Source organism: Lactuca virosa, chromosome 4 (assembly GCF_052849685.1).
Source record: "Lactuca virosa cultivar CGN04683 chromosome 4, Lactuca_virosa_CGN04683_v6, whole genome shotgun sequence".
NCBI lineage: Eukaryota > Viridiplantae > Streptophyta > Magnoliopsida > Asterales > Asteraceae > Lactuca > Lactuca virosa.
The window spans coordinates 7,475,513-7,547,601 of NC_136429.1; the positions used below are offsets into that span (position 1 = coordinate 7,475,513).

General features: G+C 35.9%; 2 protein-coding genes across 9 annotated transcripts; one reads left to right on the forward strand and one right to left on the reverse strand.

Moving 5' to 3' along the window:
* The first annotated feature begins 28,804 nt into the window (after nt 1–28,804).
* On the forward strand, nt 28,805–48,276 carry LOC145109613 (uncharacterized). Of its 8 annotated transcripts, none has more exons than XM_079046810.1 (9): nt 28,811–29,427; nt 29,539–29,900; nt 29,992–30,022; nt 30,755–30,869; nt 31,073–31,139; nt 31,398–31,462; nt 31,568–31,620; nt 47,760–48,029; nt 48,093–48,276. In XM_079046810.1, exons 3-8 carry the CDS (start codon nt 30,002–30,004, stop codon nt 47,922–47,924), a joined length of 486 nt encoding a protein of 161 aa, XP_078902936.1. In that variant the 5' UTR covers nt 28,811–29,427; nt 29,539–29,900; nt 29,992–30,001; the 3' UTR covers nt 47,925–48,029; nt 48,093–48,276. The 8 variants fall into 8 exon arrangements, with proteins under 8 accessions (XP_078902941.1, XP_078902943.1, XP_078902942.1 ...); XM_079046809.1 differs by having other exon boundaries at nt 29,542–29,900; XM_079046813.1 differs by having other exon boundaries at nt 29,542–29,900; nt 47,760–48,015.
* Nucleotides 48,277–54,346: 6,070 nt separating this feature from the next.
* Nucleotides 54,347–56,316, reverse strand: LOC145104082 (uncharacterized). The gene is made up of 4 exons (XM_079041364.1): nt 56,050–56,316; nt 55,746–55,821; nt 55,302–55,647; nt 54,347–54,728 (listed from the first exon to the last, which is right to left on the reverse strand). Exons 1-4 carry the CDS (start codon nt 56,314–56,316, stop codon nt 54,347–54,349), a joined length of 1,071 nt encoding a protein of 356 aa, XP_078897490.1.
* Between the last annotated feature and the right edge of the window lie 15,773 nt (nt 56,317–72,089).

A 72,089-nucleotide genomic window follows, 5' to 3' on the forward strand; every position in this document is an offset into this window, starting at 1 on the left:
ACTATTCTCAAAAGACTATCCATACAAATTGTTCCAGTGAAGTGCAAACCAAATGGACCATGCCGGGTCGGGTCAAGTACATACCAAATATAGTTATGGACTTAGACACCTTATCCAACAATAATATGGAATAAGAACAAGATGATTAATCTTAAATGCACATTATTATAGATGAATAGTCAGGTACATAAGATTCTTGATTACACTTGGTTTTATCTCTATTTCTCTGTAAATCACGTTCTTGGCTTATGTCAGCCCCCAAAAACGTCCCTCACTCTTTACAAGGCTCAAATAACATTGTTCATACCCAGACCTAATAACAAAGGCCCAGCCCAAAACCCAAACAAAACAATATTAAGCCTAACCGAAATCACATGTGATTTCGGTCCAAACAACACCAAAACTTGAGGGCAAGTTTTGTAATTCTTGAAAACCTTTGGATTCCATAACTTATGGAATTAATGGTGTTTTATGATGAAACTTTCCATGTTCCATAACTTAAGAACAAGTTATGGAATTCTTTAAAACATTAACACAAAATTTTGTAACTCCATAAAAACTTTGAATCAAATTTTTTTTTTAAAAAAACTTTCATATCCATAACTTATGGAAGTTTCAAAAACCCTTAAGATCACAACTTTAAAAAAAACTTTTGAGCTCCAAAATTTTATGACAAAATATGTAACTCCTTAAAACATTTAGATCAAACTTTTAAAACTAATAAAATAATCATATCATTTCATCTTTTACTAAATTTGACCTAATTCAACTCATATAACAAATGATTCAAATTTTACAAATAATTCGTTTTTCACAAAACAAGTAATTATCTTAAAATTTGACAAACGTCATGTTTTTTTTCCTTTTTTTTTCAACTTGAAAATAAAACATTTGCATCAATATAACAGAAAACAACTCATGGCTCTGATACCACTGTTGTGTTTTGAGCATTCTAACACTCCTATGGTGTACATGCAACCCTATAAACCTTGGATCTATGTTTTCTCTATTATACATGCAAATATTAACTATTCCAATGTTTCATCCTAACTAGCATATTATGAAGCACCTATACTACAAAGTTCTAGTTAGATGACATACCTTTTGATGTAGCTTGATGTCTTCAAGCTTTAAGAGCTTAGCCCCAATAGTGTGGAAGCCTCAAATGGAATCACAAATCACCAAAACACCTTGGAAGAACTTGAGAGAATATGTATGCACACTAAAATTGGCCCACTCTTATTTTCACACACTTGTGCCAATTTTGTGAGCCAAGGACCCCTTTATATATTATGGAGGATTAGGGTTACATCCATGTAAACCCTAATACCCATGACTTTTCATTTACATAGGATCCATGGGTTAAAAGCTCCATGGACCATCCATGAAAGCTTAGCCCAACCTAAATGAACTTGGCCCATTCCATATATATAAGAGTCCATATTTAATTAGTTCTTTTTGATCACTTAATTAATTCTAAATTAATTCTTGATCAATACTAATTAAATAATATGATTCCATATTAATATATTAGAACTTATAATATATTAATATAAATCATAAATATACTATTCTCAAAAGACTATCCATATAAATTGTGCCGGTGAAGTGCAACCCAAATGGACCATGCCGGGTCGGGTCAAGTACATACCAAATATAGTTATGGACTTAGACATTAATCCAACAGTCTCCCACTTGGATAAGTCTAAAACTATTATTGAGTATGACTTCAAAACCTAACTGACAATCGTAGCTCTTAAAGCCGCTGTCGAACTCTGACCTTGTCAATGACTTGTCCATCAGATAAGTGATCATATATTCCTCCATTCTAGATATCATATGAACTGAGACATGGATTATAATCATTCTCTCTGTCCATTTGTTGTTTCCCGATTTTCGATTTATGATGACTGACTGATTGAACAAATCAAATATGTCCTGACTTGGCCAAGCACTCACATGTGTCATCGCTAAATCATCGAGGGGCCCACAGATATCGCTTTTATCCCGAAGGTAAAAGGAATGGATAAACTTCGACTCATATGGCTTGTTCTACTACTTGTTGAATCATACACAAAGGCACGTTTTATAACATCGAGTTACCAAATGCGTTTTCGTGCAATCAATGTATAACCAACTCATAGTAACAACTCATATCTCTAGGTTTGAAGAATATAAGATATTATCGTCTCATGATCACTCGTGATAAAATCCATGAAGTGATTCAAATGAGCGCGGGTTGAATCCAATACTCAGAACTTATGAGCACTCATGAGTGTTGTAGCACCACTTTGTCCACCAACTTGGACCTCTACAAACCAACCCATGACAGTCTTGATTCATATCTACTTCCAACATATGACCGACTGTGGATGGTTTGAATAACTTAATCATTCAGGAAGAGCGACTTAGTTATTCTGGAAGTCAAAACATGCAAAGTGAAACACAAGAATAAATGAATCAAATATGGTATCAAACCCTATGAATATAAATAAACACTTTTATTTATCACCATACTGATTACTCATTATTCATTGTTTCGGTTTTATCAACTTTATACTTGAATTAAAAACACTAGTTGTCCCATGCTCCAAGCATGTACACTATGTTTTTCTTAAACAATAGCTTTGCCATACACCAAGTATACACTCTATGTTTGTCTATGATCCTTACTTTGTGAAATAAACCAATTGAACATAATTTCAATGATGCTAATTTCACACTCCCAAATCCTTATCAAAAAATGTGAGAATTTCAAATTCCTATCATTTATCGAAATCTGTTTAGATTTTAAACTTATATGCACTGACCCTCCTGTAATGAATATGTACAAAGTCACAAAGACTTGTCAACAGTCATTATAAGGTATTCCAATGGAGATCAACTCCATGGAAACTAAGTCTCATATTCAAAGTACATTGCTTTGGACATGCTTCTTGCATTAAGTTTTCTAATCTTACACAGATAACTTCCACCTATGGAGACAACTCCATATTCTCATTTTGACTATCACTTCTGAATAAGAGATGTCTCTTTTCAGAATATGTCAATATGGTCCTTCCAAAATTAGCACTATACTGCCAACTGTCCCTGAGCAACCAATCTTTGGTAAACCTCAGATTGTCCTCGACAATTGCTTAATCATTATAGTCATATCCAATTCTAGACCTTTTCCCTTCTTAATGCCTCTGGGCATTTGGAAAAATTTAGAAATGACAAATATTATAGCACATGCAATCGATCCTGTACCCAAAGCAAATGGTACACGATTCATGATGTCTCACATAAAGACATGATTCTAGACCAGTCTTTTGCTACAATATTTTTATTTGCCATGTTTTCAAAATTTGACTATGAAGAGGGATGCCGTAATCATAATCGAATTTTGAGAACGCAATATATAGAATTTCCTTAAGTTGAACCAATCCAACATGAAATTCATATATATATTCTTGACTAAAGATGATTAAGGTCTCAATCTAAGCCTTTAGAACTGAAATGAAGTATATCCTCTCCCTTAATTATAGCAAAACAACTTTTTCAATCCCTGCAGCCTCACGAATTGAAACTTTTGTTTTCTATAATTAACATTGCTAACTTGCAACACTAACAATAATTATCATGCTCCCACTAACATGATGATTATTAGCATAACACTTATGCTCCCACTAGCTTTGACATGTACTCAGAAATCGGCTGGACTTCTAGAAATCAATACTTTATTGACTTTCTTACCAAAGTTCAGATTTCTGATACGAGATGCTTTGATAAAACTTTATCAAAATCATACACCTTTCCTTAGATAGCATGCATGTGTGCCTAAACAATTTCAGAACTATGAAAAGGGATGTCGTAATCATAGTCTCAATTGTTTAGACCTTTTGCCATCAGCTTCAAATCTACTTGGTGGAAGTGTTTCCTTACCATCATTTTCATGAATCGGAGAGAAACCTTATGACCCTTATATTTTATGGTGTATGTGTTCTTATCCATGTGAATCGTCAAAACCATAGTCACAAGACAAGGATAATGACAAATCCAAACTCATATGGGCTGAACTTATGCAATCTTAACTTCTTGCCACCTGGCAGTATAGGGCCTGCCATTGCTTCCAATTTGTTATGCAACCAATTGAGAACTTTCAGAACTCCTATGCAAAACCAACTTTAACTGGAATGGGCACAAAATATGTCAACATGATAGGTTATAAACATCAAGTCGTGTGCTAGTGAAGAACCTCAGGTTTTATTCTTGATTAGTTCTTGAAATTCTTTTTAGGATCTTTAAGACTCCCACTATCCTCTTGACATATAAGACTATCTTGCCAAATATTCAAGAGATAGTGTGCATTCTTGATCAAGACAAACACTTCACACAATTGGCCTTAGTTGGTCTTTGTTTTATCCAAAACATCACAACTTACCAATTTCAAATGTACAAGAGTAGGACACTTTTACTCTTACATTTGACAAGTGTTTTAAACCTTTCTTTAAGATATGTCACTCAAGTTACAATCTTGGAGTATGACTCTAAGAATTGTTTTGGAACGAAGTATGACTCATCTTCCTGATCTAACCATTTCAACAATTCATGACTACTCTTCTTAGTCATAAGAATGCACTAAGATGACCTTTAGAGGACTAATTGTGATATGATTTCTAAATCATTAAGATGATCACAAACATGATACTAAAGTACTCTCCCATCTTTTCAGATTTGAGAAACTTTTATCTTTCTGCCTAATTTGATTCTTCCCATTCGTTCTGCCATACATTGAGACTTTTCCAATGTTTCAGAATTATACTTAAACTTGTAAGTATAACCATATTTACTGAACTTTAGTAAATCAAATAGTCTTAACGAGATTTGTGGTGGACATGACCAGTGCATAAGAATGTGTACTCGATCCCTTTGGTCCTTCACTTGACTCACACATCCATGTGAACAAGTAATTAGTCTTGATTTTCCAATGCTTGAAAGTTCTCATTCATCATACTATTCAACTTGCATGATTCCAAGTTTCGGTCCAATTGAAACTTGAGTGATGAGGAACTTTCCTGATTTGGTAAATTTAGACACTACCACAAATGAAAGAATCAAATCCATTTTCCAATATTGCTGTCAGTGGAATCATATAAGCAACAATTTTCCACAAATGCCATTGTAAGGATACTTCAAATAAATAAAATTAAACAATTTTCTTTTATTTTAAAACTTTGCGGAAAAACTTATCCTTACAATCCACATGGAAAATTGTTGTTATCTATTCCTTAGCAATATATCATAACTTCTTAAGCAACTGCTCAAAATTCTGATGCGATCGAAATCCACCTTCGCGATCAGAATCAACATATACTTCCTTTAAGATTTCTCTCTATTCTTTGATTCTTAAAACATCAACATGTGACCCAGTCACATCATGTAATGAGGATCTCAGAATAGAACTTAACAGAGTTAGATAATGGGCTCTACCTGATGTAGAGTCAAACTTATTGACTTTAACATCCTTAGGTAAATTTGGCAGCTTTGCAATCAACGCCCCTTCCTTTGGCAAAATAAACATATGGACCCTTTGGTAATGAGACTATCTCAGACTTAGCCTTTCTCTTTACCATTTGGTCAACCGGGTTGACTATGGCCAATCCCTTTCCATTGGGAAGAGAATGCTTTTTCTGGATTTCCAGTGTCACCATTGTCACTGTCCATAAAGTTTTTAGGAAGTTGATCTTCTAATCAAATTTGCTTTACTATCGTTCCAAATCATTGCTGATTCAGCAGCACCAAGCAAATAGATATGATCATTAAGGTTCATGTCATAGTCTGTTTCATAGTAGTCCCAAAGGAACTCACTATGTGACTTAGAAAGTGATTGAACATCCAACTTTCTCAAGACTTTGACACCCAACTCTCCCGGCTTGTCAATATGTGACTTCATCTCTAAGATGTGATCACACATATACCTTGCTTGCCATTAGGGCTTGAGTGATCTTGAAATTGTGGGTTAGGGAGAATAATTGGAGGAGGTGGAGGAAGAGAAGTATGACTTCCATGAGCCAAACTCGGGAAGTCATATTCATTAGGAAAGCTTGGTTTGGGAAGATCATTGTTGTCTAAACCAGACATCAACAATGGGAGAAATTCACGTAAAGTCGATTTAAGTCCTTAATATAACACCCAATATGATATATTAAGGCTAGGACCCAACAAACTATTTTATAACTTGGAAGAGGGATGCCGTAATCCAAGCTATAAAATATTTGAAGGTAGGTGAATGACGATTCACCAATTTCCACCAAGATAAACGAAATGTATTATTAGGTTTTAATTGGTTTTGAAACTCCTAGATTCTTTTGAGATTCATTGAACTTTTCAATGGCATGTTTCAATCTCGAGTGTGCCCTTCAGGTTTTGTGACTGGGATGCCGAGGATCACAAAACAAGGTGTGAAGTAACCATGCAAATATACTTGGTACCCTTAATATTTACCCCTCAATCGAAGTGTCGGTTAACCACACACGCTCCAACGATACTATGATAAACATTAAGTTACCCTTCGCCTACCTTGTTAAGTCCAGGTTAGTGTGCCGGTTAACCACACACGCTCCACTAACAGCTTAAACAAAGTGCAAAGTGTAATTTCATGGATTAGCACCTTATTCACATTTTCCTAAGTAACTAAGATTGAGAATTTATAAGTGTTTAGTTACTTAGTATTTATCATTATACTTATAATGAAGGGAGAATTATAGTCCTTGTCCTACCTGTTCGGCTAACGACCCTCCACCGGTCAAGGAAGCGGTGAGTGAGAGTGGACACCCATTAAACTGCCATTTTATAGGCAGTAACCTTATACCCCCCTTATAGACCGGCTTCGTGAATGAGGCCTACTAATGGTAAGACGACTTGCTCTTATACATATAATATATTAAACTAATATTATAATAGTATAAGGGTGTATTTTAGACATTTAAAATACTTGGTGGTTTAATCTATTAATTAAACTAGACTTTTAATTTAATTAAACTCAAACCATATATTTATGGATTTAATAATACTCTTTTAATTAAACGCTTTAATTAACTATTAATAAAGTCCATAAGAGTTAATTTGAACTATTCAACAAAACATCATAATTCCAATTATTAAACTCAAAATTAAAACCATTTAATTAATTGTTTAAGTTATGAACCCAAGAGTTTTAGAATTCAATTCTTTTTTTTTCATAAAAAACTTTTCTCAAATTCCAAAACTTGAGGGCAAGTTTTGTAATTCTTGAAAACCTTTGGATTCCATAACTTATGGAATTAATGGTGTTTTATGATGAAACTTTCCATGTTCCATAACTTAAGAACAAGTTATGGAATTCTTTAAAACATTAACACAAAATTTTGTAACTCCATAAAAACTTTGAATCAAATTTTTTTTTAAAAAAAAAAACTTTCATATCCATAACTTATGGAAGTTTCAAAAACCCTTAAGATCACAACTTTAAAAAAAACTTTTGAGCTCCAAAATTTTATGACAAAATATGTAACTCCTTAAAACATTTAGATCAAACTTTTAAAACTAATAAAATAATCATATCATTTCATCTTTTACTAAATTTGACCTAATTCAACTCATATAACAAATGATTCAAATTTTACAAATAATTCGTTTTTCACAAAACAAGTAATTATCTTAAAATTTGACAAACGTCATGTTTTTTTTTCCTTTTTTTTTCAACTTGAAAATAAAACATTTGCATCAATATAACAGAAAACAACACATGGCTCTGATACCACTGTTGTGTTTTGAGCATTCTAACACTCCTATGGTGTACATGCAACCCTATAAACCTTGGATCTATGTTTTCTCTATTATACATGCAAATATTAACTATTCCAAGGTTTCATCCTAACTAGCATATTATGAAGCACCTATACTACAAAGTTCTAGTTAGATGACATACCTTTTGATGTAGCTTGATGTCTTCAAGCTTTAAGAGCTTAGCCCCAATAGTGTGGAAGCCTCAAATGGAATCACAAATCACCAAAACACCTTGGAAGAACTTGAGAGAATATGTATGCACACTAAAATCGGCCCACTCTTATTTTCACACACTTGTGCCAATTTTGTGAGCCAAGGACCCCTTTATATATTATGGAGGATTAGGGTTACATCCATGTAAACCCTAATACCCATGACCTTTCATTTACATAGGATCCATGGGTTAAAAGCTCCATGGACCATCCATGAAAGCTTATCCCAACCTAAATGAACTTGGCCCATTCCATATATATAAGAGTCCATATTTAATTAGTTCTTTTTGATCACTTAATTAATTCTAAATTAATTCTTGATCAATACTAATTAAATAATATGATTCCATATTAATATATTAGAACTTATAATATATTAATATAAATCATAAATATACTATTCTCAAAAGACTATCCATATAAATTGTGCCGGTGAAGTGCAACCCAAATGGACCATGCCGGGTCGGGTCAAGTACATACCAAATATAGTTATGGACTTAGACATTAATCCAACAATTATTTGATGAGATTCCTAGATTTGCAGTCGAGTAGGAATTCACATGGTTGATTTCATGTTGCTTATCATCCATATCACATGCCTTGATTATGGCCATCACTTTAGCAAGGGTAAGCTTGCTCAGATCTCTAGTCTTATTGATCACTGCCACATTCATGTCCCAACTACGCGGAAGGGAATTTAGTAGCTTTTTGTTAATCTCTGAGCGTGGTAGATTAATTCCAGATGTACTCATTTCAGTAGTGAGAGTAATAAACCTTTGCAACTGAGCTTCAAGAGACTCCCCTAGGACATGATTAAACAAGTTGAACCTCTGTCGAAGCAGGTCCTGTCTGCTCTGCCTCATGTCCTCATTTCCCCCATAAACCTAAATCAAGGCTTCCCACACATCTTTTACAGATGCGTATTCCCTAAAGCCTTGGGGCAATTTCATGAGATAAGTCCATGGTAAGAGTGGCAAGAGCTCTGTCATGTTCTTCAACCTTTTCAAAGTCTTCCTCCGTGTAATTCTCTTTCTTTTTATCAATAACTGTCTTAGCTTCATCATTCAAAGTTGTTGTAATCCTGACTGGACCTCTAAGAATGCTCCTCCATATCTTTGAATCTTTCATTTTAATGTAGTTCTCCATTCTGAATTTCCATTTTGGAAACCCATCAGCTGACAAAAGTCGAGGAACGTGAGTGGCTGTCCCCATAATAGAATCCAACTCCTGATGCATTGAAGTGTTGGACTGAGATTCCATTTTAAATTAGTAACACCGAGAACGTAAAAAAAAATCAAAGTTTGTCCGAAAACTAGGAAAGTCAATAGATGAGTTGACCGAAAACTCCAAGAATTGTTGACCGAAAACTCCAAGACTTGTTGACCGAAAACACACGATTTCGGTCAAGAACCAAAACCGAAAAGATTAATATCTTGAACAGATTTCGGTCTGAGCGTTGACCGAAAACTCAAACTTTGACCAGATAACCACTGAAAACCCTTTAGGATGTTACCACCGAAAACTTTGATTTGTTATTTTAAAAATATATTGAAATCCCTTAAATCTCGTGATTTAAATGATAACAATCCAAATCTAATCCCGATAAATCAGAAGAATATATCCAAAATTCCCGATGAACACGAAGAACACCAAGAACAGTTTCACGAAGAACAGAAAAATTTATCAATTTAACCAAAAATTTCGATTAAATCAATACTTCAAAACAGGAAGATATCGAACCCAAAGTCCTTGAATCGATTGATACCCTTTATTGCTCTGATACCAATTGTAAGTCTCGAAATCTCTATGTATCAATCGGATTTCACTATGATGGTGCGGAATCCCAATCAAGTGAATGATGCAAGATATAATATGGAATAAGAACAATATGATTAATCTTTAATGCACACTATTATAGATGAATAGTCGGGTACATAAGATTCTTGATTACACTTGGTTTTCTCTATGTTTCTCTGTAAATCACGTTCTTGGCTTATTGCAGCCCCTAAAAACGTCCCTAATAACACTATTTATACCTAGTCCTAATAACAAAGATCCAACCCAAAACCCAAAAAAAACAATATTAAGCCTAACCGAAATCACATGTGATTTCGGTCCAAACAACACCAAAACATGGTGTTTTCGGTCCTAGACCGAGAACTTTAATAGCTTATGAAAAGCAAAGTATAAACTACAAAACTTGAAGCCTTTGCACGGCTGAAAAGAGCTTAGTCCTTAAAACTCTAACTTAATCCATACTCAACACTACCAAACTCTTGGATGGCTAGAAAGGGACCATCAAGCAACCATTTTAATGAATCTACAAGACCTAAAATGCATGAAAGGACACCTAAAATACTTCGGAGTACTCCATACTCACAAAGGTCCAATCTTTGGGACAAGAAGCTCATAAAAACTCATCCATGGAGATTAAAAAGGAAACACATCAAGGTATGAACTTTATACATTCAAAATATGCACAAGTTGAAGTAGTTTTTGGATCCACAAGCTTGCAAGCAACACGATTTTCTTCACTAGTCTTTTTCTTCAACAAAAGGCCACCAAAATCACCACTAAGCTTCAAGATCTTCACTCACAAGGGATACACTCGAGATTAGGGTTTGGAAGGACTGGAGGCTGGTTAGGGAAGGTCCAGGGGTGAGTTAATGCCTTTAAATAAGGGTGACACCCTAAAATTTAGGGTTTAGAAGTTGGGCTAGTACGCCCGGCGTACCATATGTACGCCCAAAGTACTAGCTTGGCTTCCACGATTCGGGTTCCTTATGTGTACGATGCGTGTACCTACACGTACGCCCAACGTACGGGATAAAATGTGGAACTTTACACCACAAAGAACCAAATGTGCCAACTTTGATTAGGTCATGGGCTAAAAATGAAAGTACCTTATAATCGGATGTTACAAGCATACACATGCAAGAATCGCAAAGACAGCTAGCATCCTACATAACACAATCTAGGGGACCCTCCCAACAAGCAAAACGGGCCCAACCCAACATATAGATAAAGGGCCCACCCATCATACACATGCAAGGGTCACAAAGACAGCTAGCATCAATTCTAAGACAATCCAGTGGGCCGACATTGGTGCTTTCAACCCTCTATTATAGTAAATAGACTCACGTGGCTCACAAAGCTGACTAAAACTCAGCTCAATGTCGTGCCGAACACAACTGACAGCTCTCACCGCTAAATGATGGGTGCTAAATACCTCCTATCAATCCATAAAAGGTAAACCCTAAGTCTACCTTCTAAATCCAACAATCTTGACCAAATGTCAACCCATGTCAACAAGTCAACGGTTAAAGTCAAATTCAACAGCCATCAATTTCAACCGACTTTCCTCACGTCGTTGCAAACCCTTAGTCACATCGTGAGAGTATACTCGACCCGATTCCAACTCGGCTCGCTCTAACTCGTCCAACTCAGTCACGGAAAATCCTTTGGGCTGACCTCACAACATGAACATCCTTCTATCACGTTGTGAGTCCCACAAAACTCAGCTGTCCCACCCCCAAACCAGAAAGACGGAAACATTCGGGGGCGGAGGACGTCATGTACAATATCAAAACCATTGCATAATAGTAATCAAAGTACACCAACCATGTATTGATAAAGTATAAGTTATTACATATGTGTTCAAATCATTGTATATTAACACCAAAACCTGAGTCTATGAAGCTCCGTCTTCTCAAAACCTGTCGATACCTGTTTACTGATTTCCTGAGAATACATGTAGTTTTGAAAAGAGTGTCAACAATTAAGTTGGTGAGTTCATAAGCATGTTTGTCATTGAAATCTTTCGTTGTTCTTTGAAAATGTAAACATGTTTTTTCCCAGAAAATCCTATATTTTCTGTTGTAATATGTTGTACTCAAAACGTGTAAATGTTATCGTACTCTGATATAGTATGCTATAGTTTTAATTCATATGAAACCATGAAAAGTATGTTTTCTCTGTACTGATTTAGTATTCTATATTTGTACTTGTAAAATACTGTATTATAGTTTTATTATTTAATAAAACTATGTGAAGATGTTTACTTATTCTTACACTAATCGCATTGTTCAATACCAAATTGTGAGTTATCATAACCATGTTTGATGACCTAAGATGGCATGAACACGACATTCTTTAGGCGTCGCAATCGGTATGACATTTGTCACCACAGGCCTGCCGGCCTAGCTATTGCAAGCTGATCAGGTGCGGGATTGTCAGTCCCGTATAAATCTATACACAAGTGTCACGCTCTCCCTCCAGGAGACTCTGGTTATAATTTCAGGACTTGGTTGATACTTAGACAAGTACTTGAAGTAAGTATCACAAATGCTATATTGACGGTTACGTGTAGAATAATGAAAAGTTACTTTGAAATTAATAAACTGTAAGTATATCTCATAAACTATATTTAATATAGTTTATATGATTGTTTTCCGTAAGTTATTTTGAATATGTAAAGCAACATAAAATATGAAAAGTTACAACATATGAAAAGTTATGTTTGTTTTCCGTAAGTTTATAGTTTATATGTTTGTTTTCTATATTGTAATCTGAACTTTGAAAAGCAATATGTAAGTTCCATAAACTATACCTATTATAGTTTATATGTTTGTGTTTTACTGAAATGAAAACCTTTGTATTGTTAATAATTCGGTAAGTTTAAATCGGAAATATGTAATACAGTTGTTTCGTGAAATTCAATATTTATACCAGAATGGTATTAAATAGTTTGCAAGAATTATATATTTGTTTAACAAATTTAAAATGATTTTTATACTTATATAAATATAATATTTATATAATTATGATTAAATAGACAGTCAAATAATTAATTCTACCCCAAGCCCACAACCAAACAAGGAACAGGAAATGGAGTCAAATTATCAATTCTAAGCCTGTTGAACCCTAATTATATAATTTATATGTATATAAATATATAATTTTAATAATAGCAACAATTAATAAATATTGAAAACATTTAAATATTAACACAAATTTCTTGAGTTACACTTCTATTCCCCCCCCTAAAACAGTAAAATTTCGTGAAAACGTAGGGGTATGAACTCACCTCGAGTGTGTGTTTCTGGTTAGATTCGATGTGGTTGCGATGATTCCCGGGATAGAATACGTGTAATTAACTGTATCCTAATTATATTTTACACATAATTATATGCATAAATTAGATATCTAACAATTTAACTTGATAATTAACACTAGTTTGTATAGATTACTTACTAATTGAAGAGAAGTTCTTATGAAAGTTTGAAGGTTTGAAGATTTCTGGGTAACTGCTTGCAGATGCGAAGGATTTGATGTGTTTTGAGAGCATATGAGTGAAATGAGTTTACTATATGTGTCAAATGAATTCACTTGTATCTTAAGTATGAAGGAAACTCATGAGACGGTGAATGTGAGGTTTACAGTGGTAATCACATTGGGAAACTAGCTTTGGATAAGATATGAAGATATTTGAAGAGTTTACTGTCAAATTGAATGAAACATACCAAAAATACCGACCAAAAATTTCTTTTTTAAAAACATTATTAAACCATAAATATCATCGTCATCATATAAAATCATAAACCAAGTATATCAAAATATCGTAGTATCTCGTCAACATATCATAAACTCATAACAAATATCAGAGTAAATCTCTCAAGCTAGAAAAACTATGGTGTGTGCCATGCGATCATCCCGAGCCCTTCCCTTTGCTAGCTGAAGTACCTGAAACCAAAACTGAAAACTGTAAGCACGAAGCTTAGTGAGTTCCCCCACATGGGAGCCCGTAGAGATTTTAGACAGGGAAGTAAAGAGACCCAAACAAAGTCGTATCCCGATAGTGAAGGTTCGCTGGAATGCAAAACGTGGACCTGAATTCACATGGGAGCGGGAGGATCAAATGCAACAAAAGTATCCACATCTTTTTCCCTAGTCTTTCTGTATCTCTTTAATCCAAATTTCGGGACGAAATTCTCTCTAACGGGGGGATAATGTAACATCCCGTTATTTTCTATCTTGTAAAGTCAAACGAGGGTCAACTAAAGTCCTTTTTAATTGTTTGGGTTTTCATTTAGGTTATAATAATAACCTTTACTTGTTAAAATCCTTAAAATAATTACAATTGAATTTTGAAGGAAAAGGCTTAAAAATCAAGAAACTTCGCATCTTATTTCTTTACTTCAGACCGCAAACACTTCGGACTGCAAGGAGTTTACGGCCGTACACTCCTCGGACCGTAAACCCTCGCAGCCGTGAACGAGGCCGTGAACGGCTTCGGCCGTAATCAGGCTTCAGCCGTAAACTCTTCGAATATTATCTCCTCGAAAATTGAACCTTATCGCATTGGGGCACGTTCTCGGTTGTAAACTCTAGCCGACCTCAGACCGTAAACGAGGTTCACGGCCGTAAACCCTCGGACCGTGAACCTTCGCACATATATATATATATTTCCTTCATTTCTCACTTCTTCCAGCCAAGAACTCTCAAACTCTCTCAAGTATCATCAGCCAAGAACACGAAGAACAACCTCTCTCCTCAAGAACATGCAATAATCATCCTTGTTCATCTTATTCAAGTGTTATAACACTAATTCTTCACAAGATCTAACAGGTATAAATTCATGATCTTGTTATCACTTCAAGAACACCCTTCCATCTTCATTTACTAGGCTAAAATCCATTGATTTCACTAGTTTTCATGAAGAACGCGAAGAACACGTGAAGAACACAAAGAACAAGCACCTCAAAACCTTTGAATCTTCTTAGAATCTGGTCTAGGATCATCAAGTGTTCTTCATCCTTCAAGAACATTCTTGGCCGTAAACTCTCCTGGCCGTAAACCCATTGCAGCCTCCAATCTAGCTTCAAACACTTTAATTTGTAAGTTATACTTACAAATTAGTCCGGTTTCTAATCATTCCTATGATTATTTTAGCTAATTGGATGTATATATGCTATACAAATATATATAGGACTTGTTATGTTGCGGGATTTCACTCGTGGAACTAAACATCCTATACCAAATCATAATTTGAATCACCCTCCGAAAGGTGAGTTCATACCCCCGTATTTTCATAGTTTTTCCTGTTTTAAGGGGGGGGGGGGGGGGGAAATACAAGTCTAACACAAAGAATTTGTGTTATAAACAAATGGTTTCAAATATTTTATCAAAATGGATTTCAGATATCATCAATTGGTTTTCAAAGAGTGTGTTAAAATGACATCAAGTCACCAAAAGTATTTCAAAATATTAAACTTCTTTAAAATGTTTTTATAAACTTATATTTTTTCCCCATAAATCATATATAGATATATATATATATATATATATATATATATATATATATATATATATATATATATATATAAGATTTAAAAGGCTTAGGAGTGATAACCCACTTTGGTTCCTTTTCCTTGTTTGGATGTGGGATTATAAGTATCAGTTATTTGTCCGAGTGTCATTTAAATTTTACTTATATATATTTGTATATGTATATAAGTATAAAAGCTATTTCATTCAGTTCAAATACCCTTTGTAACATGTTGAGCAAAGGGTTGCATTCATGAACATTTAGTATCAATTCAGAAAGTACATATAAATTATAGTAGGTATAATTTATGATTCATAGAACACTAATTCATGATTCAAGTGTACTAAAGTACATTGTTTTACAAGAACAAAGGTTTAATTCAAAACTAATCAAGAGTATACACTTTTTACATACTAATTCAAGGGCATACTGCCAATCATTCATTTCAGAATGATTGGGTTTTTCATAACTATTATACATGTAACGTTTATATACTTTTTATGAGTCATTCGATTCAGGTTGTTTAATTCATTTAAACAATATACTTAAAGTCCTGACATTATAACCAGAATCACCAGTCGGGGATCGAAACAATGTGTGTATAGATGTATATTGGGATTGACAACCCCGCACTCAGACTGCTAGCTACAGTCAGGCATACACGCCTACTAGTGACAGTTGTTATCAACAGCTTTAACGCATTCATAGCGTTGGGTCAGGCCATCTAGTCAGTATGTTATAATAACTCATTAAAAATATATTAACAATATGTTAGTGTATAATTAACTAAACATAAGTACATTTTCAAAGTACTAGTTTTACAAGATACAATTTACAGTATTACACTACAGTTTACAATAACAGCTGGTGGACACAGGAACACTCACAGTTACAAGTTTTACATAAAGGAATACAAATACAGAACATTGGTTTACAAATAGAACGGTTTTATGAGATTAAAACTACTTTTTATATACAACAGAAAATATAGGATTTTCTGGAACAGTTTACATATTCAAGAAATAGAAATATACTTTCAAACTTAAATACTTATGCACTCACTCAACTTTATGTTGATACTCTCTTTTCAAATTACTTGTATTCTCAGGGAATCAGTAGACAGGTACTCCCCGAGCTTTTGAGAAGATGGAGCTATTTTGAGTCTTGTCTTCTTCTTTTGTATAACTATTTTGGTTTCAATATACAATGATGGAACACATGTAAATACTTATACTTTTTAAATACAATGGTTTCTTGTACTTTGATTACTATAATGCATGTGTTGTGATACTACAAATGAAGTCATCCACCCCCGGACGTTTCCGCCGTCTGGTTTGGGGGTGTGACAACGGCCCAACTACTGCTATGTCCAAATATTGGCCCAAATCGAGGCCCAATAACATAAAGCCCACTGTCTGAGCGTACCCTTCTGTACGCTGCACGTACTGCTTGAATGGCTTGTACGCTGCGCGTACTGGCGTGTACGCCCAACGTACTCTCCTGTTAAGCCATTTTCTCCAAAACTGCTTAATCCCTTAAGACACTACGTCCAAACTACAAATCTGAGTCCAATACTTCGTCCTGACCCATAAAGTCGATCACCCGATGGCTTGCAACCCACCAAATGAACCCAACTCTAAAAATAGCAATAAACTTCCATGAAAATGGCTAGATCTCATGCATGGCTACATAAAGACCTCAAAGCTTGCAACTTTACTGCTAAAGGGACACTTTGAGCTTCAAGGGTGGCAACCCTAAGCTCAAAAACGAAGTTGCATGAACAAGATCCATTCTTTGGACCTAAAAAGGTCCAAAGCTTCAAAACCCTAGATCTAAGCTTCTAAGAGGAAAGATAGGAGCTTTATACCTCCTTTAGGTGCCAAAAGATGAACTAGTTCCAGATCCTTGAGCTCAAGATACTCAAGTGCTTTTCCTCCAACATCTCTTCACTTCTTCGAAGCCTTTCTTCACAAAAATGAACTCAAAAAGGTCAAGCACACACAACAATGGAGTATGAGGCGAACTAGGGTTTTCTAAGGGTGAGGGACTGGTGAGGAGGCCAGAGGGGATACTATAATGGGGTATTTATATGTCTTAAACCCCAAAAATTAGGGTTTGGCATCTGCTTGTGTACGCTGGGCGTACCTCTTGGTACGCTGCGTGTACGCCCTCGAGTCCCTTAAATCCAATGTGCCACTACGCCCCGCGTACGCCCAACGTACGACTTATGGGCAGCCCAACTTCTTAGCCCATTTTGCTAAGGTTCACCCCAAAAGCTCCATCGTCCAAGTGTTAGCCCAAAACTAATATTAAGTTACATAATCTAAATAATACATCGAGAGACGAATGTTACAATTCACCCCCACTTGAATCAGACTTCGTCCTCGACGTCTGCTGCTGCCGAATCTGGAAACAACTCCGGGTAGTGCTCCCTCATCTCCTCCTCGGACTCCCAAGTCCACTCCGAACCCTTCCGGTGCTGCCACTGTACCTTCACTAACTCGACTCTCTTATTTCTCAGCTCCTTCATCTTGCGATCCAGGATCGACACTGGCTTCTCAATGTAATTCAGGCTGTCATCAACCTGAATGTCCTCCAAGGGTACAACCGATGTCTCATCTACTAAGAAGTTTCGAAGCTGAGAAACATGGAAAGTGATGTGGATCGGACTGAGCTCGGCTGGAAGATCCAATCGGTATGCCACCTTGCCCACCCGGGCTATGACCCTGAAGGGGCTCCCCATGGTGAACTGCTCGGCCTGATGAAACCCTGATCTAGCAGCTCCTGCAGCTGCATATACAACTCCGGCATCTCAGGAGGAGCCAACCGATATGGTGCCTTCCCTATCGGAGCCGCACCAGGGACCAGGTCAATCCGAAACTCAACCTGTCTCTCCAGAGGTATCCCAGGTAAATCCTTCGGGAATACGTCCGGGTACTCTCACACTACCGGTACGTCATCAACTGTCGCCTTATCCTTATCTCGGGTATCCATGACATAAGCGATGTATCCTGCGCAACACTGTTGTATGTGGCGCCTCGCTCTCTCTGCTGAACAGAAAGTCGGTCCGTGATGTGGCCTCTCGCCCTGGATCACTAATTCTCCCCCACTAGGAGTGCGAACCCTAACCAGCTGCTGCTCACAATCTATCACTGCCCCATTGAGGCTCAACCAATCCATACCCACTATAACCTTATTCCCTCGCAGGGGAATAGGAACCAGATCTACTGAAAACTGTTGATCGAATAACTGTAGCATACACCCTCTATGAACCCTCGCAACCCTGGCGGTCCTATCATCGACTATCTCTACATCAAGTGGGCAATCCAGCTCCCCCGGAGCTCTACTAAATCGCTTGCTAAATGCGAGCGACACAAAAGATCGGTAGCTCCCGAATCAAACAGTACCACAGCTGACATGCCGTTCACTAAGAACGATCCTATACATAAACACACATCATGAGTAATAATCAGAAATAATAAAGAGATAATGGAGAAGATACATACCCGTAACCACATCAGGGGCTGCACGTGCCTCCTCTGCTGTCAAATGGAAGGCTCTACTCTTCGCCGCTGGCGCCTCTGCCCGTCCCTGACGGCCGTCTGTAATCCTCAAAGTGGTAGGAGCGGGTGCCGCCACCTGTCCTGTTGATGCTAGACTCGGACACTGAGAATTCTTGTGTCCCCTCTGATTGCAATGAAAGTAAATCAGATCAGATGATGTAGTGGTGGTGGTAGTAGCGGTGCAATCCCTACTCATATGCCTAGTTCGGCCGCACGTGAAGTGTCACAACCAGGAATTCTGATACCTTGTAAAATCCTTAACAAAGATAACATTGTAGTTAAAGCTTGGAAAACATGTATGATGCTTGTTCAATGATCACAAAAATTCTATCAAATACTCTACACAAACATTCAAGTAGTCAACAAAAGATTGGAAACTCTAAAAATCCCGGTTCAAGTCCATTTTGGACTAGGATATTCTTATTGGGCCTAATGGACCAATAAGCTTCCAACTTGACTATTTTGGGCTTAGAACTCTTATATGGGCTCTAATTGGACCCACTTTCATTTATTTTAACATTTGGGCCATAATGGGCCTAGAATGAAATAAAATACCCTAATGGGCCGTAACAAATCTAATTAACCTAAATGGGCCATAAAACCCATTCTTTTTGACAAATTGGGCCGTAAGCCATCATAGGAGCCCAATGGGCCAAGAACCATCCTTTGTGGGCCACATAGAATTATAATTAAGCATGAAAGGCCCAAAATTTTCTTTCCTTCATCTTTCTTTCTCACCCTCGGCCCAACTTCACATAAAAAAAAAGAAAGGAGGATGGATGGATTAGGAATTTGACAACACATAATTACACATCATGTTTCAAGGCCATCACAAACATCTAAGAGCTATTATCCTCTATGTAATAGTGCTTAATCTCTCTCCTCTCCTCTCTTCTTATCACCCTCGGCCGAGAACCCCATAACACACAAATAATTTACGTCCAAACTCACTTATACTTCCATTCTATATCAAAGAAAACTCTCTCAATCATTTGTCATTTTCGTGGTTTTGGAGTGTGATTCCAAGAGCTTTTCAACAATTATCACCTACTTAGTAAGTTGCTATTGTATTTAAGTCATTGATTCCTATTATTAAGTTAAAAACACCTTCTTATATGGCTTCATTCCATAATCATGCTTCCTTAGAGTCATCTAAGGGCAAAATCATTCCAAAGGGCTTGCTAGGGCCGAAAATCACCTCACTTTCTTCCATTTCTTCTTCAAATCAAAAACAACAAGCAAAGGTGAGTTCATACCCCTCTCTTTTCGGTTTTCACAAGTTTTATGTGGGAGAATACAAGTAAAATGTGTAGATCTATGTGTATATGTATGTTATGTATGATTTCATGTATGTATGTGTGATTTTATGTGTTTATATGGTAAATATGTAACAAAAAGGGAAGAAATCTCGAGATCTATGACACAAAAGAGGAAACAAACATGATCTAATATGCTTTTATTAAACAAGTCAAGAAAAGTTGCTAGCTTAATTCATAATAAACAAAATGCAACATAAAACTCATTTTTGGGCTAAATTTGTCAAACAATTAAAAGTTGAGTTGAGAGTTGCCATCCACGGTTTTCTTAAGGACTAAAAGAGTCAAAACAGTAAAAATAAATGTTTTTATGAATATCATACTCTTTAAAGGGCTAGAAATGTAATTTGTAGCTTAATGGGCCAATTTTTGGGTTTTTCGGCCCATTGAGCCCAAAATTGCGAAAAACATAATTTTCAAGGGATTGAAATGATAAACTCCTCAAAACAGGGGGTAAAAAGGGTAAACAAAACCAATTCAGGGGTTAAAATGATTTATTTTCCAAACAAGGATAAAAAATGTAAACTTTTTGGATTTTGGGCCAAAATTGTAAAAGTTGCGAAAAGTTTGGGTTTTAACTGAAAAATTCCTTACTGGAAGGGCTGAAACTGCCAAAGAGTAAATTTGGAACTAAAATCATCATTTAAACAAGTCTATGGGTAAAAAATGTCAAGAAAATGGTTTAAGGGCCTAAAATGTTTCTTTTTCAAAATAAGGGACTAAAATTGTTATTTTCATTAAAGAAGGGCTGAAAAGGTCAAACCAACATTTTGAACCAATTATTTCGTTTTTAAGATATTTGAGTCAAAAATACCAAACTACAACTCTTGAAAATAGAAAGATGAATATACGTATAATTCCAAATATCGTTATAAACAACCGACCGGCCTCGTGCCGATACGAAGATAACAATCGTTAAATCAAACTTTCCAACGATTATACTATACCTAAAACAAGTAAATATCCAAATAGTTGGGCTCGAAAGATCCTAATCATGCTTATTGGGCCTTCGTGGCCCATTGACATGACTTTTCGGCCTAACACTAATAATAAATGTTTATTGGGCCTCCGGTGACCCAATTACATGTTTAAGGGACCCTCAATGGCATATATATGCTATTGGGCCTTGGTGGCCCATTATCATTGCTAGTAAGGTCCAAATTAAATCAAATATGAAATGGGCCAATGCGTCTTTCGTATAACCAACAGCCTTAAATAACTCACGTAATTAGCAGGACCTTGTAATCTTCTTCTCCTCGTTTGTTAGGCTTACCTTCAATTCAAGTAAACAAATACAGGTCGTTAATCAATAGTAATCAATTTCGTTTGGATTAAGTGAGAAATAACGGGCGACACCTCTAAGGGTCGTTCGTAGTCTGTAGTTATAATCAAAGTCTCCTGGAAGGAGAGCGAGAGTTTGTGTATAGATCTATACGGGGGTGACTCCCCCACACCTCAGCTGTTCGCTACAGTTATACTCGGCCAGTCTAGGGTGACAAAATCTTAAGATCAATTCCGGCGTACATTAGGATGCCAAGACAGACGAACTAGTCATTATTATGCATGGTTATAACGACTCACATAATTAAATAAATCCAATACTATCCGAGTAATCAAGGAAAAGTAATAAAATTCACTCGTGTAGCGGTATAACAATTTGAAAACAATTATATTTTATGTTATCGGAAAACATCGGGTTTTTCGAGGAAATCAGCACCACTCGCTTGTATTTTTCTATAACTATAATACAAAACTTCCCATTTATACACGTTTTGAAATCATTCATGCACCAACTTATGGATCTTCACACTTTGGTATAAACAATTGTCCTTTCAGAAAATATCGGATATTCTGGGTTTTATAAACTACACAAATCATTTTTATCACAACCCTGCTTATGAACTCACCAACATTTCATATGTTGACGTTTTTCAAAATAACTTGTATTCTCAGGTAACAGGTAAGCTGCAGGGTAATATCAAGTATGTTAGGATGTTATGTTTTGAAAACTCTCAAACAATTGATGCTATGGATATGTAATATTTAAACAATGTACTGGATGTGAACAATGTCAATCGTTATGTATTAATGCATGGTGAGGTTTATGTTGTGTTTCATGTATAATCATTGTGATGATATTCAATTTAAGTCACGAGAGCCCTCAGACGTTTCCGTCGTCTGGTTCGGGGGTGTGACATGAAGCAGCCGGAACTCCCTGCCTTGCACACCCCATCGTGCAACTTGCCGCATTTGCCACAACGGTTGCGGCTCTGCTGACCCCTAGACCTGTGGTCAGACACCTTGGGCTTCTTGCCCGAACTCTCCATGCCAGGCATCGCCTCTGGCTTCCTCTTCCTCTCCATCTCTAAATCAATCTATCTTTCACGAGTCTTCGCTATCATATCCTCCAGCGTCCTGCAGCTAGAGCGGCTCACAAACTGTCTGATATCGCTCCGCAACATCTCATGATATCGGGCTTTTTTCATCTCCTCGTCCGCCACATACTGCGGAACGAGAAGGGCCCTCTCCCTGAACTTGGCGGTAATCTCCGCCACTGTCTCATTCGTCTGTCGGAGATCCTGAAACTCCCTAGCAAGCTGCTGCACCTAAAAAACAAGTGCAAACTCGGCCCTGAACCTGGTCGTGAAATCACCCCAGGTCATCGCATCCAACACTGTATCATCACCAATAGCTCTCCCAACCTCCTCCCACCAGTCACGTGCCCTGTCCTTCAGAAGACAGGACGCAAGCCTAACCTTGTCCCCCTCGGGACATCTGCTGGTGCGGAATGCGTTGGCGACATCCACCAACCATATGGTACTCACAATGGGGTCCCGAGCCCCATGGTAGTCGGGAGCTCCACAAGCTCTAAACTCCCTGAAAGTCAATGTGCGCGATCCCATCATGACCGCTATCTCAGTGCGGAAAACACTCAACTTCTCATCCAGAAGCTCTAAAATACCCTCCTTTACTGATCCAAAATCACAGGAGTTTGATCGAGAATGCTGCGTGTGATCTCAAACGAAATAAACTCCCTCGTCTGCTCATCCATCTGCTCGGATCCAGAGCCCGAGCCTGATCCCTCAACTGAAGTGCCAGTCGGCCTAGGGCGTAAAACCACCATACTGAAAATACACCATAATAAACATCAGTATACTCATCAAATCTCGAGGGATCTAACATACTACAAGTTTCCTGGATTAATCTCAGCCCTCCTTGATTCGAGTACGGATCCTCTGCTTTCAGTAGTACGGGCCCATACTACCTTCCACATCTATCCGTACTTTCCTCAAGAACTGCCTTGACTCCACCAAGTCCCTTCTACTACTACTACTGTTGATCTCATACTAAACTCTTCCTAGGCTTGCCTTAGGGTAATCACCAACCCACTCTCCGCCATCAGCTGCATAAGAAGTCCCTGCTATCTCCCCCTAACTAGCTCGTGAATACTATTACATATCACTAAGACTAGATAATTCTTCGAATGAGAGGTCCTACCCTACAACGGTTGGACTCAAACAAGAGCTGCGCAATAGGGCTAGACCTAACCTTCTGAAATTATTTAATCCTCGCAATATGTAACGTAACATATTCATTTACTAGTTAGTAAAAGATAACTAAGGCTCTTAAAAGCACAAAGCAAGCAACATTCGAGCATCGAGTAAACATAATCAAGCATATCTCTCTCAGGCTGTCCTTGACTAATCTGTACTAGCATGCAGTTCATAAAGCTGAGATACATATAACAGTCACATAAGGCATCCTTCCTAGATCCTTAGTCTTAAACTAGCATGCAAATCTCATAAAGCTGATACACATACGATAGGCACATAAGGCATCCTTCCTAGATCCTTAGTCCTAAACTAGCATGCAATTCTCATAAAGCTGATAATCATAACATAACACAAACTTGTATGGGTAATTTGGGAGTACTTACTTGAGCTCGGCTGATTGCATGCACCACACCCTTTTCTCTTTTCAAAGTTCTTTTCTTTTTCAAAATTCTATTCTCAGTTCAAAATTATTTTTATAAAAATGATTTTCTTTTGAAAATTTTCATACAAAGTCCTTAGTTTGAGTCCAAACACACCCGAGAGTGTGCCCGAATCCCTCAAACCAAGGCTCTGATACCAACTTGAAACATCCCAAAAATACCGACCAAAAATTTCTTTTTTAAAAACATTATTAAACCATAAATATCATCGTCATCATATAAAATCATAAACCAAGTATATCAAAATATCGTAGTATCTGTCAACATATCATAAACTCATAACAAATATCAGAGTAAATATCCCAGGCTAGAAAACTATGGTGTGTGCCATGCGATCATCCCGAGCCCTTCCCTTTGCTAGCTGAAGTACATGAAACCAAAACTGAAAATTGTAAGCACGAAGCTTAGTGAGTTCCCCCAAACTACCACATACCATACACATAATCACATACTGGGCCTAGCCCACTGCATCGGGCCCCGCTCGACATCGGACAAATCCGGCATCGGGCCCCGCCCGGCATCGGACCGAGGTCCCACATAACTTGGGCCCCGCCCCTGCATCGCCCCCCCCCCCCCCCGACATTGGACCGAAGTACGGTATACATATCATATCAACAAGCATAACATAAACATAAACATAAACATAACATGAAAGCTAACATTCCTCGGGCTTGCCCCAACATCGGACCTAAATCCGGAACATATAATCTGACACATGCAAGAATCACAAATACATCAAGCATTCTAACTGCATCGGGCCCCGCTTGGCATCAGACCGGAGTCTGGAACGTAAAACCTACATCGGGCTAACCCCGACACATACAATCTTACATAAACGGGCCGACCTTGGTGCCTTAGACCCATTCGTATAGGAGAAAACTCACCTCTCAAACTGGATGTTGAACTCGTGTGTGAGGAATCTCTGCTGGCTGCTCCCACGACTCCCCGGCTAACTCTATACAATAATACTTAGTCAAAAACTGAGAATCCTTCTAAGGGTAAAATGACTGTTTTACCCCTTTTGATCTAACTTGGGCCATGACCTAGGCCCAATCCTTTCTAATCCTTCCAAACTTATTAAAGCCCATTAAAGTCTCCAAATGGCCCAATTTTCTAAATTGGACCCAACTCCTCAAATAGGCTTTCCTCTCAAGCCCAACTAATCCTTGGGCCCTTTACTGACTTCCGAAGGCCCATCACGACCCAACTACTGCTATGTCTAGAGCTTGGCCCAAACTGAGGCCCAATAACATAAAGCCCACTATCTGAGCGTACGCTGAGCGTACCCATCTGTACGCTGCGCGTACTGGCGTGTACGCCCAGCGTAGTCTCCTATTAAGCCATTTTCTCCAAAACTGCTTAACCCCTTAAGACACTACGTCCAAACTACATATCTGAGTCCAATACTTCGTCCTAACCCATAAAGTCGATCACTTGGTGGCTTGCAACCCACCAAATGAACCCAACTCTAAAAATAGCAATAAACTTCCATGAAAATGGCTAGATCTCATGCATGGCTACATAAAGACCTCAAAGCTTGCAACTTTACTGCTAAAGGGAAACTTTGAGCTTCAAGGGTGGCAACCCTAAGCTCAAAAACGAAGTTACATGAACAAGATCCATTCTTTGGACCTAAAAAGGTTCAAAGCTTCAAAACCCTAGATCTAAGCTTCTAAGAGGAAAGATAGGAGCTTTATACCTCCTTTGGGTGCCAAAAGATAAACTAGTTCTAGATCCTTGAGCTCAAGATACTCAAGTGCTTCTCCTCCAACTTCTCTTCACTTCTTCCAAGCCTTTCTTCACAAAAATGAACTCAAAAAGGTCAAGCACACACAACAATGGAGTATGAGGCGAACTAGGGTTTTCTGAGGGTGAGGGACTGGTGAGGAGGCCAAAGGGGAGGCTATAATGGGGTATTTATATGTCTTAAACCCTAAACATTAGGGTTTGGCATATGCCCGCGTACACTGGGCGTACCTCTTGGTACGCTGCGCGTACGCCCCTGAGTCCCCCGAATCCAATGTGCCACTACACCCCGCGTACGCCAGGTTACGCCCAGCGTACGACTTATGGGCAACCCAACTTCTTATCCCATTTTGCTAAGGTCCACCCCAAAAGGTCCATTGTCCAAGTGTTAGCCCAAAGCTAATATTAAGTTACATAATCTAAATAATACCTCGGGAGATGGATGTTACATTGAATGTGTTTGCTGCCAAATGAAGAGGGTTTACGGCGAAAGGGAGGTGTTTACGGTTCATAATGGGCCCCTTATTGAGTTTTCGCCCCTAAAGTCAAAAATGATGAAGGGTTATAGGATTTGAGGCAAAAGGGAAAAGAGTTTACGGTTTTGGCTTTCTAGAAGGGGTGTTTTCGGATTTGCTATTCATCTTTAGGGGTTTTCGGATTTGCTTTATCTCCAAAGCACGTGTTTACAGTTTGGTTTTGGGATTACATTCCCAAAACCGTAAACTACTTTGTACCCTTTTAAACCTTTAATTTCCTTAATTTTAGTTAAGTGTTGGACTTGTATTTGCTTGCATTAAACCTATTTTGCATTTATACTTATATATAGGTTAAATAACCATGCACACTAGGCATCCAAAGTTCTTATAACAACAATATAGGCGCTGAGTTTTACTTGTACATGCTTGTAGTCTAGACTTTTATTAACTCAAAACAACGAGTTGTTACATCAGCAGACACATGATCTTTCATGGTCACGTCGTGACACACCTTGTGCCACGTCGCGAGTACAGTCTGAAGCATAAATCTAATATTTAAGTCGTTAATCCATTAAGCCTTTCACTCAAACTTTTCCATAAGCTAAAGGGAACTCCAAAGGTCTATAAAAATGATTACTTGACGAACATGCATGCCTCAGGGATCCTGAGTCGTATAGGCTGGGTCTCTCGGAGTCGCGCCCCAAGCGGGCACAGAGGCCGAAACTGAGGATCCTATCTCGCGACAGACTATTGAGGATCATGGGTTATCAAAATTCAGGATCTTGGGCTGCAAGACTGAGGGCGCTGCCTCCTGAGGCTTGTGGATCTCCGTCCTCATTCTTTCCACTTCCTTGAGGATCGTCCTGTTATCTTCCTGTTGTTGGGCGACTTGTCGCTCTAGTCTCTTTATTATGACAAATATCTTGTTGTTGGAAATCAATACAGTAGGATCCTGAGGTCCTGGAGTAACCGAATATGTATTTTTCTTCGGTGTTTCAGAGACTTTCTTGGGAGCTCCAGCCGGTGGTGGTGGAAGGTTTTTAGAGGAAGTGGGAAGAATCTAAGATGAGGACATAGTCGATTGGGTAAACATGATTTTTTGAGGGATTTTGAACTGCACGGCCCCACGGTGGGCGCCAAATTGTTTTGGTAAAAAATCGACTAAGTGGAAATCAACCAAAGTGCATGAGAGGCTGTGGTGTTGTTAGTGAAGTGATTAATGAAATTAGAACAAGATTACACAAGTGGTTTACAAGGAAAGCCATTGATCCTTACTAGGATCTCCGACACAAAACCTTGGGAGGTGATAATGATCACCTGTCTTGATGATTTTATTGATTGAAATGAATGATTACAGAGAAAATATAATGAGTATGAGTACAAGTGCTAGTGTACTGCCAGAAAATCGTGTGTTGTGTGATGAATACAGGTGATATATATAGTCTAAAGTTAATAACAACAATTCCAAAAATTCCGGGATCCTCCGAGATCAACTTATAATCGTTGTGTGACTTGGTCCTCCGGGTATTTTTCATGGTTGTGACTATTCGTTGAGACTTTGACTAGTTATTTCTGCACATATGAGAAGACAAAATAATATATAGCCGTTATAAAAAAATAGTCAGGATCCTGGAGTATATTCGGGATCCTGATGTTCGAGGATCCTGAGCCTTTGAGGATCCTTAGACTTGAGGATCTCAAAGTAGTTCCGAGATCCTAGCTCTAACACTGAGTATATATGTTTTAGGATCCTGGTTATACTTCAAGATTCAGGATCCTGGGAATGTCTCAGGATCTTGACCCCTAAAAATAATATATTTATATTTATGGTCCTCTAAATTGTATATAATTTATGTAATAATCATTTTCATACCTAACATTTTATTATAAGTGGTGTCTCATAAACTTCATTTTCATTCTATTATATTTTGGAAAAAGATCTGCTTAATTAAAAAAATGAGTTGGCCATAATATTTGCCATCATTTGATTAGTTAAAGGACGAGGTATCTTCGTTTATTACTATTAATATATTTATGTTTTTATAAATCACATATTTATATTTGTATGTATTGATTAGGTTAATTATATTTATATAAATAATAGTATAGTATAATACACCTCAAAATGACATGCTGAAAATAGTTACTTAATGACAATTATTAATTTAAAATAATATCACAAAATAATAAAATGTTTCATCAAAATAAAAATAAATAATTATTTGTAAATAAAAAACAATTCAACAGTAATTTGGCCGGTTAGTAATAGGCAATTAATTAATGCCAAGATTCTAATTAATTTCATGATCTTGGGGCACAAACGGTTCATTTGACTACAAAGTGAGTGCCAGTCGTGCCTGAACTCTTCATATTTCCTTCTTTCTTTCTTCTTCTTCTTCTTCGCATCCACTTTTCCAATTTTGTTCCTCGGAACACTTGTTTTCTTGATGTTAATCGTTTTCCTCTGGTGTTCCAAGAATAAAATAAATTGATTTCAAGAAATTGGTGACAGCGGAAGAAGACAATGATGTCGGAGGGCGAGCGTTCTTTTTCTCATGCTCTCCATTTTTTCTTCAGTTATCCATTCTATAAACCCACATTACCCATACTCGTAATTTCTATCCGATGATCAATAGTACATAAACATTCGCTGTACATCTCACGCCACCTAGCCTGCTGCTTCCCTCTTCTTTTTCCTTTCTTGATCCAACGCTTCACTTAACTTCTCCTCTACCGCCTCTGTTTCTTGAAACTGAAGCCTCTCACCCCAAATATCAACTTATACGCCCCAACCCCACTGAAGCGAAGACTTGAAATATTCTTTGGTTTGATCTCAACTAATCAAGCGTCCATAATCTTGAAGCAAAGCAGAGAAATAACGAATGATTATCATCGTGGTTTTCCACTTTTTTCTTCGACATCTTTGCTTTCACCCAAATCGACGCCTCTCACAGGCTCCTGTGAAGGCGATGGCCATACTAGAGGTGTGAAGTTCATATGTTCCATTAAACTTACAGTTTTATTGGGTTTGACATGTTTTTTTGTTAGATTAGGGATTCGGTAATGTATGACTTATGTTTTGTTGTATGTGTTAGTAGGAGCTGTCACATGTTATGGGAAAGACAGAGAATAAATTTTGTTTATATTCAGTTCTGGGTATGTTCTGTTGTTGTTATTCCTTTTCAATTTGAATTTTCTGATTGTGATTGTAAGATACAATTGAGTGATACTAAATTCTTGTTGTAACTTCTCATTCTCTGTCATCTGAGTGATGGAACTACTCATGGAAGAACACACACTGAACCACAATTCTCAGGGAGGATCATCATTGCCCTCATACACAAAGAACAAAAGCTTTTCTGTATATGAATGAATAATGATTCAGTCAAAAGTAGAAAAATAAACAAGAAAACAGCTGATGGAGGAAATAGTTGGATAAACTTTTGAGAAGTGCAAGGTATTCATTGATGGATTTAAATATGGTATATAAACCTGGAGTATTTAAAAACTGTTTACTGAAAAAACTTATTGATCCTTTACTTTTGCAGGGTGCTTGCAATGGCAATGGATAAGTCAAGGGTATTAAACAAATATATATATATATATATATATATATATATATATATATATATATATATATATATATATAGTTTCTACTATAAATATTGTCCAGAAGAGTGTTTCAAACAACAATGACACTTGTTTTAAAGGTGTCATTCTCATTCAGTTAGCTCTTTTTTTTAATCCTCCAAATTTTGATGAGAACTATATCCATACTAGCTTGAAATATGTCTCTTATATTACTAGCAAGATTCATTGTTAAGCATTTTCTATTTTGTTCATGTGTGATTGATTGTGTATTATTTTCAGATAAGGAACTAAGATCTCTACAGGGTTTGAATAATGCAAGTGAATCCCTTGAACATGCCATGCAACGTGTTAATGTGTTGTTGATGACAACCTTGAGTTTTTTTTAATCTTGTTGTGGGTGTTATATACATTGCATCTTGTGTTTATATTGATTGATGCATGTGCTAATAATACTACAAAATGAAATTACTATGTCACATTTATAGTTTTAATTATGAATGCCCAAAAGGTAGGTAACTTATAATCTTTTACTCTTTGCTTATAATCGTCTGATAAGTGCTAAGGATGATGATTCTGAACCATTGACAGCTACTACTTCATTAATCAACACTCTTTCACCGACTCCCCTAATAATTTCTCTCATCTTAATATTCTTCATTTTTAAGTCCTTAATTTATCAATCTAATTATTATCAATTTCATTCTTGTAATGTAAAACCAGGTGTCTATGACTGGTTTTCCACTTTTCACTGGATATGCCCACAGTGGAATTGGACAGAGGATTTCTTTTTGCCAGTTTGATTCCACCATTTGTTTCCCAATTTCAGAATCTCGAGGTATTTTTGAATTCTTTTGGTTTTAATTTAACTGAATTTTACTAGAGGTGTGAAGTTCCTACGTTTCATTAAACTAACACTTTTATTGGGCTTGACATATTTTTTTTTATTTGATTAGGGATTCGGTTATGGAATATAATTCTAGATTGTTTGTGCCTTCTTAATTTTCATGAACACAAACTAATATTTTACTTTTTTTACAGGAACATGGATGTTGCCATGGTGGGCCCCTTCAAAGCCAACTTCATCAGGAAACCAACATCTCCAAAGGTTAACTTCTTGAATCATTATCATGGTGTTTAAAAAAAGTTAACCAATTACATCCAAATACATAGAAAGCAATTTTGATAAAATTTCTTAGGTTTATATGCAAGAAAAAAGATTGCACTATTCCATTACATTTTCAGTTTTTCCCTTATTAACGTTATATGCTTCCAAAACTCTTATTTATTGCAAAATTTTCATTTTAAAATATTTACCTATTACATTGATTATGTATGACTTATGTTTTGTGGTATGTGTTTCTAGGAGCTGTCATCACATGTTATGGGAAAGACAAAGAAGAAGTTTTCTATATTTATATTCGGTCCAAGGTATGTCATGTCCTGCTGCTGTTATTCTTTTTCACTTTCCATTTACTCATTGATACAATTACATCTGAGTTGATACTAAACTTTTGTATATTTCCACTTTTATAGTGGGGATCCAAGTATATCCAGAAATAGCAAAATACTTTAATTTCCTACTCCAGGTATGTTCCACCACTAAACGACTCTATATTTTGTCATTACTTTTTTACAGTTAGAATTTTCTCATCAATGCATATTACATTGAAAAAGTTTCCAATTAAAGCATTCTACTCTCAAAAATCATTCATTTTACATTGAATTTTCAAAAATCATCCCATTTTTAGCATTCTACTTTTACTTTTCTTTCTGTTACATCATTAGAGGTGACAACTCTCGACCCAACCCGTAACCCGACACTGACCCCACCTGAAAATAGACAGGTTTGGGTTGAGATTTTTGACCCGCCAACCCGTTTATTTAATGGGTTGGGTTGGGTTACCTGTTTGTGTTGGGTTCCTCGGTCAACCCTCGACCTATCATTGAAACATCAAACTTTTCATTTCTCATATATGCATTTACTTTGAAAAAACTTCCAATTCTACTTCAAAAACATCCATTTTATATTGAATTTTCAAAAATCATTCCATTTTTAGCATTGTATTTTAACTTTTTCTTTCTGTAACATCGTTGAACCATCAAACTTCTCTTTTTCTCATCTATGCATTTTACTTTGAAAAAGCATCCAATTAAAGCATTCTACATTCAAAAACTTCCATTTATATTGAATTTTCCAAAATCATCTCATATTTAGTATTGTTCTTAAACTTTTTCTTTTTGTAGCATCATTGAAACATCGAACTTCTCTTTTTCTCATCTATGCGCTTTACTTTGTAATAACTTCTCATTAAAGCATTTTACATTCAAAAACTTCAATTTTACATTGAATTTTCAAAAATCATTAATCATCCCATTTTTAGCATTGAGCATTAACTTTTTCTTTCTATAACATCATTGAAACATCGGACTTCTCTTTTTCTCATCTATACATTTTACGTTGAAAAAAACTTACATGTAAAGCATTGTACTTTCAAAAACTTCTGTTTCACATTCAATTTTCAAAAATTATCCCATTTTGAGTATTTTACTTTAAAATTTTTCTTTAAGTAACATCATTGAAACATCAAACTTCTCTTTTTTCATCTATGCATTTTACTTTGAAAAAAAAAACTTACAAATAAAGCATTGTACTTTCAAAAACTTCCATTTTACATTCATTTTTCAAAAATCATCCCATTTTTATCATTGCACTTTAACTTTTCTTTAAGTAACATCATTGAAACATCAAACTTTTCAGTTCTCATCTATGCATTTTACTTTGAAAAAACTTTCACTCAAAGCATTTTATTTTCAAAAGCTTCCATTTTGCATTCGATTTTTCAAAATCATCCCATTTTAGCATTGTACTTTAACTTTTTCTCATGTATGCATTTTACTTTGAAAAAAAACTTACAATTAAAGCATTCCACTTTCAAAAACTTCTATTTTACATTCAATTTTAAAAAAGAATCCCATTTTTCTTTATGTAACATCTTTGAAACATCAAACTTCTCATTTCCCATCTATGCATTTTACTTTGAAAAAACTTTCAATCGAAACATTTTATTTTCAAAAACTTCCATTTTGCTTTCAATTTTCAAAAATTATCCCGGTTTAGCATTGTACTTTAACTTTTTCTCATTATGCACAAAGTTACAAAGTCAATCCCTGCTAATTTAAAAAGTACTTTAACCCTAAATTACAAAATGGTCCCTATGGTTTGCCAAAAGTCACAAAGTCAGTCCTTGTTAATTTTTTTGATGCAAATGGTCCTTGTGGTTTGCAAAACTATTGTTAATTTTTTTTGATGCAAATGGTCCTTGTGGTTTGCAAAACTAGCACAAATGGCCCTTTTTACCAACTCCGTTAGTATTCAATCGTTAGGGACTGAATCTGTAAGGGCATTTTCGTCTTCTCATTTATGTATTTTACTTTGAAAAAAACATACAAGTAAAACATTGTACTTTGAAAAACTTCCATTTTACATTTTATTTTCAAAAATCATCTCATTTTTAGCGTTGCACTTTAGTCTTTTCTTTATGTAACATCATTAAAACATCAAACTTCTCTTTTTCTCATCTATACATTTTATTTTAAAAAAATTTCTAACTAAAAGATTCTACTTTCAAAAGTTTCCACTTTACGTTGCAATTTTATATAATCATTCAATTTTTATTATTGCACTTTAACTTTTTCTTTAAGTAACATCATTGAAACATCAAACTTCTCATTTCTCATCTATGCATTTTACTTTGAAAAAACTTTCAATCAAAGCAATTTATTTTCAAAAACTTCCATTTTACATTCAATTTTCAAAAATCATCCAATTAAAGCATTCTACTTTTAAACCATCAAATTTCTCTTTTTCTCATCAATGCATTTTACTTTTAATTTTTTTTCAAGTAAAGCATTCTACTTTTAAACCATTTTCAATTCAATTTTTAAAAATCATCTCATTTTTAACATTGTACTTTAACTTTTTCTTTATGTAACAACATTGAAACATTAAACTTCTTTTTTTCTCATCTATGCTTTTTTACTTTGAAAAAAATATCCAATTCAATCATTCTACTTTCAAAAACTTTTATTTTACATTCAAATTTCAAAAATCATCCCACTTTTATCATTGTACTTTTACTCTTTCTTTATTTAACATCTTTGAAACATCAAATTTCTCATTTCTCATCAATGCTTTTTATTTTCAAAAACTTCCATTTTACATTTGATTTTCAAAAACCATCCCATTTTAGCGTTGTACTTAAAATTTTTATCATCTATACAATTTACTTTGAAAAAAAACTTAAAATTAAAGCATTGTACTTTCAAAAACATCCATTTTTCTTTATGTAACATCATTGAAAGATCAAACGTTTCATTTCTCATCTATGCATGTTACTTTGAAAAAACTTTCAATCAAAGCATTTTATTTTCAAAAATTTCCAGTTTACATACGATTTTCAAAAATCATCCCATTTTTAGCATTGTACTTTAACTTTTTTTCATCTATGCATTTTACGTTGAAAAAAATTACAATTAAAGCATTGTACTTTCAAAAACTTCCATTTCACATTCAGCTTTCAAAAATCATCCCATTTTTACCATTGTAGTTTCACTTTTTCTTTATGTAACCTCACTGAAACATGAAACTTCTTTTTTTCTTAGCTATGCATTTTACTTTGAAAAAACTTCCAATTATAGCATCCTACTTTCAAAATTTTCCATTTTACATTGAGTTTTTTAAAATCATCACATTTTTAGCATTGTACTTTAACTTTTTCTTTATGTAACATCATTAAATCATCAAACCTCTCTTTTTCTCATCTATGCATTTTACTTTGAAAAAGCTTCCAAATATAACATTCTACTTTCAAAAATATCCTAGTTTTAGCATTGTTCTGTATCTTGTTCTTTATATAACATCTTTGAAACATCAAACTTTTTTTTTCTCAGCTATGCATTTTACTTTGAAAAAACTTCCAATTAAAGCATTGTACTTGCAAAAACTTCCATTTTACATTCAATTTTCAAAACACATCCCATTTTTAGCATTTATTTTAACTTTTTCTTTATGTAACATCATTGAAACATCAAACTTCTTTTTTTCTCATCTATGCATTTTACTTTGAAAAAACTTACAATTAAAGCATTGTACTTTCAAAAACTTTTATTTCACATTCATTTTTCAAAAATCATCCTATTTTTAGCATTGCACTTTAACTTTTCTTTAAGTAACATCATTGAAACATCAAACTTTTCAGTTCTCATCTATACATTTTACTTTGAAAATTTTTTCAATCAATGCACTTTATTTTCAAAAACTTCCATTTTACATTCAATTTTCGAAAATCATCGCATTTTTAGCGTTGTAATTTAACTATTTCTTATCTATGCATTTTACTTTGATAAAACTTTCAATCAAAGGATTTTATTTTTATAAACTTCCATTTTACATTCGATTTTCAAAACTCATCCAATTAAAGCATTCTACTTTCAAACCATCAAATTTCTCTTTTTCTCATCAATGCATTTTTCTTTGAAAAAATTCCAATTAAAGCATTCTACTTTCAAACGATTTAACATTCAATTTTTAAAAGTCATATGATTTTTAGCATTGTACTTTAACTTTTTTCTTTATGCAACATCATTGAAACATTAAACTTCTTTTTTTCTCATCTATGCTTTTTACTTTGATAAAACTTCCAATTCAAGCATTCTACTTTCAAAAACTTCCATTTTACATTCAAATTTCAAAAATCATCCCACTTTTATCATTGTACTTTTACTCTTTCTTTATTTAACATCTTTGAAACTTCAAACATCTCATTTCTCATCTATGCATTTCACTTTGAAAAAACTTTCAATCAAAACATTTTATTTTCAAAAACTTCCATTTTGCTTTTGATTTTCAAAAATCATCCTGTTTTTAGCATTATAATTTAACTTTTTCTCATCTATGCATTTTACTTTGAAAAAAGTAAAAGGCACAAAGTCATAAAGTCAATCCCTGCTAATTTAAAAAGTACTTTAACCCTAAATTACAAAAATGGTCCCTGTGGTTTGCCAAAAGTCACAAAGTCAGTCCCTGTTAATTTCTTTTGATGCAAATGGTCCTTGTGGTTTGCAAAACTTGCACATATGACCCTTTTTACTAACTCCGTTAGTGATCAACCGTTAGGGACTGAATCTGTAAGGGCATTTTCGTCTTCTCATTTATGTATTTTACTTTGAAAAAAACATACAAGTAAAGCATTGTACTTTGAAAAAGTACCATTTTATATTTTATTTTCAAAAATCATCTCATTTTTGGCATTGAAACATCAAACTTCTCTTTTTCTCATCTATGCATTTTACTTTGAAAAAACTTCCAATTCATGCATTCTACTTTCAAAAACTTTCATTTTACACTGAATTTTCTAAAATCATCCTATTTTTAGCATTGTGCTCAAACTTGTTTCTTTCTGTAACATCATTGAAACATCAAACTTCTCTTTTTCTCATCTATATATTTTATTTTGAAAAAATTTCCAAGTAAAACATTCTCCTTTCAAAAGTTTCCACTTTACGTTGCATTTTTATAATGATTCCGTTTTTAGCATTGCACTTTAACATTTTTACTTTAAGTAACATCATTGAAACATCAAACTTCTCATTTCTCATCTATGCATTTTACTTTGAAAAAACTTTCAATCAAAGCATTTTATTTTCAAAAACTTTCATTTTACATTCAATTTTCGAAAATCATCGCATTTTTAGCGTTGTACTTTAACTATTTTTCATCTATGCATTTTACTTTGATAAAACTTTCAATCAAAGCATTTTATTTTCAAAAATCATCCGGTTAAAGCATTCTACTTTCAAACCATCAAATTTTCTTTTTTCTCAACAATGCATTTTACTTTGAGAAAATTTCCAATTAAAGCATTCTACTTTCAAACCATTTTACATTCAATTTATTAAAATCATCTCATTTTTAGCATTGTACTTTAACTTTTTTTTTATGTAACATCATTGAAACATTAAACTTTTTTTTTTCTCATCTATACTTTTTACTTTGAAAAAAACTCCCAATTCAAGCATTCTACTTTCAAAAACTTCCATTTTACATTCAGTTTTCAAAAATCATCCCACTTTTATCATTGTACTTTTACTCTTTCTTTATTTAACATCTTTGAAACATCAAACTTCTCATTTTTCATCTATGCATTTTACTTTGAAAAACTTTCAATCGAAGAATTTTATTTTCAAAAGCATCCATTTTGCTTTCGATTTTCAAAAATCATCCCGTTTTTAGCATTGTACTTCAACTTTTTCTCATGTATGCCTTTTACTTCGAAAAAAGTAAAAGGCACAAATTCACAAAATCAATCCCTGCTAATTTAAAAAGTACTTTAACCCTAAATTACAAAAATGGTCCCTGTGGTTTGCCAAAAGTCACAAAGTCAGTCCATTTTACTTTAACTTTTACTTTAAGTAACATCATTGAAACATCAAACTTCTCATTTCTCATCTATGCATTTTACTTTGAAAAAACTTTCAATCAATAATTTTTTTTTCAAAAACTTCCATTTTACCTTCGATTTTCAAAAACTATCCAATTAAAGCATTCTACTTTCAAACCATCAAATTTCTCTTTTTCTCATCAATGCATTTTTCTTTGAAAAAATTTCCAATTAAAGCATTTTACTTTCAAACCATTTTACATTCAGTTTTTAAAAATATCACATTTTTAGCATTGTACTTTAACTTTTTCTTTATGTAATATCATTGAAACATTAAACTTCTTTTTTTTTCTCATCTATACTTTTTACTTTGAAAAAACTTCCAATTCAAGCATTCTACTTTCAAAAACTTCCGTTTCACATTCAGTTTTCAAAAATCATCCCACTTTTATCATTGTAGTTTTACTCTTTCTTTATTTAACATCTTTGAAACATCAAACTTCTTATTTCTCATCTATGCATTTTACATTGAAAAAACTTTACAATCAAAGCAATCTATTTTCAAAAACTTCCATTCTACATTCAATTTTCATTAATCATCTGATTTTTAGCATTGCACTTTAACTTTTTCTTTATATAACGTTTTTGAAACATCAAACTTCTCATTTCTCATCTATGCATTTTGTTTTGAAAATAACTTACAATTAAAGCATTGTACTTTCAAAAGCTTCCATTTTACATTTATTTTTCAAAAATCATCCCATTTTTACCATTGCACTTTAACTTTTTCTGTATGTAACCTCATTGAAACTTCAAACTTCTTATTTTCATCTATGCATTTTACTTTAAAAAAACTTCCAACTAAAACATTCTTCTTTCAAAAACTTTCATTTTACATTTAATTTTCAAAAATAATCTCATTTTTATCATTGTACTTTAACTCTTTCTTTATTTTACATTCGATTTTCAAAAATCATCTCATTTTTAGCATTGCACTTCCAACTTTTTCTTTATATATGCATTTTACTTTGAAAAAACTTACGATTAAAGCAATTCACTTTTAAAAAACTTCCATTTTACATTCATATTTCATAAATCATCCCATTTTTAGCATTGCACTTCAACTTTTTCTATGTGTAACATCATTGAAATATCAAACTTTTTTTTTCTCATCTATGCGTTTTGCTTTGAAAAAACTTCCATTTTACATTCAGTTTTCAAAAATTATCTCATTTTTATCATTGTATTTTAACTCTTTCTTTATTTAGCATCTTTCAAACATCAAACTTCTCTTTTTCTTATCTATGCATTTTTCTTTGAAATAACTTCCAATTATAGCATTCTACTTTCAAAAACTTTCCATTTTACATTGAGTTTTTTAAAATCATCACATTTTTAGTATTGGACTTTAACCTTTTTTTATGTAACATCATTAAATCATCAAACCTTTCTTTTTCTCATCTATGGAGTTTACTTTGAAAATGCTTCCAATTATAGCATTCTACTTTAAAAAATATCCTATTTTTAGCATTGTACTTTACCTTTTTCTTTATATAACATTGTTGAAACATCAAACTTTTTTTTCTCATCTATGCATTTTACTTTGAAAAAAAACTTACAATTAAAGCATTCTACTTTAAAAAAAAACTTCCAGTTATATTCAATTTTCAAAAATCATCCCATTTTTTGCATTGCACTTTAACATTCTCTTTATGTAACATCATCGAAACATCAAACGTCTCATTTCTCATCTATGCATTTTACTTTGAAAAAACATTCAATCAAAGCATTTTCTTTTAAAAAATTTCCATTTTACATTCGATTTTCAAAAAAATGTCCCATTTTTAGGATTGTATTTTAACTTTTTTTCTCATGTAGACATTTTACTTTGAAAAAAACTTACAATTAAAGCAATGTACTTTCAAAAACTTCCATTTTACTTTCAATTTTTATAAATCATCCCATTTTTAGAATTGCACTTTAATTTTATCTTTCTATAACATCATTAAAACATCAAACTTTTTTTTTTCTCATCTATGCATTTTACTTTGAAAAAAACCAACAATTAAAGCATTCTACTTTCAAAAACTTCGGACTTATATTCAATTTTCAAAAATTATCCCCTTTTTGAATTTCACTTTAAATTTTTCTTTATGTTATTATTAGCATGTTGCATTATCAAAAATCATGATATTTTTAGCATTGTATGTTAACCTTTTCTCATATATGCATTTTGTTTTGAAAATAGCTTACAATTAAAGCATTGTACTTTCTAAAACTTCCATATTACATTTATTTTTCAAAAATCATCCCAATTTTACCATTGCACTTTAACTTTTTCTGTATGTAACCTCATTGAAACTTCAAACTTCTTATTTTCATCTATGCATTTTACTTTAAAAAAAACTTCCAACTAAAACATTCTTCTTTCAAAAACTTTCATTTTACATTTAATTTTCAAAAATAATCCCATTTTTATCATTGTACTTTAACTCTTTCTTTATTTTACATTCGATTTTCAAAAATCATCTCATTTTAGCATTGCACTTCCAACTTTTTCTTTATATATGCATTTTACTTTGAAAATAGCTTACGATTAAAGCAATGCACTTTCAAAAAACTTCCATTTACATTCATATTTCATAAATCATCACATTTTTAGCATTGTACTTTATCTTTTTCTTTTTATAACATTGTTGAAACATCAAACTTTTTTTCTCATCTATGAATTTTACTTTGAAAAGAACTTACAATTAAAGCATTCTACTTTAAAAAAACATCCAATTATATTCAATTTTCAAAAATCATCCCATTTTTTGCATTGCACTTTAACATTCTCTTTATGTGACATCATCGAGTCATCAAACGTCTCATTTCTCATCTATGCATTTTACTTTGAAAAAACTTTCAATGTATTTTAACTTTTTTCTCATGTAAACATTTTACTTTGAAAAATCTTACAATTAAAGCAATGTACTTTCAAAAACTTCCATTTTACTTTCAAATTTTATAAATCATCCCATTTTTAGAATTGCACTTTAACTTTTTCTATATGTAACATGTTTGAAACATCAAACTTCTCATTTCTCATCTACGCATTTTACTTTTAAAAAACTTCCAATCAAAACATTTTATTTTCAAAAACTTCCATTTTACATTCGATTTTCAAAAGTCATCCCATTTTTAGCATTGTACTTTAACTTTTTCTCATGTATGCATTTTACTTTGAAAAAAATTACAATTAAAGCATTCTACTTTCAAAAATTTCTATTTTACATTCGATTTTAAAAAAACTTCCTATTTTTAGCATTGTAATTTATCATTTTATGTATGTATGCATTTTATTTTGAAAAAAACTTACAATTAAAGCATTCTACTTTTAAAAAGTTTCATTTTACATTCAATTTTCAAAAATAATCCTATTTTTAGCATTGCATTTTAACTTTTTCTCATGTATGCATTTTATTGTGTGAAAACTTACCATTAAAGCATTCTATTTTCGAAAACATCCATTTTACATTCAATTTTCATAAATCATCCCATTTTTAGTATTGCACTTTAATTTTTTCTTTATGTCACATCTTTGATACATCAAACTTCTCATTTCTCATCTAGACATTTTACTTTGAAAAAACTTTCATGGGCGCACTTTGAACACCAGAGGCCGACCCTGCCCCTCTTATCAATCCGCAACACTCTAGAAACCTTAGAGCAAGCAAATCCTAGTCTATATCCTTTGTTTCCTTGAGCTCTTGTTACTTTAGTGTGTTACTTGAAGAAGAATATTGTCGTCTTGGTGCAACTAAACAAGATCCAGGAGAAGATTCAGCCTTCTAATCATCTTTTCAACCATTGTAAGCCATAAAGTGCCAATCTTTATGAGTTTTTATCTTAGATTTAGAGTTTTGGTGCATTTTGGTCCCATTTAGTTGATATTCCTTGGATTTTGGGAAACTTCAGGTTAAATAAAGTTGTTTAAAGGATGTTTTTAGATTTAGTGAGGTGAAAAGAGAATATGTATGAGCTTCTTTGAGCCATGCAAGAAAATCCTAAGCTTTTTTGGCTTATTTTGGACCTAAGGTTGGTATTTAGTATGTTAGCAACTTGCATGTAGATAAAGTTAGGATTTTTATCCATTAATTAGAAGTGGTTGTTCTACATAGGAGACGCGAAACGACTATGGCTTGGCCGCGACACGAGGTTTGGTCTGGTTCATGACTATTTTGGATTTTAGTGGTCGCAATACGATCGGAGGTGGGTCTCACGCGTTCACAATTGACTGTTAACTTTTTGATTGTTGACCTTAGATCAGTTTGACTTTTGGTCAAACTTTGATAGACATGAAGTTTTGGACTGAGTTTGGGCATCTTATTAGTAATGGTTGCTAAGATGTGTTGTATGGTGAATTTAGGCAGTCCGTGCTAGTCGATTCATTTAAGGACTCTTGTGTGACATTACTTATTTTTCAAAACCAAATTAAAACTTTTTCTTTACATTTTAAAATATCATTTGTCTTTGTTGCGGAAAATCCAATTCAAATAAAACATTTTGAGATAACAATATTGTTTCAAAATAACTACAGTAAAACCTCTATAAAATAATAATGTTGGGACTGAGATATTTTATTAATTTAGCAAGATATTATATCGATAAATTAGTAAATTATTAATTTAAAGAGTTGACTTATATTCGTGAGCAACTCTGAAATTAATGCGTCGACCTTCAAAATTTCCATGTCCGTTCACTTTACCTATTTGAATAAAAAAGAAACAAGGAGCTTCGAAATTCCCATGTACATTCACACATTAATGAACTTGTCAAGTTAATCAACGATGACCAATCATCGGAGTTCCTATCAGTTAACTTTGACAAAGATGGATCTTCCAAGCGTCACAAAGCAGCCAAGTATTTGGACATTGTTTTTTATGAATGGTTTCTCCAACATCAAGAGTGTGTGAATTGAACAGGAGAGTTAAGGCATGGTATCAAATCGTATCGCCGATTCAGAGAAAGTGACTCAGTCCGGACACATGACATAGAGAAAAAATTGCAGTCTATTGATGGATTTTTAGCATAACAAACAATCTTATTTGTGCATGCAACCTTAATTTAGATCTACGTTTTCCCTAATTGAACATACGATATGAACAACATCATGCAAACCATAGATCTATGATTTATAATTGAAATTCACATAATAAAGAGTTATGATACATACCTTTGATTGTTATGTAGTAATAACAATCCAAAACCATGAAGATGTTGAAGCTTGAGAGCAAGTATCACAAGTGTAATACCTCTAATGAATCACAAACACACTTAGCAAGAGGATGAGATATGAGAGGGATGAGGAGGCTTCAATTTTCGGCTATAACCCTCTAGGGTTTCTAGTGGACAAAAATTAACAAGGGTATGGGTTTTTATATAGTGAGGTGACTTAGAGCCAAAGCTAGGGTTAGAAGTAGGAAACCCTAATTGCTTTGATTAAGGACCAAGCAAACCCTAAACCTTCCATCCATAAGCCTTTGGACGAAATTTATAGGGCTTTCCTAGAAGATTTTGTCCAAGCCTCTTTAGGAGGGTTCTAGAGCTTCTTTCCTCAATTATCAATAAATTGCCAAATAGCCTCTACACTTTTAATTAATTCAATTAATTTCTGATTAACTAGTAATTAAATAATATGATTTGTAATTAATATATTATTTCCATAATATATTAATAAATCATTCATTTCAATTTATTAATCAAATAATAAATTCTTCCTCTTCCTCAATAGTTCATCCTGTCTAGTTGTTAGTATGAAGGCAACCCAAAAAGATTGTGCTACTATCAATTTAAGTATATACCAATTATAGTTATGGGCTTTGACACCTAATCCAACATCTACAAGGAAAAAAATTAATCAATTATAGCTATAAGTCCTGAACGTTCAAACAGTTCATTGTCATTTCTCACAATTCGAACTATGAAAAGGGATGCCATTATCATATTGCGAATTTCAGAACGCAATTAACACAACCACTAACCAAAATGATATTTGTCAAATCTTAAAAATCTACTAGCTAAAGTGTTTCCTCATAATCATTTTCATGAATTAGAGAGAAACATTTTGTCACCTAGATTTTATGGTGTATGTGTTCCCATCCATGTGAATTTATCATTTCCAACCTACAATCATAAGACAAGGTTGAGGACAAAACCAAAATCAAATCTAGTTTTCCTTTCAAGGACTGAACTTTGCTTATTCTTAATTTATTGCTTTCTGGTAGCACAAGGGCCTACCGATGCTTCCAAGATGTTAAGCAGTTCACCCATATTATTCAATGTACTTTCACTGACCAACGTGCTCTGTCTTTTGCGGTCAAATGAGAACCATAGAACTCATGAGCATTGCCAACTGAACTGGAAGATGCACAGAAAAAAGAAAGTGTCGACTTAACACGATAGGTTATCAACCTCATGTCGTGTGCTAGTGATAACTAGAAGGTTTATTCTTGATTGACTCCTGAAACTCTTCAAGATCAATAATACTCCCACTGACTTCTTGACATATAAGTTTTTCTTTCATGGAACAATCATTGATGAGCAAAAACAAATATTCAAAAGTCAGTGTGCATTCTTGACAAGAAACACTTCATGGAATTGGCTTTATTTCATCCTTTGTTTTAACCAAAACATCACAACTTCCAATTTTACATATGCTAGAGTAAGAAAAACATTATTACTCCACATTTTATGAGGTGTCATAAACCTACTTAGTATGAAATAAGTTTGCATAATACGACTCGAAGTAACTAGAGTATGACTCTAAAATTTGATTGGAAACGAAGTATGACATATCTCTCGATTCAACTATTTCAACAATATATGATTCATCTTCTTAGTCAAATAATTGCACTAAGATATTCTACGATGATCAATTGTTATATAGTTCCATAAACATTAATACGATCATAAAACATGATACTAAAGTAATCTCCTCTCCTTTCAGATTGGAGAAACCTTTATCTTTCTGCCTAATAGATTTTTCTTATACGTTCTGTCATTCTTTGAAACTTTTCAATTAGCAAAATTATGCTTAATCTTATAAACACAACCACATTTACTGAAAGCATCAGTAAATCATGAAGAATAAAGTTATCATCCTTTGTGGCGGATCTGAATAGTCCACTTTAATGTGTACTAGATCCTTTAGTCATTCACTTGACTCACATAAACATGTGATCAACGAATTAGTCATAATCTTCCAATGATCAAGATTCTCATCACACTATACAAGTCGCATGACTCCAAGTTTCTATCCAATTGAAACTTGGGAGATGTGAATTCATTTTTCACTTGGTTAAGTATGACAATACCTCAAACGATATAATCAAGAATCAAATCCACATTTAACATTGCCAATAATAGAAATGTAACCAACACTTTCATAAATGCCATTGCAAGGAAATACAAAGTAAACTTGATAAAACAATAATTCACTTTTATTGATAATAAGCGGAAACATTTGTCCTTACAATGAAAAAATATGAAAACAATGTATTTAGACATTTCCTAAGCAATCCATTAAGTCATCATAACTCCTAAAGGTAGTTTCCAAAATCTGATCATCGAACCATGCGACTGAAATCCATCTATCATGATCAGATTCAAATCACTCTTCTTAAACTTCCTTCTTTCTCTTAGATCCTACAAAACATCAAAATGTGATCATCACATCATGTATTAAGAATCTACAAATAGGAGCTTAATAAAATAATGGAGTTAGATAATGGATGTACCTGAAGTAGAGTCATACGACTTGGCTTTACCATCTTTAAGATCTTTCAGGTAGTCCGGGCAACTTCACATCTAATGCCCATTCATTTGGCAATAGAAACATATGGACCTTTCAAGAATAGCACATTGAATTATCTCAGAACTAGCCTTTCTCTTTACCATATGGTCAAACGGTTTGACCTTGGTTGATCTCATTCCATTGGGAAGAGGAACCTTTTCTGGACTACCATTATTGCCATTGTCGATGTCCATGGAACTTTTGAAGACAGATCCTTCAAACAATTTTGCTTGACTTGTGCTCTTAAGCATTTCTGCTTCAACAGAAATCAACATATATGTTAGATCAATTAGGGTCACGTCGTGATCCCTCATATAGTAGTTTTTGATGAAATGACTATATGACTCAGAAAGCGAAAGTAGAACCACGTCAATGGCGATTTCATTTTCAGAACATGCGTACACACATATTTTCCATCTTGATGTTTACATGCCAATAGGGCTTGAGTAACTTCGTATTTTCAGCTTGAAGGAAACGTGACTTGGGGAGAGTCACTGGAGGAGGTGGAGGAAGAGTTGGAGAAGCATGATTTCGATTTCCACCATTGGTTGAAGAAGGGAACATTCTTTTACCTTGATCAACATGTGGAAGATCATCTTCAGATAAGGGAAAACCATTTCCAGAAGAACATGGAAGACCATTGTTGTCTGTACTTGACATCTATGATAGGAGAAAAGAGAATTCAAGTTATTTGATTTTAATCCTTAATTATTAACCCAAAATTTAAATTAAGGCTAGGATCCATATTTTCGATTCGAACTTTGAAGAGGGATGTCGTAATCAAATTCGAATCTATTTTAGATAGGTAAAGCATTTACCAATTTCAATCTTATGAAACTCCTACATCTTTTGAGATTCATTGAACTATTCAATGACATGTTTAATGTCGATTATGCTCTCACTTTTTGACTGGGATGCCGAGGATCACAAACGAGATGTGAATAACCATGCAAAATAGCTTGGTACTCTCGATGTCATTTATCATCTAATCAATGTGTCGGTTAGCCACACACGCTCCATTAATCAACGCTAATTTACGAGACACCCATTGCCACCCCCTGTTAGTCCATATTAGTGTGCCGGTTAACTACACACACTCCACTAACGACTTATGTAAAGTGCAATGTGCAATTTCATGGATTAGCATCAAATTCATTTTTTTCCTAAAGTAACTACAGTTGGGAATTTTATAAAAAACATTTAGTTACTTTATAATTTCATTATACTTATTAATGAGAATTAATTGTCCTATCAAACCCATTCGGCTAACGACCCTCCACCAATCAATGGAGCAATGGATAAGAATGGATACCCAATGACGATTATTTTATAGGCCGCTTCCTTAAACTCTTATTACAGAGCGGTTTCGTGAATGAATTTTAAAATACTAGGGTTATATTTTAAAATTTCAAAATTAATATCCGACTATTTAAATTGAAAAATAAAACCATTTATGAATTTTAGATAACGATATCAAATTACAATTTTAAAATATTCATATTTATTCAATTAAACAATATTATAAAAGATAATTATCCTAATCAATTCATAATAAATCAAAAACCGAAATTTTAGGATCTGACAGCCCACCACGTCGTGGTAAACATTACCACGTCGTGGCAAAGAAAAAACGAAGGTCACCACGTCGTGGTGTCGGAACAGAATGACGATTTTGTTTTTCTCATCCTTGTTCAAGTTCATATTAGTATCAATTCAATAGAAAACTAAACCTAGACTCTGATACTACTGATGAATTTTGGGCATAATAAACAATCTTATGTGTGACCCTAATTTAGATCTATGTTTTCTCTAATTGAACATACGATATGAACAACATCGGCTATAACTCTCTAGGGTTTCTAGTGGACAAAAATTAACAAGGGTATGGGTCTTTTTATAGTGAGGTGACTTAGAGCCAAAGCTAGGGTTAGAAGTAGGAAACCCTAATTGCTTTGCTTAAGGACCAAGCAAACCCTAAACCTTCCATCCATAAGCCTTTGGACGAAAATTATAGGGCTTTCCTAGAAGATTTCGTCCAAGCCTCTTTAGGAGGGTTCTAGAGCTTCTTTCCTCAATTATCAATAAATTGCCAAACAACCCCTACACTTTTAATTAATTCAATTAATCTCAAAATTAATTCCAAATATTTTCTGATTAACTATTAATTAAATAACATGATTTGTAATTAATATATTATTTTCATCATATATTAATTAATCATTCATTTCAATTTATTAATCAAATAATAAATTCTTCCTCTTCCTCAATAGGTCATCCTGTCTAGTTGTTAGTATGAAGGCAACCCAAAAAGACTGTGCTACTATCAATTTAAGTATATACCATTTATAGTTATGGGCTTTGACACCTAATCCAACATCTACAAGGAAAAAATTAATCAATTTTCAATGAAAGATGTTTTTAATAAGGATGAAAATGGTTTGTTTTACAGGTTATAGCTATAAGTCCTGAACGTTCAAACAGTTCATTGCCATTTCTCACAATTCGAACTATGAAATGTTGGGATTTTTTGGATTATTGGGGCGGAGCATACGATGGGCGTATTCGAAGGGGAGACCAGCACCAATATATGCTCGGCGGTATCCGGTTGGAATAGACCGAAGGGGAGGCCAGCACCCAGATATGCTCGGCAATATCCGATTGAAATAGACCAAAGGGGAGGTCGGCACCCAGATATGCTTGACAATGTATTTGTTGTATGGTATGTGGTATGATGGGGGAACTCGCTAAGCTTTGTGCTTACGGTTTTCAATTTTGGTTTCAGGTACTTATTCTTCGAAAGGAAAGGAGCCGGCATGATCACAGCGCATCTCACTATGGTTTTCCGCATTATGAGATTCTTGGGAGTTGTACTCTGACGTTGTTTTATTGTGACATGTTTTGATTATTGACATATTGATTTGATATGGGATGTCACTATGGGTGTTTACAAACTATTGGTTTTATAACTACTTACTTAAAAATGAAATTTTAGTCTAAAATTTTGGGATGTTAGAAGGAAAGACTTACAATTGTTATTTGTTGCAATGCGGATGGCTCGGAAAAAATTCCTCTATGGACCATTGGTAAGTATGTAAAGCCGCGTTGTTTTAAGAATGTCTACATGAATAGCCTAGATTGTGACTACCGTGCCAACACAAGAGCATGAATGACTGGGTTGCTTTTCGAAGAATATGTCTGTTGGCTGGATGATGAAATGCATGGTCGAAAAATTATCTTGGTAGTGGATAATTGTCCAGCCCATTCAAAAAATATTCGAGGGTTGCAAAACATCGATTTGTTTTTTCTACCGCCAAACATGACATCAAAAATTCAACCATGTGATGTTGGGATAATTAGAGCATTTAAAATGTACTACCGTAAAAGGTTTTATCGTAAGATTTTGAAAGGTTATGAGTTGGACATTTAATATTTTAGATGTCATCAACTTGGCCGTCTCGGCTTGGAGAAATGTGAAACAAGAGTCCATAGCAAATTGCTTTCGACACTATAAAATTTGTTCGTCTAATCCAACCGGCTCAAATGATTTAAACGATGTAAATTCTGGAGAAGACATTTGTGAGCTTGAGAACTTGATTACGGGAATGCATTATCGGCACAAAATGGATGTGAATGAGTTGTTGGATTATCCATACGAAAATAATGAATGTTACGAGGTTCAAAGCATTGAAGAAATTGTCGCGGATATCGTTCAAAATTTCGGTTGATGATGAAGTTCATGATGAAGTTGATGATGATTCAATACCTTTGGAATCGGTCACTCGGAAAGAAGCATTGCAAGCGGCAACAACTCTTCACAACTTTTTGTTGCAATACGATAATACAGTGTCTTGACTCTTAAGTGCAATTGGGAGATTTAAAGATGAACTCAATATAGATTGAAGTTTACATAAAAACAAGTGACTATAGATTCATTTTTTAGTAGACAATTCTAGAATTTTGGAATATTTTAGTAATTATTAATTTATAGTTTCGCTTAGACCAATATATTTACATTGAGATTTCAAAAAATTTATTATTTTATTATTTTATCAATTGGGGTCCAATTTTGTACTGATCTCAAGTTGGAACCGGACAAATTATTAATTTTATCGAGGTTATTAATTTATCGAGTATTAAATTATAGAGGTTCTACTGTAAACATTAGGATGTCATAATTAAATATCAAACATAGGTTACAACTTAAGGACATAAGGTCCGAAATGTTCTTATAGTCTTGTCTCTTATTCACCCGGTATCCTAATTTATATTCCAGCAGCCTTAATATCGCTACCTATGCATACAAATTGAGTAGGTCATGTTTGGAAAAACCTAGTGAGATACATAGGGTTCCAAGCCCATAATATTTAATGACAATAAATCATATTAAAAATCATGCAAAATAAACATTATCCAAACAATATAGATATATAAACCCAACTTAAATATCTATAAGACACACTACCCAGACATACCCAATCCAACTTGTGTTTCACGGGTTGCCTACCACCTTTTCCATAGGTTTTGGTAGGAGTTTGTCTTCTTTTCATGAAATCCAAATTATTTTTATAATGAATTGGCGGCATTTATTTCACTTGTTAAATCAAGTGTGACCTGGTTTGATGGGTCCCTCATCTCCTATTTGATATGATGATGAAAGTTTGATTTTTTTTTTCTATAAAGTCCAAAAAAATTTAAAAATTGACGGTACGATGGTCTTCATAAAAATGAAGTTCATATATGTTTTTAAAAACAAGGAATTGGCGTATATGATGCACATATGCAAGTTTGAAATATACAAGCTTGGTTGAAGGCGCTCAAGAGTTAAAATCATTTTGGAGCAATTTCAACAAAATTTCAATGGGTGTTTATTTTAAAGTGAAAATGAAATTGCAAAAGTTGAAAAGCCCAACAATAAGCTATGTGCAAGTTTATTTTAAAAGACCGTTTCAAGTCAATTTAATTTCGTCTTTCTTTTGAGAATCATGACAAAAAGAAATCAAGACAAAGTTGAAATTGAAGCCAAAAATCTATGTACAAGACAAATCAATTCAAGGGAAAATGACAACTTTCTAATTAGATGATATGTTGATTTTAATAAGTAAAAGTTTTGCTGATTTGAGCTATTTTTTGAGATTTTCTGGCATAAAAATGCAGCCTCATCGACTTCATCAAGCTGGACTTTGGCAGCCAAACCCTCTTCCTTTGACAGCCTTAACCAATACCCTTCACAGCCCCCACCTCCTTGAAGAAAACCTTGAACCTTCTTTTCACCCCCAAAATCCTCAACCATTCCCTCCTTCACCATCCTTCTCCATCACCACCGTGATTTCACCATAACCAAACACCATTACACCACCCTCCATAATCAGCCAACACCCACCTTTCAGCATTCACCACCGTGAATCACCCTCAACAAACTATACATTTCCCAGCCTCTATACCATACCACTATATACCACCCAAAAACTCCACCACTCCGATCTAACCAATACCACCCTTATCTCACCATCAAAGACCACCATACACCACTATTCTTCCACCTGTTAACCCATCACCTTAACATCCTTCAACCCACGCAAACACCATCCATCACCATTTAATCAACATCACAGAAGACGCCACCGTCTCCATCATCACGCATCCCTGTTCTCGTGTTTTTGCTGCTGCTGGAAGTATAAACGCAGAAGAGAAGGAGGAGGGTGCGATTTTAGGCGATTGTACCTGTCGATTGGGGTGAGAACGAGCCTGCGATCGATTTGAGAAGAGGAGAGTAGGCTGTAGTGGTCGATTGGAGGATTACTTCCTCCTGTCGATCGATGAAAGAAGAGGAGGTGCGATTTGGAGAGGTGTCAATCTGATTTGAGAAGTGAAGAAGGAAAGAACGAGACACGACACAGAGAAGCGATCGATTGTGAGAATCGAAGGAAGAGCTGCGATTTTTTTTTCTTTTCCTTGTGTCGTTCGTTGACGATCGGAAGGAGAAGAAGGATGAAGCACATTTTATTTGGGCTAAATATTGGGCTGTGAATGCGAGCCTGTTATCTTTTCATTGGGCTGGTATATGGGCTACACAATTCACGACTGATTAGGGGAGTAGTCCATCTCACTATTTCTTGTGTTTTTGTTATTACTTGAATTTTTCCTAACAAATTATGTATGGATTTTATTAGAATTATTTTTGTTCAATTAACTGTTATGGAGTAACTTCTTTTCTGGGTAATGATTTTAATTTAATTGACACAAATTGTGTTTTGATGTTAAAATGCATGCTTATGTTCAAAGTATTTTATGAAATTTGATTAATCGGCGAATGTTTATTATCTGGCCAATAACAAATGTTCAGGACTAAATTATTTTTTATAAGATAATTATTTGCAACTAATGACTTTGAGATAAGCTTTAGTTGGGAAATCATTTAAACATGAGTGTGTGATTTCGTTATCTCACTTAAAATCAACATAAACATGTGTTGTACTTTTAACAAAACCACTACACTTAATGCTTTTAGATTTCATAAACTGCAGGTGATTGATAGTTTTAGATGGTGTTAGCAAATTTATTACCACTACATTTGTGTTAGTTACTTAATTGCATTAGACGAATCATGGACACATAAATGTGAGCTAAACCCCTCTATTCTCTTGTCTGTGAAATCCCTAATTGTGCGTTTGCTTCGTCAGTCACTTTGGTTTTAGTATTGAGTTCCTGAATTTCCTTTAGTTTGTTTTAGAAATATTAGTTGTTTGGATTTATTTTATTTTATTTTAGTTTTCATTAGTTTAATCAAACTAAATCATTTTTAAACAATTACATGATCATTTGTCTTTAAGATAGATAGTCATTGTGGGTACGATATCTGGTCTTACAACTATATTAATCATTCTTCCTTTAAGATAGATAGTAATTGTGGGTACGATATTTGGTCTTACGACTATATTACTTGCACGACCTCGTATACTTGCGAGTACGCATTTTTGTCCACAAGTTTTTTAGCGCCGTTGCCGGGGATTATTTTTATTTTTAAGTTAGAAAAATAGGTAGTTTTTTTAGGACTTTGAAACATCTCGAAGATATTTTACTCTCTGATTGAAGATTGAGACAACCTGAATTTGCGCATGATTTGGAAATTGAAAGAACTTTGAGAAGGTTAAGGAGATTACATATTCAAGAAGAAATGGGAGATAACGAAAACAACAATGGAAACGGAGGTTTCGACGGGATCAATCCACCAATTTTCAACCCTACAATCACTACAGACAATTTCAAATTCAAACTCGTGATGTTCCAGATGATCAACAACAATGGTCTTTTTGGAGGTATGCCTAGTGATGAGCCATTTTCCATCCGCATTCCTTTAACTAGATGTGTGATAATTTTAAACAAAAAGGCATGACCGCTGATGCATTTAGAATGAGATTATTTCCCTACACACTTCAAGGGAAAGCTCAAGACTGGTTCGTGTCTCTGCCGTCAGATTCCATCACCACTTGGGAAGAATTAAGAGAAAAATTCATGAAGAGATTTTTCCCACCCACCAGAAATGCAAATTTGAGAAATGCAATTACATTTTTTAACAATTCAATGGAGAATCGTTATGGGAAGTTTGGGAAAAATGGAAAAATATGCTGAGAAAATGTCCAACACATCGATTCACTGATGATGTGAAATTACGTACATTTTACCAAGGATTAGATGCTCAGAAACGTATGTTGGTGGATACTTCAGCTGGAGGAGCATTACTTAGCAAGAGTTACACGGAGAGCGTGCAGATTTTAGATAGAATAGCAACCAACAACTTCCAATGGCCGACATAGAGGATACAAACAAGAAATACAAGAGGAAGTACAGCATCTGAAGCTCGTCTTGCAGCTCAAAACGATGCATTAGTAGTTGAGTTGGCTTTGATCAAGAGAATAAAGAAGAACATGATGTCAAGCAGTGGAGTGAAAGAAAATAAGGTTGACTTTTTCACGTTTTGTCAAGACAGACATGATTATAGTGAGTGCCCATGAAATCTCGAATCTATGTTTTTCATGGGAAGAAAAAATTTCCCAAAACAAAATAACCCCAACTCGGAGACGTACTCCACGATGGAGAAATCATCCAAATTTTTCGTGAGGAGGACAACAACAACAGATGCAAACACAACAAGAGTGGTATCAACAAAGATCTCCAAACCAACCGGGGTTTTATCATGTACAGAATTAACAAATAAGACTGCAATAAGGTGCATTCCACCAGGCATCAGGCAGTGATTCAAAACCAGCAACTGCACCCACTCAAGAAATGACTGCTTTCGAAAAAGCAATGATGGAGGTCATGATCAAGCAAGAGAAAATGACGAGAGAACGTGAGAACGTGAGAGAAATCAAGAAATTGCCTTGAGAAACTTAGAAATCAATTAGGGAAATTAGCGCAAGCACTGAACTCTAGAGAGACAGGAACATTGCCAAGTAGTATTCAAAATCCCGGTAATGGTAAAGACATGAGGCAATCTAATGTTATCACACTTAGATCGGGAAAGGAAATGATTAGAAAGAATTATGATTTTCCAGTCACCAATGATGAGCAACAAACTATAAGTGTTGATAAGAAGGAAATCAAACCCCTTCATACGAAGTCAGATTTGGATGTTCTTTATATGTACGACTTCGTAATCATGATTGCTACAAATTTTGTTTTGATTAGTTATCCTAATTAGTCTTTTATTTTTAATGTTTATTTTAGCCCTATTTAATAAAAAATTTCGCAAATATTATATACACATAATATCACATAAACACATATATACTTGAAAAATTCTCTCTCATTTATTCCCAAAAGATATTAATCATTGACTGACATAAATAATGGTTTATAACTATGCTTAGCAAGGAACGCGGACGTTACAATTATCTCCCTTTTAGGATGATTCCGTCCCGGAATCATGCATTAGCAAACAGATGTGGATAATGACTCTTCATGTCGCTTTCTGTTTCCTAAGTGAGGTTCATCCCTAACGTATGTTTCCATCGCACCAGCACTAAGTCAACCATCTTACGTCGTAAATTTTTTTGTCTTATGAACAATGATTGCTTCTAGCTCGTCAACCAACCTTTTATTTTCATCAATTCTTAATTCTGATAATGGAATCATATCAGGTTCTCCACCTAAGCACTTCCTCAAGTAACAAACATTAAAGGTGTTATGAATACCTTCCAGTTCAACGGGAAACTCAAGCTTGTAAGCTTGTTTCCCTATCTTCTGAAGTAGTTTGAATTGTACAATGAATCGTGGACTTAACTTTCCACGTTTTCCGAATCTGATAAGTTCCTTACACGAAGAGACTTTGAGTAACACTTGATCACTGACCTCAAACATTACAGTTCGTTGCTTCGTATCTACATAGTTCTTCTGGCAACTTTGAGCAACTAGCATTCTTTCTCGGATAATTTCACATTATCAGTATTCTGTTGAACAATCTCAGGACCCGTAAAGTGTTCATCTCCTGCTTTTAACCAACAAGATGGTGTACGACACTTTCTTCCGTACAATGCTTCATAAGGAGGCATTTTGATGCTTGAGTGATAACTATTATTGTAGGTGAATTTTGCTAATGGTAAGTGGTCATCCCAGTTACTAGAAAACTCTAAGGTCCATGCCCATTACATATCCTCCAATGTTTGGATAGTTCTTTCATTCTGTCTATCCATTTATGCATGATAGCCAGTACTTAAACACAACTTCGTACCCATTTCTTCTTGCATACTCTTCCAGAATCTGGAAGTGAATCGATTATCTCTATCTGATACAATCGATAAAGGTGCTCTATGAATATTGACAAGCTCCTTCACGTAGGTTTCTTCTAATTATTCCATAGATCAAGTCTCTCATGCGGCTAAGAAATATGCACTGTTTGTCAACCGATCTACTATAATCCATATCATGTTGTGGCCTTTTTTACTCTTTGGAAATTTGGCTATGAAGTCCATGGTAATGCCATCCCACTTACCCATGGGTTTTGGTAAAGGTTCCAAGTTCCCATATGGCTTCTGATGTTGTGATTTCACTCACACATTCAGCCACGTAAGTTGCCACATCGATCTTCATTGTTGGCCACCAGTAATAGGGTTTCAGATCCAAATACATATTGGTGTTGCGTAGGTGTATAGAATAGATGGGTTTATGAGACTCTTCCATAAGAAGATCCCATATATAGCCTATCATTGGTACCCAAATACAATTCTGGAACACTTTTAACCGTTGACTGTCTTCCTCGAACACTGATGTCTTTCTCAGACGTTCTTCTTTCTTATTATCCTCTTCCAAAGCCCTTGTCTGAGCTTCTTTGATCTTTTCTACGATCGTTGAAATTAATTCAATCTTCAATATGTAGCTTTTTTCCGTTTTGAATTCATATTTCTACTAAAAGCATCGACTGCAACATTTGCTTTACCAGGATGGTAAAGTATTTCACAATCGTAGTCTTTGAGTAGTTTCAACCATCGCCTCTGCCTCATGTTTAATTCTTTCTAAGCAAAGAGATATTGAAGAATTTTATTATAAGTAAATAGTTTGTATTTGGTTCCATACAGATAGTGTCTCTAGATCTTTAAGGTGAAAACTACGGCTGCAAGCTCTAGATCGTATGTTGGGTAGTTTTTCTCGTGAACCTTCAATTGTCTTGAGGCATAAGCTACCGCTTTGTCTCTTTAAGTAAGAACACATCCTAATCCAACTCCAGAAGCATTGCTGAATACCGCAAAGTCATCAATTCCTTCCGGTAGGATGAGGATTGGTGCCTCACATAATCTTTTCTTCAGTTTACCAAAAGCTACTTCTTGTTTCTCGCTCCAAGCATAGGTAATCCATTTTCGAGTCAAGGTTGTCAGTGGAGAAGCAATAGAAGAGAAATATTTGATAAATCCTCGGTAATAACCCGCCAATTCCAGAAAGTTGCGAAGCTCTGTGGGATTCTTTGGTGTCTCCCATTTCATGATATCTTCTATCTTTTCTGGGTCGACCATTATACCCTCCTGACTGACCACATGACTCAAGAATTGTATTTATCGAATCCAGAAATCACACTTGGAGAACTTTGCGTAAATCTTCTCCTTATTTAGGACTTATAATACATCTCGAAGGTGTTTACCATGATTTTGATTGTTCTTCGAGTAACTAAAGATGTCATCAATGAACACTATTACTGATTTATCAAGGAATGATTTGCAAACTCGATGTATCAAATCCATAAATATTGTTGGAGCATTTGTTAGCCCAAATGGCATAACAAGGAATTCACAGTGTCTATATCTTATTTTGAAGGATGTCTTGTCAATATCTTATTCTCTTACCTTCAACTAATGATAACCTGACTCGAGATCAATTTTAGAGAAAAAGTTTGTTCCCTGCAATTGATCGAACAAGTCATCTATTCTAGGTATTGGGTTCTTTATTATAGTCTTGTTTAACTCTCAATAATCAATACACATTATCATCATACCATCTTTCTTATTTGAAAACATTATTGCAGCTCCCTAGGGTGATGAACTAGGTCTGATGAAACCTTTGTCCAACAATTCCTGGAGTTGTGTCATTAACTATTTCATCTTTGTCGATGTTAAATGGTACGATGCTTGTGCAATTGGCATCATGTATGACATTAAATCGATTCAGAAATCTACCTATCTCTCTGGTGGTAGTTCGGTTAGGTCATTTGGAAATACCTCCAGAAAATCACACACCACTGGTATTTCAGTCATTGCTTTCCTTTCCTTTTTTTGTCGATCACATATACCAAGAATGGTGTACATCCTTTGTTGAGACATCCTCTGGCTTTCATCATTATAATGATTCATGAGGATCCTTCGGATACATTTCTACCACAAACTACCTGAGGATCCTTCGGATTTCCTCTTCTTTCCAACTTTAGTTATGTAGGTGATCCTTCCTTTGGTCATATTTTCAACATAATTAGCAACCCAGATGGTTGCCTCAAGATTAGGTTCCTGATGTACTGGCATGGAGTATGCCCATGGTAGTCCCTTCGCATACATATTGATATTTTCTAGTTCATCATGGACAATACGCAAGGAAAACTCCATTTGTCTATGAAAGTATTGGTATACTCATCGATGGATATGTTGCCCTTCTTCAATGTCATGGATTGGTTCTCCAGCTCCAACATGTTTTGAGTTGAGCAGAACTTGCGCTTGAATTGCACCAGGAATTCATCCCCTTTTAGTTGCAGTGGCTTGTTAGGACTGATCCTCTTTCCCAATATGTTCCACCAATGAACCGTTCCGACCTTAAATTGCCTCATAACGTAAGTGGTTTGTGTTTTTCCTTTACAATCACATGTTATGAAGGCTAACTCCATTTCGGAAATCCAGTCCATAACTCCAATTGAATCTTTTTCCCATTAAAAGATGATGGTTTTCAAGTCATAAAGTCCTTTTACTTGTTTTTTGCTTTTGGGTTCATCATTCTTCCTGACTTCTGCTCTTTTTGGAGGAGGTGGCCCTTGAATACTTTCAGAGTCATTATTTCCTTCCTGAATGGTGGGTTCGTGAGTAGGAATAAGTTCCTTGTTTACTTGCTCAATGAGAATTGGCTCGTTGATCACTAGCGCTCCGCCTCTAACATTTGCTGGCTATTGAGTCAAAAGCTCCCTAAACTCAGGTCGTTGTTGATACAACATGTTTTTGCATCATCAACTGAGTTTCTTACATATTAAACTGAGTAGCTCCTTCTCTGGCTTTTTGAGGTATTGGACCTTCATTGTTATTGACGACTCTATCACTCCTTATAATCGTCATTTAGTTCTATACTCGTAGATAGGAGTAGTTTAAATTTTGTAATATTGTACTTACTGATATATATATATATATATATATATATATATATATATATATATATATATATATAGCAGTTTAGGTATCTATCATGAAGTACGTTATCACACACTTCACCATTTTCACTTAGCTTATAAGGTTAAGTCTACAAATTATCAAAATCTCTAGTTCTCTTAAACTAATATTCTGATACCAACTGTGATATCCCCTTTTTTTCATAACCAAATTAAAACTCTTTTTTTACACTTTAAAATATCATTTATCTTTGTTACGGAAAATCCTAGTTAAATAAAACATTTTGAGAAAACAATATAGTTTCAAAATAACTAAACATTAAGGATGTTATAATTAATTATCCAACATTGGTTACAGCGTAAAGACATAAGGTAATGAATACTATTACATGTTTGTCTCTTATTCACTCGACATCCTAATTTATATTCCAACAGCCTTAGTACCACTACATGTCATGCATACAAATTTTGAGTGGGCCAGGTTTTAGTAAACCTGGTGAGATACATAGGGTTTCCAAGCCCATAATATTTTAATGATAATAGATCATATTAAAAATCTTGCAAAATAAACATATTTCAAACAATATAGATATATAAACCCAACAGAATATATATATATATATATATATATATATATATATATATATATATATATATATAAGACACTACCCAAACATACACAATCTAATTGATTCTCACAATTCATGGTTCAATATTATCTAGAAGAATCACCTAACCGGATGAATCGTTTGAGAAATTATTTGACTACACAGTTAGGGAAGTCCTTGGCCAGTGTAAGTCATTTTAAAGGCAACCAATGCTCTAAGTATTTGATAAATATGGTATCCATTTTTATCAACATATGTGGGTTATAAGTCCACAGTAACAACGTAATTCACAAGACCGTCTAGAATGGTCAAGTGTTGTCATCTTACTCTGGTAGATGACTCAGACATACATACTCGTTGTCTGATCTGGACCTGTCAATACTGACTATCCAAAAAAGAGGAGGACTACTACACTCCGCTTTAAATCTTACGCATTACCCAACTATAAGACTATTCAGATGTTTGTAACACCCCGACTCCCAAGTATAAGTTTTAAAACCTTACATACATGTTTGTCTACCTACTCGACGAGTTGGTTGCAACAACTCGTCGTGTAGAGGCGGGTTAACCTGCGTGGATTATTGGACCTACTCGGCGAGTCGGAGGACCCTGACTCGACGAGTAGGAGATGGAAAATAAAACCATAATTTCCAGGGTTTTGCACCCTATTTAAAGGGTCATTAGCCTCCCTCAGCCTCCCTTACTGTCCCCGTTGAGTCCATAAAACCCTAATATCGAATACCCTCCATTTGTGTGTGTGAAGAAGCTTGGGAAGTGGTTTTTGTGAAGAAGGCTTATAGTCTAAGGAGCTTGGAGCAAAGATAAGCTTGTGGATCTGACTCTACTTCATCTTGGCAACATTTTGAAGGTAACAAGTCGTTACCTTGACTTCCCTCTAGCTAGATCTCTCCATGATTAAGTTTAGGGCCATTTTAGCATATATGTGAACCAATTCGGGTATTGGTCATGATTTGAAGTTGTAACTTTAGATATGGACTTCTCTAAGTCCCTATAGCCATAAAGTTATCTGATTTAGCAGGCTTAGGCCCTTCTCTTTGGGTTAAACCTTTCCTTTAAGTTGGTTTTGGCATCTAGGACCATGCATGCACATAAAGTTTGCAACTTTACGTGGAAACCATGCCCTAGGAAGTTAGATCTGCATTTTGGAGCTTTGGGGTAGCTTAAAAACGTCTGAATGAGTATGACTGAAGGGACTCGACGAGTTGCAGGGTCAACTCGACGAGTCCGATGAAGATTAGTCGCTTTTGGTTTCTGCGTGGACTCGGCGAGTCAGTAAGACGACATGATGAGTCAGTTAGGGTTTTCCCGACTTTTAGACACGTATGGACTCGACGAGTTGTCTGGAAACACGGCGAGTCAACTAGGGTTTTCACGATTTTTCGAGTCTGGAAGGACTCGACGAGTCAGTGAACTGCACTCGACGAGTTAGGTCAACATGGACTGTTGACCGTGACCGTTGACTTTGACTTTGACCAAGGGATTAACCAGTTGACTTATGGGGGTATTATTGTAATTTGGGAATTTATGGAAGTGAATCATTGATGAATATAGGTGGTGGAGTTCGTGGCTGGGATTCGAGAGCTTGATCTTATCACTACAGTTCGACATTTGTGAGGTGAGTTCTTCTTACTATATCAACAGGGTCTAAGGCACCAAGGCCGGCCCTTATGATTTGTATCCTGGTTATAGGATGGTTGCTATGTTAGCGATTTTTTAGATCGGTATCCTGGTTATAGGATGGTTGCTATTGTAGTGATCGGTTAGATCAGTATCCTGGTTATAGGATGGTTTCTATGTTAGTGATATGTAGATCTGTATGATTATCTGTACATGCTAGCTAGCATATGATATTTATGTGTACATGTTTGTTGGTTTGGGGGATTGGGTTGACGTAGTTCCTGCTTTGTGTTGTAGGCCAAGATACCCATAGCGGACCGGATAAACTGCAGACCTGGTTAGGGCATACTAGTCAGGACGAAGGCCCGGCGAGCGGTCTGGATAGGCTGAAGGCCCTGAGAGGCGGTCCAGACGTGCTGAAGGCTTGGAGAGTGGTCCAGATAGACTGATGGCCTGTGAGGCGGTCCAGTCAGACTGATGGCTCATTATGCATGTTGTGTTTGTGTATATGATATGGTTATATCTGTATGGCGTTGGTATTTTGGGGGAACTCACTAAGCTTCGGGCTTACAGTTGTTGATTATGTTTCAGGCACTTCTGATGATCACGGCAAGCCGAAGGCATGATCGTGCACCTCCTTATATTTTCATGATTTGATTCTGGGGATACTCTGATGTTTAAACTATTTTGAAAACAAATTGTAATAACTTAATGGTTTTGAATGTTTTAAAAAGTTTTAAATTGGCTTGAATTTTATGGGTGTTACAAGTTGGTATCAGGGCCTTGGTTTGAGTGAATTGGAGGAAACACTCGCGTGTCTCCAGTCTCAAACTAAGGACAAGATTTTTAAACGATTTTTTAAATGGTTTTTAAAATACAAAAGGAGGATGCAAGTGTACGATCAGCCGGAGCTCGCGAATAGAACCCAAAATACCTTACGGATTATTTGATTTTGTGATATTTTAGAACAACATGCTAGTACTAGGCTAGGGATCTTCAGGAATTGCATGATGGAATTGCTTGTTTATATGATGCCTGGTAGCCTAGGGTTTTCCTTATATGAAAGTGACATCATTACTGTAGTTGCTTAGTGTATGCATCACGGCTGTACATAATTAAGATCTTATAGCCTGAGAATGTTTGGTTTGGCCTTATTTCATGTTCTTGTTTGATGAAGGGCTTAGGTAGGTGTGGAAGGTAGTATGGGCCCGTACTACTGAAAGAATAGGACCCATACACGTATCAAGGAAGTCACAACCACTGGGGTTTAGTTGGGAGTTGGTTCCCTGTTATTCATATGGATTATCTGATATTTTCCTGGTATATTTTCAGTATGGTGGTTACGAGACGCTTTGTGACTCGATCCGGATCAGGATCAGGATCATGAGATGGTGGTCAGGAGGGACCGGCAGTGCCCGAGGTTGTTGGTAAGAAGAGGGCGGATGAGCTGGATGCCAGGATCCGAGAGATCCTGCATTATGAGGTTGCTACTCTGTTTCAGGCACAGCTGTCGGAGATGTTTGGGTCTATTAAGATTGTCATGGTTGAGTATTTCGACGAGTGCTATGCAGCCCTTGCTAAGACGGCTGTCGCAGCAGCTACAACAGCTGTAACGGCGGCAGGGGGAGGAGCCGGTCGGGATTTTCAGTACCGAGACTTCGATAACACGAAGCCCCCTACTTTCTATGGGACTCATGACCCCATCAAATCCATGAGGTGGCTTTATGACGTGGAAGGGTGTTTCTTCACATGTTCATGTCCTACTGACCAGAAGGTCAGATGTGCCCTGAACCTGCAGAGGTCCGGGGCAAAGGACTGGTGGAGGTTGATGACTGGGTCTTACACTGATAAACAGAGAGCTGCGGTTACTTGGGAGCAGTTCAGGGATATGTTACGCGCTCACTACATTCCACGGGTCGAGCGGGAACAGTTAGCTCAGGAGTTTTTGGAGTTGAAACAGGATGAGGAGACGGTGACGGAGATCACCCGTATGTTCACAGAGAGGGCGATGTTCTGCCCGAAGTTTGCTTCTGAGCAGGCTTAGATGACACGTTATCAGAGCATGCTCAAGACTAACATCCGTCAGTTTGTTTCTACCCAGCGATGTGATACCTTGTTGAAGTTACAGGAGGCCTCTAGGCGACGGGAGCTTGAGATTGAGTTACAGCTGAGAGAGCAGAGGCAGGGCCCGACACAGTTACAGTCGACGTCGAAGCGGTCTAAGACCGCTGATTCTAGGTCGGGAGGCCAGCATGGCCGCATGTGACAACCCAAAATCTTTATCTGTAAATCAAATTCATCCAATAAAAGTCAGACTTGTTTCCACTATCGTTTTACGGTGTTTAGGGTCAATTTTAGAGTTTCTAAGCCAAGTGCACCCAAGGGTTGAATGTTGGGAAGCGTTATCTTGGAATCTGTGGTTTGCAATCGAGCCTGGAACACTTTCAAAGGGAGTTCACGGCCGCAAACTAGGCTCACGGTCGTGAACCCATGCTTGCGTCGTGAACCACCCTCCATATATATATATATATATATATATATATATATATATATATATATATATATATATATATATATATATATATATATATATATGTGTGTGTGTGTGTGTGTGTGTGATTCACACATTTTTCTCCTCATTTCTTCAAGCTCCAGCTGTGAACATCCCCATTCTCTCTCAACTATCTTCAACCGTGAACACTCTTAAAGGCCTCAAAACATAAGTATTTCATCCCTTACTTGTTCATGCTTAGAAACCCCTTGATTCTAGCCTTGATTCACCACTTTTTCATCACCATCTTCATGGTCTTCAAGAGTTCACGGTCGTGAACCCTTTATAGGGCCGTGAACCCTTCATAATTGGGCTGAAAACCCTTCAAGTATTCATGTGTTCTTGGGTCGTGAACACATCTTGGGCCGTAAACCCTTCATGTTTTCATGGGCCGTGAACACATCTTGGGCTGTGAACCCATGGTGGTTTGGCCGTGAACACTTTCTTGTCCCTCATTCTAGGTTCTAACACTTCATTGTAAGTGTTTCCTACATCCTAAGGGTGTTTCCTATGCTTGTTGGTGGTTTTAGACACTAATTGTAGGTCTGTACATGTTAATATGTGCTTAATAGGACCGTACTGTGCTCGGGACTTCACTCAGTATACCAAACATCTTATCGTTGTCATTCATCCAAGTTACTCGCAGTCAAGTGAGTTCATACCCTTATTTCTCTACAGTTTTAATGTTTTCAGGGGGTAATACAAGCCAAACATCATTGATCTTGTGAAATTATACAAAAAGGATTTCAATACACTTAGAACTGATGCAATTGACACAATCACATGGTTTTCATACTTTTATCAAATATTCAGATATTTCATCCCTTTTGTATATTGTGTAGCATAAGGGAGGTTTTCAACATAATTCATAGAGTTTTTCAGTGTTTAACATGGATACATTAACGAACATATAAACTATAATAGGTATAGTTTATGGGATAACTATCTTATCAATGTACAAACATAGATTCAATGTGATCAAACATATAAGCTATATAGAGTATAGTTTATGAGACATATATTCAGCTAGTTAAATATTTAAGAATTCATTTTATTCTACATTTAATCGTTTATATAGCATTTTATGAGTGAGCATTCTTCGCGTACATACTTAAGTACTAACAAAAGTCCTGAGATTATAACCAGAGTCTCCTTGCGGGAGAACATGAGTTTGTGTATAGATCTATACGGGATTGACAATCCCGCACCATAACTGTTAGCTACAGTTAGGCCGACAGGCCTGGGTGACAAAGTCATTTCGATTCCGATGCCTGAAGAACGTCGTTCAGGCAATCCAATGGTCAAGTATGGTTATAACAACTCATAAACTTAGTACTAAGAATATACGATTAATGTATGAATGGTAATAACTTTAATTAGTTTTATTATAAAGTAATAGAACTACTATACATATTAGAGTATTCAGAGCTTTCCAAACTTACTATACATACTGGTGATAGCCAAGGTTTTTCATGAAGAAGGATTTCTCATTCAGAACAACAATGCCCAACACATTCAATGGTAACTAGACACATGAACTATACATTAGGAGATTCAATAACAAAAATACACATGTTAGAAAATAATGGATTTTCTTGGGAACATACAATTATTTTCATTGATTCATTAATGGATTTTCCTTACAAAAACATGCTTATGAACTGACCAGCTTTATGTTGATACTCTTTCAAAACTGCTTGTATTCTCAGGAAATTAGTAGACAGGTACCTCACCCAGATTTTTAGAAGGCGGAGCATATAGAGTCACGTCTTTTACTTTTGTTATACTTTTGATGTATATAAACATGAATCAAACAGATGTAAATATTTTACTTAATCAATGTAATAGTTGTGTTTACTTTGATTACTATGATGCAATTGTTGTGATACTACACATGATGTCCTCCACCCCTGAACGTTTCTGCCGTTCCGGTTTGGGGGTGTGACAGATTGGTATCAGAGCCATTGTTTATAGTGAACTAAGTATACCGAACCTTATATGGTATACAACTATAAACACTAATGGGGCCGCAGTGCTCTATAACTAAAAGTATACCTTAAAAATACAAGTATTTTTACAAGAAGTATACAAGTATACATTCGTACGAGAAACTATAACATAATAAGAACTACATAAAAGTATTTAGGGCAATTTGGACACTACGGTTAAACCTAGGCAGTTATGTAGTCATACGTGGGACCAATATAACCTGATAAACTATATTTGTTTGAGATATGACCAACATGTGTTTGGGAGTGACTGTGGTGTCGCGACAAGTCTAAAACTCACCAAATCCTATACTAATAAAAACACGTGGTTAAAATACTATAGGAGTATTTTATGGTACTATAACACTGCACGGAGTCATCGCTACTAGTACAAATCCTTATAATCGAAAGACCTGCAATTCCTTGTTAATGATAGTAGCTATCATTATAGGTCTTTTATTCGTTATAGGATTAAAATGTATCTTGCTCGAAAATTTTCGATCCATGATCATATAGGAGGCTTATCGTCATTTTCCTATTGTATCTTTTTAGAGAAAATATGCCTCCCAAAAAGAGACCCAACAGGAAGAATAACGACCCTCCGCCGCCACCACCTCCTCAGTTCGATCCTGCATTGTTCCAGGCAGCGGTTACGGCCGCTGTGGCTGCTGCAATGTCGCAGATAATCCGGGTGGCTCTGGCGGATCAGGAAGTGGACCCGATCCCCGTAACCTTGACGGCGGTCAGGGACATCAAAAGGAGTGTTCCTATAAGGATTTCATGAATGCAAAACCCATATCTTTCAACGGAAATGGAGGAGTCATTGCCCTAACCCGATGGTTCGAGAAGATCGAATCAATTTTCAAAATTTGCGCATGTTCTGAGGCAAGCAAAGTGAAGTTTGTCGCCTGCACCTTCACCGACAGAGCATTGACTTGGTGGAATAGCCGGGTCAAATCCCTAACTCTGCTGGTAGCAAATGCCATGGGGTGGGAGAGTTTAAAGGAACTCATGCTTGTCGAGTACTGCCCAAGGGGCGAGATGCAAAAGTGAGAACACGAGCTTTGGAACCTGAAGATGAAAGGTTTCGAAATTGCCACCTACACAACTAGATTCTGCGATCTGGCTCTTCTCTGTCCGGGGATGGTCACCCCTGAAAACAAGAAGATAGAAATGTACAATTGGGGATTGACGCCCCCAACTCAAGGAAATGTGTTGGCTGCTAAACCTCTCACATTCGACAGCGCCAAGTGTCTGGCGCAGACCCTGATCAATCACAGGGTTGATCTTGATGAAGTAATAGCCGCTCCCGAACCATCAAAGGAGAATGGTGGGAAGAAGAAATTCTGGAACAAGCATAAGGGCCAGTCTTCGCAAGAGCCCTCCAAGAAACAAGAAGTAGTGGCAGTTCATGCCGCTACTACCCCTGTTGCTGTTCCCACTACTCCAACAACTCCTAGTCGTTACATTGGGAATTTGCCCTTGTGCAACAAATGAAAATTCCATCGTTTGGGAGTTTGTAGAGAGATCCAATGCGACAAATGTGGCCGAAAGGGGCACACGACTCGATTTTGCAAGACACCTCCTCAACCGACCAATCAAGCTTCTGGAGCGGGCGTGAGTCAAGCCTGTTATGGATTTGGGGAGGTTGGGCACTTCAAGAGAAATTGCCCCAAGGAAACAACAGGTGGTAACACAGGGAAGGTGCTAGCGATGGGCCAGGAGGAGGCAGTTGCTGATCCCAATGTTGTTACGGGTACGTTCCTCCTCGACAACTCTTATGCATGCATTCTTTTCGATTCTGGTGTGGAGAGAAGTTTTGTTAGTCATGCATTTAAAAATCTACTCAAGTTTAAATCCCAGCCTTTAATTGAAACATTCACCATCGAGATGGCTAACGGAAAGAAAGAGAGTACTAACAACGTATTCATAGGCTATACCCTTACCTTCAACGATCATTCCTTTCCAATTGACCTTATGCCAGTCTCCATAAAAAGCTTCGACGTTATCATTGGCTGGATTGGTTGAGCCCCAATCGTGCTGATATTCTTTGTTACGAAAAAGCCATACGACTCAATCTGCCATCCGGCGAAGCCCTTATTATATATGGCGATAAACTCAGCTCGGACCTCCGTATCATTTCATGCATCAAGGCTCAGAAATATCTGCGAAAGGAGTGCTATGCATTCCTAGCCCATGTCGTTAATGAGAAACAGGAGGTTAAAGACCTAGAGAGCATCCCCGAAGTCTGCAACTTTCCTGATGTCTTCCCCGAAGATCTTCCCGGAATCCCTCCCGAGCGCCAAGTCGAGTTCCGCATCGAATTAATTCCCAGAGCTACTCCTGTAGCTAAATCCCCATACCGTCTAGCCCTGACTGAAATGCAAGAGTTATCCAGTCAGCTCAATGAGCTGCTCAGCAAGGGATTCATCAGACCAAGTTCCTCACCCTGGGGAGCCTCGATTCTATTCGTGAAGAAGAAAGATGGATCCTTTTGGATGTGCATAGACTATCGTGAACTAAACAAGCTTACCATCAAAAACCGTTATCCCCTACCCAGAATCGACGACCTCTTCGATCAACTCCAAGGAGCCATCTATTTCTCAAAGATAGACCTGAGATCAGGGTACCACCAGTTGCGAGTCCATGAGAATGATGTTCCCAAGACAGCATTTCGGACTCGGTATGGTCACTATGAGTTTGTAGTGATGCCCTTTGGTCTAACCAACGCACACGCGGTCTTCATGGATCTGATGAATCGAGTGTGCCGCCCTTTCCTACACAAGTTTGTAATAGTGTTCATTCATGATATACTCGTCTACTCTCGGAGTGAGGAAGATCATAGACAACACTTGAGGCTAGTGTTAGAAACACTAAGGGCGGAGAAACTTTATGCAAAGTTTTCAAAGTGCGAATTCTGGATCAGAAAAGTAACTTTCCTTGGTCACGTGGTTAGCGAGGAAGGCATACACGTGGACCCTTCCAAAATCAAAGTGATTGAGAGTTGGTCAGCACCAAAGACGCCCATAGAAATCCGTCAATTCTTGGGTCTCGCTGGTTACTATCGCAGGTTTATCCAGAATTTCTCCAAAATTGCTAAGCCCTTAACCACCCTGACTCAGAAAGGTGTACCCTTTTGTTGGGGAGAAAAGCAAGACACTGCGTTTCAAACATTGAAGCATGACCTATGCAGCGCACCTATCTTGTCTCTGCCTGAAGGGACGGAGGACTTCGTTGTCTACTGCGATGCATCCAATCAGGGCCTAGGCTGTGTGCTCATGCAGCAAGGAAAGGTTATTGCCTATGCCTCGAGACAACTGAAAACACACGAAGTTAATTACACAACTCACGATCTAGAGTTGGGAGCAATGGTCTTTGCGTTAAATATTTGGAGACATTATCTCTACGGAACCAGGTGTACTGTTTTCAGCGACCATAAGAGCCTACAGCACATCTTCGATCAGAAAGAGTTGAACATGAGGCAACAACGATGGGTAGAGCTACTCAGTGATTATGAATGTGAAATATGATTCCATCCCAGCAAGGCCAATGTGGTAGCGGATGCCCTCAGCCGGAAAGAATATTCAGGTCGTAGAGTGAAGGCGCTAACAATGACTATCCATTCCCATTTGTCCGCTCAAATCAGAGAGGCTCAGCTGGAAGCCTTAAAACCAGAGAACATGTCAAATGAAGCCTTGATGGGAATGGAAAAGAACTTAGAGGTCAAGGGAGATGGAGTTTACTTTTTCATGAACCAGATCTGGACCCCGAAGTACGGCGGTTACAGGGAGGTTGTCATGAACGAAGCTCACAAGACTAGATACTCCGTTTACCCAGGTTCAGATAAGATGTATTTGGATCTCAAACAACTCTATTGGTGGCCGAACATGAAAGCAGAGATCGCTACCTTCGTGGGCAAGTGCCTGACTTGCGCCAAGGTGAAGGTGGAATATCAAAAGCCCTCAGGTCTACTCCAGCAGCCAGAAATACCTGAGTGGAAGTGGGAAAGGATTACGATGGATTTCATCACTAAGTTGCCCAAGTCTCCGAGTGGGCACGATTCCATCTGGGTAATTGTCGATCGATTGATTAAATCCGCCCATTTCCTGCCAATCAAAGAAAACTTCAAGATGGAGAGACTCACACGAATCTACATTCGAGAGATAGTCCGCCTACATGGTGTGCCTGTGTCCATTATCTCCTATCGGGATAATAGGTTTACCTCGAGATTTTGGCAGTCACTACAGAAGGCTCTTGGAACTAAGCTGGATATGAGCACAGCTTACCATCCACAGACCGATGGGCAGAGTGAGAGAACCATTCAAACATTGGAAGACATGTTGAGAGCATGCGTCATCGACTTTGACACGTCATGGATACTCATTTTCCCTTGGTCGAATTCTCCTACAACAACAGTTATCATACCAGTATCAAGTCTGCGTCGTTCGAAGCCCTATATGGTCGTAAGTGCAGATCCCCTTTGTGCTGGGCTGAAGTGGGTGACACGCAACTAGTTAAGGATCAAGTCCCCGATAGCACTCTTATAGGCCCATAAATCATCCGAGAAACTACAGAAAAGATCGTACAAATCCGGGAACGACTAAAAGCTTCAAGAGATAGGCAAAAGAGCTACGCTGATAAGAGACGAAAACCCTTGGAGTTCCAGGTTGGTGACCATGTTCTATTGAAGGTCTCACCCTGGAAAGGTATGATACGCTTCGGAATGCGTGGAAAGCTGAATCCGAGATACATTGGACCATTCGAGATCCTCATTAGGATCGGTCCCGTAGCATACAAACTTCGTCTACCACATGAACTTAGCAACATACATCCCATCTTTCACGTATCAAACCTAAATAAGTGACCGTCCGATGAGACACTTGTGATACCTCTCAATGAGATCGAACTAGACGAGAACTTACACTTCGTGGAGGAACCCGTAGAACATATGGACAGGGAAGTCAAACGAACGAAACAAAGTCGCATACCGATTGTGAAGGTCCGCTAGAATGCCAGGTGGGGACCTGAATTCACTTGGGAGCGCAAAGATCAGATGAAACAGAAGTACCCGCATCTTTTTCTGAGTCCATAATTGTTTTTTATGTTCGAATTTCGGGACGAAATTCCCTCTATCGGGGGGATGATGTGACAACCCGAAATCTTTATCTGTAAATCAAATTCATCCAATAAAAGTCAGACTTGTTTCCATTATCGTTTTTAAGGTATTTAGGGTCAGTTTGAGAGTCTCTAAGCCAAGTGCACCCAAGGGTTGAATGTTGGGAAGCGTTATCTTGGAATCTGTAGTTTGTAATCGAGCCTGGAACACCTTCAAAGGGAGTTCACGGCCACAAACTAGGTTCACGGCCGTGAACCCATGCTTTGGTCGTGAACCACCCTCCATATATATGTGATTCACACATTTTTCTCCTCATTTCTTCAAGCTCCAGCCGTGAACATCCCCATTCTCTCTCAACTATCTTCAACCGTGACCACTCTTAAAGGACTCAAAATGTAAGTATTTCATCCCTTACTTGTTCATGCTTAGAAACCCCTTGATTCTAGCCTTGATTTACCACTTTTTCATCACCATCTTCATGGTCTTCAAGAGTTCACGGCCGTGAACCCTTCATAATTGGACCGAAAACCCTTCAAGTATTCATGTGTTCTTGGGCCGTGAACACATCTTGGGCCGTAAACCCTTCATGTGTTCATGAGCCGTGAACACATATTGGGCCGTGAACCCATGGTGGTTTGGCCGTGAACACTTTCTTGTCCCTCATTCTAGGTTCTAACACTTCATTGTAAGTGTTTCCTACATCCTAAGGGTGTTTCCTATGCTTGTTGGTGGTTTTAGACACTAATTGTAGGTCCGTACATGTTAATATGTGCTTAATAGGACCGTACTGTGCTCGGGACTTCACTCAGTATACCAAACATCTTATCGTTGTCATTCATCCAAGTTACTCGCAGTCAAGTGAGTTCATACCCTTATTTCTCTACAGTTTTAATGTTTTCAGGGGGTAATACAAGCCAAACATCATTGATCTTGTGAAATTATACAAAAAGGATTTCAATACACTTAGAACTGATGCAATTGACACAATCACACGGTTTTCATACTTTTATCAAATATTCAGATATTTCATCCCTTTTGTATATTGCGTAGCATAAGGGAGGTTTTCAACATAATTCATAGAGTTTTTCAGTGTTTAACATGGATACATTAACGAACATATAAACTATAATAGGTATAGTTTATGGGATAACTATCTTATCAATGTACAAACATAGATTCAATGTGATCAAACATATAAGCTATATAGAGTATAGTTTATGAGACATATATTCAGCTAGTTAAATTCAAGAATTCATTTTATTCTACATTTAATCGTTTGTATAGCATTTTATGAGTGAGCATTCTTCGCGTACATACTTAAGTACTAACAAAAGTCCTGAGATTATAACCAGAGTCTCCTTGCGGGAGAACATGAGTTTGTGTATAGATCTATACGGGATTGACAATCTCGCACCATAACTGTTAGCTACAGTTAGGCCGACAGGCCTGGGTGACAAAGTCATTTCGATTCCGACGCCTGAAGAACGTCGTTCAGGCAATCCAATGGTCAATTATGGTTAAAACAACTCATAAACTTAGTACTAAGAATATACGATTAATGTATGAATGGTAATAACTTCAATTAGTTTTATTATAAAGTAATAGAACTACTATACATATTAGAGTATTCAGAGCTTTCCAAACTTACTATACATACTGGTGATAGCCAGGGTTTTTCATGAAGAAGGATTTCTCATTCAGAACAACAATGCCCAACACATTCAATGGTAACTAGACATATGAACTATACATTAGGAGATTCAATAACAAAAATACACATGTTAGAAAATAATGGATTTTCTTGGGAACATATAATTATTTTCATTGATTCATTAACGGATTTTCCTTAGAAAAACATGCTTATGAACTCTCCAACTTTATGCTGATACTCTTTCAAAACTGCTTGTATTCTCAGGAAATCAGTAGACAGGTACCTCACCTAGATTTTTAGAAGGCGGAGCATATAGAGTCACGTTTTTTTACTTTTGTTATACTTTTGATGTATATAAACATGAATCAAACAGATGTAAA

Excerpts from the sequence above, each read along its gene's own strand:
- LOC145109613 (XM_079046810.1), top strand. The coding sequence starts at position 30,002 with ATGGCAATGGATAAGTCAAGG. Across the intron at positions 30,023-30,754 it reads TGGCAATGGATAAGTCAAGG|GTGTCTATGACTGGTTTTCC; the intron begins GTATTAAACAAA and ends ATGTAAAACCAG. Across the intron at positions 30,870-31,072 it reads CCCAATTTCAGAATCTCGAG|GAACATGGATGTTGCCATGG; the intron begins GTATTTTTGAAT and ends CTTTTTTTACAG.
- LOC145104082 (XM_079041364.1), bottom strand. The coding sequence starts at position 56,316 with ATGGTCGACCCAGAAAAGATAGAAGATATCATGAAATGGGAGACACCA. Across the intron at positions 55,822-56,049 it reads AAGGAATTGATGACTTTGCG|AAAGAATTAAACATGAGGCA; the intron begins GTATTCAGCAAT and ends CTCTTTGCTTAG. Across the intron at positions 54,729-55,301 it reads ACCTTTACCAAAACCCATGG|AATGCTAGTTGCTCAAAGTT; the intron begins GTAAGTGGGATG and ends TATCCGAGAAAG.